Source organism: Diabrotica virgifera, chromosome 4 (assembly GCF_917563875.1).
Source record: "Diabrotica virgifera virgifera chromosome 4, PGI_DIABVI_V3a".
Taxonomy (NCBI): domain Eukaryota; kingdom Metazoa; phylum Arthropoda; class Insecta; order Coleoptera; family Chrysomelidae; genus Diabrotica; species Diabrotica virgifera.
The window spans coordinates 6,462,876-6,534,964 of NC_065446.1; the positions used below are offsets into that span (position 1 = coordinate 6,462,876).

Genomic DNA, 72,089 nt, shown 5'->3' on the forward strand with positions numbered 1-72,089 from the left:
CCATACTTTTTCACTACCCTATGTATGGCATCGTATGTGAAATCAGGTTCTACTTTAAAAGTAAATTTTATGATAATTTGACGTAGCGTACCAATTTTTTTATGCCGGACGTTCCATATTCCAATGTCGAAAGATACATACACTACCTACACTACTAAGATTATGATGAATATAACAAAATAATACATACATAAAAAATAAAAAGCAAAGTAAAATTGAGCGCATGCGCATAGAATAGAAGAATAAATTAAAAATATAAAATCTTTCCAAGACAACTTCCTACTTTTATTAGCATAGAGACGTAGAGCCATTCCCCAAAATTCACGTCAATGATCCACACATGGTTTTCTTGTCACATAGTCAAGACAAGTTTCTCGGCAATAGGTATTTTTATAGGTAACAATGGGCTATCATAAAATCATCCCTTTTGAATCTCCAGTTATAAAACCATGATTTATCGGCACTAGAGGGTAATTTATTATTGTTTTCAGGGTAAGTGGGGCACAATAAACGGTGAAAAGGGTGTAAACTTTGAAATTGCGTTTCACTTTCGTTTGGGGTTATTGAGGGAATGATTAATGTTGCTAAAGATAGCAAAAAAGACGACTTTGTGTACATTTACTTGCGAACAGCTATAAACAGTAAAAAATACGGTTGCGATGGTCCGACGACATGCGACAGTCCGACTATTGCTACGTCTGCACATCTTCTTAAATCTTCTAGAAATATTAAAAAGGAATTTAGTAGAAATTTAGAAGGATTGAAATATATTATTCAAAAATAAATCATGTTTTATAAAAAATCGAATAAATCTTACATAATAACTAATTATTCTCCGTTTGAAAATTATTAATAGTTTTTATGACACGCCCCATTCACATTTTTGGCTGTATTATATTGGTAATTTTTTCAGGTGGTAATATCATTTTTATACATTCTTGTACAAAAAGCATGAAATAGAGACAAGAAGGTATCACTAGGTATTTATAATTTTTAAATTACTAGAGTACAGTAGACTAACATTTCTGTGTCTTATTGAGTTGAAGAAAGCATTTGATGCAGTAAGACTCAAAGAAATAATCCATTTTGTTCTGAAGCTGTCTTCTTGTTGCCTTTACTATTCTCAATAAAATTGTGGCTTATTCCCAACCAAAATCGTCAATTGATGTAATCCCTCTTCTGTATAATAGAGAAATGCCCTAAATATCATATTGTTATGACAGTTCCGTAGAAAAAGTCCCTCGACGTGAAAGAAGAAGTAGTCACGTACGAGAATGTTCTGGATGTCATGGAATAACCCAGAAATGTCTGGTGACGTCTAGAACGTCAGGAATCTATATAAACATTATGTATTTGACATTTTATAATTGAGTTGTATTCAATGAACTGTCAATACGGATCAATCCGTATTGACAGTTCATTGGTTGTATTCCAGTATTTGAAGTTTGATATTGTCAGATTGAGTTAACGATTTAAAAGTATTGTAATTTCTGTTGAGTTGAATAAAAGTATTTCAAAGAAGTTGTAACAATATCATAAAAACTATTGAAAATATCTACCAGAACAATAAAATGGAAGTCAGAATAGATCGACAACTTACAGAGCCTATAGATATAGGCTCATAGTGAAATAAGACTCATGCTCTTCAATTTAATCATGACGAAATCATCAGAAATGTCAATAAAGGAAGAGGATACAATGTCTAAGACGTTGGAGAGAAGGTATTGAAAAAAAATTTAAAACTGTAGGGCAAAAAAGAAGAATGCCAAAATTATTTTAACATCGAAATAATTATCACCCAACACGAATAATCACTGAGTTTCTTTTTCTTTATGTATCATGTCCTTTCAGAACGTTGGCTACCGTCACAGCTATCTTATTTTTATTCACTGCCACCCTAAATAGCATGCTTGCATCAACACAATACCAATCTCGCAAGTTCTTCAACCATGAGGTTCTTTTTTGTCCTGGTCTGCGTTTGCCTGCTATTTTCCTTGCATAATATTTTGTAGCAACCTATATTTGGGACCTCTCATTACCTGTCCGAAATACTCCGGCATTCTTTTCTTGATGTTTTTTATAATTTCAGTAGTCTTGCTGAGACGTTCTAGTATTGTGGAGTTCTAACTCTTCTCCACCTAGAAGAATCTTTTAAAATTCTTCTATAGCACCACATTTCGAAAGTCTCAAGGCGATTTAGGTCGATTTTATTCACAGTCCAGGACTCGACACCATAAAGCAAGACCGAGAACACGTAGCACCGAAGTAGCCGGATCTTCAATGCCAATTTTAGGTCTCTGTTACATAATACCTTGGACATCCTTCTAAAAGAGGCTCTGGCCTGCTCTATCCTAGATCTAATTTCGTGGTGACTCTCTGCGTTACAATTTAATTGATATCTAAGATAATCAATTTGATCAACTTGCTCAAGTTTAATATTATAAATGGTTTTATATTCTGTTGTTTACTTATTACGGGTATTTTGATTTTCCTTACCTGCTTCCTTACAACTCTCAACGACACTATCTAGTAATGTGTGCAGATCTTCTTGAGTAGAAGCTAGGAGTACTGTGTCGTCCACATACCGCAAATTATTAATGACTTCACCGTTCACAATTATTCCTTCTTGTTTTTCAGAAAGTACATTTTTACAAATTCTTTCGGAGTAAACTTTGAAGAGCAGGGGCGACAAGAGGTATCCCTGTCGTACTACTCTTTTAATATTAAGATCCTGTGATTCCAAACCGTCTACTAAAACTGATGTTGTTTGATTCCACTACAAATTTGCAATTATGCGAACGTGTCTGCCGTCCAAGCCAATGACTTTCAGAATTTCGATCAATATAAAGTGCTTTTCACAATCAAATGCCTTTTAAAAGTCAATAAAACAACAGTATATGTCTAGAGACATAATCACGACACGACATCTTTGAGCAAGTACGCTCATCCCAAACAATGCCTCTCTCGTTCCAAACCTGTTTGGAACGGGTTTGGAACGAGAGTTCAAGAGAGTTTGGCACTGAGTTTTAAGTTTTTAAATGAGTAGAGAGGGGGGAGATCAACAAAGACCTGTTGGTAGACACCTAAGCAATACATTTCTGTGAAAGGGATATTATGCATGGGTCATTGGTATGACCCAGATAAAAACTTTTGGAGAAAGATACTTAGCAAAGCCGCCCATCATATGGATAAATGCAAAGAAAATGATGATGTCATTGTATATCTTATAAAGGCTTTAATGAGAAGATCTGTATTTAATTTTTTTATATTTATTATTTTTAACTTTTCAATAATATTTATTCTTTAAATTATATTTTTTGTACGATTAATAATTATAAATAAGAACAAAGCTGTGCACTTGATTAAACGCATTTATTTTTCTATCTTATCAAATAATGTTTATCACAAAACCAAACCGACATATAGTCCATAATTTATCGTAGTACTTTAGTTTTTATTGATAAACGTGTTCATTTTTTTACTTGTCTCCCTCTCTTATATAAGATACCCACGTATAAAAAATAAATAGGTATAAACATTATTTATTGTCGAAAGATAATCTTTATAGAGCCGATAGCATGTTTACGGTTGGCATTTTATCTACCCTCTTCCTAAAAAAATGTAGCTATTATTTTTTCACCTCTGTACCGTTTCAGGTCAGAGCCGCCATGATCCGAAAGACTCTTATCAGGCTAGCGCTGGTCCGCCAAGACCACTAAATCAAGCAGCATCGGTCAGATATAGGGACTCCCAACCTGTACACTGTTCATTGGTGTGGTGTGTGTGTGTGTGTGTGTGTGTGTGTGTCTGTGTGTATAGGCGTTCGGTAGATAAGGTAAAGAAAAGTTACGCAATATCGAATTTGGTTCACAGACCATTTTTTTATTCTGTTTTTATTCGGAAATTAAATAAGTATTATAAGGTGGTATAAGTAAGATACAGAACAAAATGAATACAGAGCTTTATCGAAAGAAATCAGAAAACAGTGCCGCAAAGACAAAGCTGATTACATCTCTCAAATATGCAGACAGATAGAGGAACCTGGCTGTGGAAATGAACCGAGGGATTTATTTCAGAAGATCAAACTCCTTGCCAGAGAATTTAAATCTCAAACGTGGTCTATAATAGATAAGGAAGGTAATCTAAAGACCGATACTGACGAAATATTGGAAACATGGCGAAACTACTGAGATTTAATTGCAAAGATGCAATTAAATCGCTAAAGAGAAATAAATCCCCAGGCATTGATTCAATCATCATCATCATTCTCTTTGTCTTATCCCTATGCGGGGTCGACTTCCCTAATTGCATTTCTCCACACAATTCTATCTTGGGTCATATCAATGTTAATCCCCTTTACCAACATGTCCTGCCTTATCGTCTCCCCCAGATCTTCTTTGGTCTTCCTCTCCTACTCCTTCCAGGAATCTGGAGTTCAGCTATTCTTCGTATTGGGTGATTAACGTCTCGACGTTGAACATGACCAAACTATCTTAACCTATGCTCTCTCATTTTGGCATTAATTGGTGCCACACCTAGACTTCCCCTAATATACTCATTTCTAATTTTATCCTTCTTTGTCACTCCACTCATCCATCTAAGCATTCTCATTTCCGCCACATGCATTCGTTGTTCCTCTTTCTTTTTCACTGCCCAACATTCAGTTCCGTACATCACAGCCGGTCTTATGGCTGTTTTATAGAATTTTCCCTTGAGCTTCATTGGAATTTTTCTGTCACACAACACACCACTCGCTACCGATCCTAGGTACTTAAAACTATTGCTTTTCACAATCATTTCACCATCCAAAGATACCATTTTATTTGTAGTAGCTCCATCTTTAAATGAACATTCCAAATACTCTGTTTTTGTCCTACTAAGTTTTAAACCTTTTTCCTCCAGAGTTTGTCTCCACTGTTCCAGTTTTTGTTCTGTCTCTTTCACTTTTTCCTAGTAACACGACATCATCAGCATACATAAAGCACCATGGAATGTTACCCTGTAGTTTCGCTGTTATCTGGTCCAAAACTAATGAGAATAAATACGGACTAAGCACAGAGCCTTGGTGCAATCCTACTTTCACATGAAATTTATCAGTCTCTCCCACACCTGTCCTAACACTAGTCGTTACTCTCTCATACATATCCCTCACAATCTTTACATATTTACCAGGGACTCCTTTCTTATTGAGTGCCCACCACAGAATCTCTCGAGGAACTCTATCATATTTATTTATTTATTTATTTATAAAAATCCAAACAGGTCCTAAAAGCTTTTTACATGGACAGTTATAATCATAAACTTTATATAACAAATATAACTAATATATACAGTCATTAGCACAACTATTGATAGGCAGATATAGAAGACTTTAACACAAAAACAGCTAGACTAATGATATCTATTATCCATCTACTAGTTTAAAGTGCTCTTGCACAATATGTCTATAGCAACCAACTGACATTGTAAAATCAATGTTTTTTACTAAATTTATATTGTTCGCTAATTTCAACATGGCCTCTAGAGGAGAGCAAACAGATGTTCTTATTTTTCCAAACAACAACTGATATCTCGTTGCTTTTCGAGGAACATTAAATGGTATCCGCATTCGTAAATCAATTGTACCTGAAATATTATTAATTATTTTATATAAAATCATTGCCATTACAAAGCGCCTACTAGTCAAAGCCAAAACTTCAAATTCTTCCCTTAGCATGGTTGATCTTATGGTTCCATAATCAGACCATCGATGATGTTTTTTGAAATACAAATAACGAAGAAACTTATTCTGAACTTTTTCTAGTGCCTCTAAATGTACTTGAGGTTGTTGTCCCCAAATAATGGAACCTAATTCTAATATTGGTCTAACTAAAGTATTATATAATATTTTTATACCCTTAATACTAGTAAAATCGCAAGTTTGTCGACATATAAAACCCAGCATACGGTTCGCTCGTTTTGCAGCTTTACCAATATGTGTAGCAAATGACAGTTGATTATTATAAATCAAACCCAAATCCTTTACCTCACTGGTCCTTTTTAAAACATTCAGTCCTATTAAATAATCAAATACTATTGGTTCTCTTTTACGGGTAATAGGCATAACGTAGCACTTATTTATATTGAATTTGATCTTATTATTGTCACCCCATAATAAAATGTTCTCAATATCCCTTTGAATCATTACGCAATCCCTAACAGTTTGAATTATTTTGAATAACTTAAAATCATCTGCAAATAATAAGTAATCTGAATACTGGATGACTTTTGCTAAATCATTTATAAACATTAAGATCAAAAGTGGTCCAAGATTAGACCCTTGTGGTACTCCCGAGTTAGCGTTAAATTTACCAGAAGTATTTTCATTGTGTTTTACAACAAAACTTCTATTCTGCAAATAACTTTTAAATAACTTTATTAGATTATCAGATAAGCCAAAATTACATAACTTTCTTAAAAGAACATCGTGTTTTACTTTATCAAAGGCTTTTTCGAAATCCGTATAAACTACATCCAATTGCAATTGTTTTTCTAACGCATTGTTTGCAGACTCGGTGAATGAAATAAAACTTGTGTTTATCGAGCGACCCGACATAAAACCATGTTGATGATCATTAATACTATTTTTGACGTGATTATATACATGAGCATGCAATATTTGTTCGAAAATTTTTGATGGAGCACACATAATAGCGACTCCTCTATAATTTTCAATATCTCTTTTGTTACCCGCCTTAAATATTGGAGTAATTGAAGATATGCTTTCTCAAGATCAATGAATACCATATGATCGTTTGTTTCTTTACTCCTGTATTTTTCCATCAACTGCCTTATAATGAAAATTGCATCTGTTGTTGATCTACCCTGCATAAAGCCAAATTGATTCTCGGATATTTCGGTCTCTTCACGTATCCGTCTATCAATTACTCTTTCCCATATTTTCGTGGTGTGGCAGTTTTATAGCCCTGTAGTTTGTACATTGTTGTATATCTCCCTTGTTTTTGTAAACAGGTACCAGTATACTGCTTCTCCATTCGTCTGGCATTTGTCCGACTTCCATAATTCTATTAAATAGACCTGCTAGCCACCTTGTTCCTGTCTCTCCCAATGCTCTCCATACTTTCCCAGGGATATCATCTGGTCCTACCGCTTTTCCTTTCTTTATTTTTTGAAGCGCTTGAGCCACTTCCTCGTTGGTTATTTTGGTGACCATTGCTGCTACTGTCTCCGTTGACTCTACAGGCTGTCTGTCAAATTCTTCATTTAATAAGCTGTCAAAGTACTTTCTTCTCCATCTCTTTTTGACATCCCTTTCGTGAACTAGTATTTTATTATTTTCATCTCGGATACATCTAATCTGATTAATATCTAATATCTGGCGTGATATACCCCATTGTACCGAAATAGTGGCAACCATTAATTCGCGTCGTCAGTCTCTGCAGTATCGGTGCTGCGATCTGTGGTGGAAAAACTAGTTACGCAGTTGAAGTTAGTTTTTCTGACCCTGAAACAAACACAAAGGCGATAGACTACCCCAGCTAATGAAATAATATTCGAAAATATTACTCCAATCATCCAAGATAGCCATCGTTCACCCCAGACTAGCTCAATCTCTCAGGGTGTGTATTCGTCTTGTCCTAATCTTAAATAATGAACTATGAAAATTCGGAATGAAGGAAACAAAACAATATTTTTAACCAATCATGTTAATTGTTCATAAAGATATAAGAGACCGTTCAAGTATTACTTATCGCCGGGGGGAGGGTGGGGGGGTCAAAAAACTTCAAAAATTGCGTTACGCAATAGTTAAACGCTCATTAGAGTGCGTTACGTAGGGGGGGGCAGGGGTCAAAAATCTTCAAAAATCGCGTTACGTAATACTTGAATGGTACTGCTGTTGGTTCTCCAACGGGCTCTGGGGTTGTGGGCCACCAGGCCTACAGGTGTTGGTTATTGCAGTCTATGTGGTGTGATTGCAGTCTATATGATTTTGTCCTCATTGTTGTATCGCCGGCGATTGAGTATTCTTGAAGCTCCCAGAGGGAGCACTGTGATCTTTATCCCAAAACTAGAATACAGAACGGGTATAAGTGACAATCAAGAAGAAAAACCAAAAACGAGCCAAATAGTATTCAAGAACTAGTAGATGGCAAGGGTAAATTAAATGGAATTAAGATTGATACTACTAGATAAAATTTGAATATTAAACGTGCATATATGTAAATTAAAAAGATATATTTAAAACTAAAATATCAGAACACATGCTTTGACATTGGAGGTTAGGTTAGATACGTAAACATGATTATAAAAAGCTGTTAGATGTAGAAATGTAATTAAAATATGATATGTATTCTTACCCCAAGAGAATATGGTCTTCCATATTGATTTATAAAATTTATAAAACTTCCAATTGATTTGTTACCATTTTTTTAAACTCTCATGCAAAAATCAGATTTGCGAGCATTTATCACCAACTGGGCATTTTAATCAGTGAAACACGAGGAACGTGTCAAATGACAGGAATCATGTTGGTTAGTAATAGCAGTCTTATTTTTGCATGAGAGTTTAATGAAAAGCTAACAAAGCAGTTGGAAGTTCTGTCCGACAAAATACACGGGACGTTTTCGTATTCTGACGTTCCAGATTTTTAACCTGTTCCACAATTAAAACTTCCCTTGTTCCAGTGTTCCCGTACATCAAAGTTTGTCTGACTAGACTTCTTCTTCTTGCAGTACCGTCTCCTATCGGAGGTTGGCACCATCACAGCAATCTTAACTTTGTTGGCTGCAGCTCTAAACAACTGTATTGAACTGCACCCATACCACTCCCTTAAATTTCGTAACCAGGAAATCCTCCTCCGTCCCACATTTCTCTTTCCCGAGATTTTTCCTTGGATTATGAGTCTTAGCAGAGAGTACTTTTGTCCTCTCATTATGTGGCCTAGATACTCCAGTTTTTTCGTTTGTATGGCTTTTATGACTTCGCATTCCTTCCCCATCTTCAGCAAAACATCTTGATTTGTTACTCTTTCTGTCCATGGTATTTTCCACATTCTCCTGTGTAGCACCACATCTCGAATGCCTCAATGTTTTTGATGTTTATCTTTTTCAGTGTCCAAGCTTCCATTCCGTACAGCAGAACGGAGAAAACATAGCACCTTAACATTCTCGTTCTTAAGTTTATATTTATGTCCCGGCTGCATAGGAACTTTTTCATTTTGACAAACGATTGTTTCGTTATCTCAACTATCCGACTAGACACCGTTAAGCTATTAACAAATTTTCATCTTGCTATTAATCAACTTTTTTTGGTACGCGGATCCAGGTCTAATAGCTTTATTCAAGAAATATGTTGTAATCAACTTTTTTCGTTCTCTTATTTTTCCTTTCTACCCTAAAGAGAAAAATCACTTTCTTTAACTTAATTTACGAATGAGGTGGCTATGAAAATGATTTTATTGTCGGAACGTAACTGCGATTTTCAGATGTTTCCGGAGTGACAGTGACAATGCGACTCATAGGCGACTAGGACTAGACCGCCTCAGGGATATGGGGCTCTTTCGCGCATTATTTTATGGTCGTCGACCGACCTTTTGAAAATTGTCTTTATGCGTCTCGAGAACACTGATTCAGCATCAGCAACCGACGAAGATGATTTGATGGCTCCAGATTCGTAATTCACCTTGATTTTCCTCGTAAAATTCGATGAATGTTAGATATCGAGACGTTCTCCTTTTGATTTAATGAAGTAGGTAATTTGTCGAGTTGCCGAGGGAAGAAATGAGAATTAGGTTGTTTTTGTGCCTGTAGATAGTTATGACGTATTATGATAAAAGATTTATGGTTCTTGGGTCAATAAAAGCTGCAGATAAAAAATTCGCTTATAACTTGTAATAAATTTTGTTAGACTATAATATAGTCTATATATTATACTATATATATTTTCAAAAAGCCTTTTTACCACATAGTGGTGTAAGGCGACAATATATTACATTATGTTATACATATTATACTTAATGCAATACAAAAACAACTTAATCTTAAAAACTAATAACTGCTATTAGTGGAGTCAATGAAGGTGGATATGAGTTATTACCTCAGATTTCGTTGAACCTCCATCGATTTTCATAAAAATTGGTGAGTGGTTAAAGAATACCTCAAGGAACAAAGGTGACATAGTGCCAACTTGAGCCTTTTGCATTTTAGGGGTGAAATACACCCCTTTTTTTAAATTATTTTTTAGATTTCTGAAAGTGCAGTCACTGTAAGTTTCCACTTCCTATTTCGTTGAACCTTCATCGATTTTCATGAAAATCGGTAAGTAGTTAGAGGATACCTCAAGCAATAAAAGTTATATAGCATCAACTTGCGCTTTTGCATTTTAGTGGTGCAATACACCCCTACTTTTTAAATTGTAAAAAATGCAGATTTCCGCATTATGGCGCAAGTAATCTCGTTTAATTAAGAAAAATAAATATTTTTTTTATAGTTATGTACATGAATTACATTTTTTTTTTAATTTTTCAAATCTTATCAACTCAAATCAAATCTTAGCAACCAAAAATTCGAAAATGAATAAGTCGAAAATCACGAAAACCTTATTCTTCTATATTTCTGAAAGTGTAGTCACTGAATGTTTTCACCCACGATTTCTTTGAACCTTCATCGATTTTCATGAAAATTGTTTATTAGTTAGAGGATACCTCAAAAAACAAAAGTGATATGGCACCAAGTTGCGCTTTCTGCATTTTAGGGGTGAAATCCACCTTTTTTTTTATGATAAAAATTCAGATTTCAGCATTCTGGCTCAAGCAATCTCGTTTAATTAAGTAAAATAAATAGTTTTTTACATTTATGTGCATGATTTATAATTTTCATTAATTTTTCAAACCTTATATCAACCAAAAATCAGAAAATTAGCAAATCGACAATCACGAAAAAAATTATTCTTTTATATTGGCAGTCACTGAAGGTTTTCACCCCTGATTTCGTTGAACCTCCATCAATTTTCATGAAAATTGGTAAGTAGTTAGAGGATACCTCAAGAAACAAAAATGATGTGGTACCAACTTGCGCTTTTATCCTGGGGGTGGATGTTACCCCTTCTCATGGGTGAACACTATTTTATTAAAAATAACCCCATAATTAGATAGAGGAGTAAATTCTAAGCAAACTTTCTTTTATCAAGTTTATAAATTTTTTATTTAAATAATATTTCATAATTTAATAAAATATTATTCGTACAGTAAAACCTGACAATAACGGCCACTAAAAATAGAAAACAATTGGCCGTTATAGAAATGTGGCCGCTAATGCTAGGTTTCCTTTTCCACAAATACATAAAATATAATTAAAAATTTATTTATTTTAGTAATTAAAGCAAATCTAATTAAATATAATTCTACAAACAAACGGAACATACTAAAACTAAATTCAATTTACTATAATATAAAACAATATCTATATGAACAAACAACTACAAGAAAAACAGAATTTTTGTTTATTTTACATTTTTTTAGATAAACGAAACATACTAAAACTAATTTAATATAGGTAATACATAATATAAAACAACATACTATAGCTACTACGAAACATACGCTTATCGCTAAAGTATCGTCGTGCTTTCATACTATATTCAAAATTCCGTTAATTTTTGAAATATGAGATTTATCCAAAAACCATTACAAAGCTAAGTAAAAGGTCTATAACACTGTATTAAACATAATTTTCTAAATCCTTTATTTTTTTTAAATACAAGGTGAAAGGGCCCCGTTTACATGGTTCTCGCAGTAAAATTTAGGTTTTAAATGTTTCTATCTCGGTTATTTTTTGTCGTAAAAAAACATTAAAAAAAGAAAAAGCTTAAATAAAGTTAAAACTAAAATTTTGTTCTCTACCATTTTTTAAGTATATCGAGTATTTTTGGAGTTATTATCAAAAGAATATGAAATTCACGAAAATTTGAAAAGTTCTAATTTTTTTTAATCGTATTTTTTTTTCAAAAATATGCATTCTAAACCGGTCAAAATTGTTGAAGTTTTTACTCATGTTAAAATAAATAAAGTTTTTAATGGGTTACTATAAATTTTAATTTTTGTGGAAATGACGTATATTTCATTTTTCATTCTTCCCTAAAAAATCTTAAAGGGTCTTCTTATTTCCATCATAACTTGCTTAATTTTGATGCTATCGACTTCTTATATAGCTTTTTGATAGTTACCTTTAAGTACTTTATTAAAATGTTTAGTGTCTATATTTAACAAAGTGCATCGTTTTCCTGTTATTTAAGCTTGAATACTAAGATTTGAGTACTCGCGGAAAAAAAATATACATTCAATTGCATATAACTCACTTTGTATATGTAATAAAGGATTTTTCGAATAAGGAGCTCATTTATTTTTATATTGATCTTTAATAACTCAAAAACTATTGATTTATTGGAATAACTTTATATAAAAAATTTTAATTATAATTTGTCCCTCTATCGATTAGTGGTATTATTTTTAATAAAATAATTTCCACCCCCAAGAAGGGGTGGCATCCTCCCCTCCCCAGGGTAAATGCGCAAGTTGGCACCATGTTACCTTTGTTTCTTGAGGTATCCTCTACATACTTACCAATTTTCATGAAAATCGATGGAGGTTCAACGAAATCTGAGGTGAAAACCTTCATTGACTCCACTATATACATTTATATTATGTACAAATTTGACCCATTCCTCCTTATTTCTAGCCAGCGTCCTCGCTTCTATCCACGTTGTTCTCCTTTTCTCGATTATTTTGCCTAGTGTTCTATCCCAGGTTTGTCGTGGTCTACCTTTCTTCTTTCTTCTTTGGGTTTTTGCCTGCCAAATTTCTTTCACCGGTTTTGTCTGATCCATTCTCTGAAGATGACCCCACCAACTGAGTTGCCTTCTCTCTATAAATTCTAACGTTGACTCTATTTCCAAATCTTCTCTTATTTTAATGTTCCGTAGTCTATCTCTTTTGATAACTCCTCGAACTCGTCTAAGGTATTTCATTTCTACTGCCTGTATTTTACTCTTTTGTCGTTCTGTTAGTACCCATGCTTATTTGTTAGTTATGAACTAGCTGACCCGGTGAACTTCGTTGCACCTTAGATAATGTGTCATAATTAGATAATGTGTCATAATTTTAATTCTAGATCAATCGGTCGAACGCAATTGCTAGAGATCAATAACTCAAAATCAACTGCTCGAAAATGAATTGCTCAATATAAAAATTGATCGAAATACAAATTGCTCGAATAAAAAAGAAAATTATATGTCCAAATATTTATTCACAATAATGCAAAATTTGTAGGTATATAAGAGAGGTACATTTAATAGGACAAATTATGTGATATTCCACGTATATAATCACAGATATTAATTTGTGGTTCATAATATGTAATCGTTTATTAAACGCAATAACCTATCAACACTATCTCTATATCTTCTATGACCATTTTGTGCAAAGTTCGTGCACCACAGTTTTTCGATTTCTTTCTAACGCATTAAGTTGGAAGTGACAGAAAAAAAGGTACGTCCGTGATCACAGTTTGTTATAACATTTAATCTAATTGTTGATAGTCGGCGCTATAATCGAACAAAAAATGATTTACGAATTATATATACGACTATAATCTGTACAATTTATAAGACTATACAAATCAAAAAAATACCATTTTATAAATGCAATAAACACAATTGATTTGTTTTTATACCAAATTGCAAATTAAAGGGTTAAACTGCAATACCCTTTTCATATTTGGCTGATTACGATTCTGACAACTGTCACAATTAACTTAAATGTCAGATTATAATAAATGTTATAAATGTGTCTTATCACGGACTTACCTTTTTTGCGGTCACTTGTGACATACTGAAAAATGCCTCTGAGAAGGACCACACTGTTAAATTTTTAGTTCATTTAAACTTTGTTCTTGTTCTAGAGCAGAAATAAATGTCTGCCTTTATTTTTCTTATATTTCTAAAGCTCAAACATATTTAAGATTTATAAAAAAGATGTTTTCAGCATAAATTAATATACGATTATATAAGTGGAATATCATATAATTTGTTCTATTATACTATCTTTCTTATGTCTATATTTTGTATTATTGTGAATAAATATTTAAGATATACAATTTTCTTTTTTATTCGAGCAATTGACTTCGAGTAAATGTGGCCTTTCGGCAGTTGCTTTTCTCTGTAATAATTGTATAAACTCTAAAAAACGTAGGTGTTCTACAAAATATTTTATAGAAAAATTTTTTGATCAACAATACCCTTTGATTTTATGCTTTTGTATTTTGGTAAAATTTTAAAAGCATTAAAAAGAGTAAACTAACGGACGGACCTATTGAGACAGAGAGCAAAGTGTTCTTGCGCCAGTTTTTTGGGGAAAAAATTATTATTGTAGCAGAGATACACGCCTTCGCCAAAATTTTGATTATTATACCAGAGATGCGCTTCCACCAAAAGCATCCGCCAAAATTTTGATTATACCAGATATGCGGCTCCGCCAAAATTTTGATTATTATACCAGAGACATACTCCTTCGGCAAAATTTTGAAATATTTTTTGTACATTAAAAATAGTAATGGAAAAATTAAAAACTTCATAGTTTCACGGATGTTAGTACAATTTTCGCTCGTTCTTCTCATGTGCTTAATGTCGTCTCTCGTGCTCTCGTGTTGTCCTACGGGCTCGTTTTGTTATCTCGGAAACTAATTGAGCTAGAGAGACGATTTATATACCGTTGGATAGCGAAGCAGGGAGTCTAACTGCCAAATTTCATGAAAATCGGTCAAGTAGTTTCGGAGGAGTATGGCAACAAACACTGAGAAAGAGAATTTTATATATATATGTTAAATATTTAAATGGCTATTAAAAAATAACGGTTGAAGATAAAAAAGTGAAAATTTAGGATTGTATGTATATTTTGGTTTTACATCGTATAAAAATAAGAAAAAAAAATTTGGCCAAAAGAATTTTTAAAAATTTCGGGGGGGCAAGCCCCCTTTTTACTTAGGTAGACCGTACCACTTCAGAAACCATCCCGGTTTCATGCACAACAACTTTGATTAAGGTCATCATACGATCAAATGCATAGTTTGCGAGTCTATAAGGAACATACATACATACATACAAACATGCATTTTTATTTATATAGATTTATTGCTCATTGCATGGTATAGGTTCATTGTTTTTTGAATTATATTATTAATTTTTGTTTCCTGTCTTCGGTTATCTTTTAATTCTACTCCTAAGTATTGGAATGTTCGTGCTTGTTCTATATCTACTTCTTCTATTTTTATGTTTATCTTTTCTTCTTCTTCCTTTTCCCCCATGACCATAACTTTTGTTTTATTTTTATTAACTGTCATTCCATATTTTTTTAGTGTTTCATTCCATATTTCTATATTTCTTTGTAGTTGTTTCTCATTTTCGGCCACCATGACGACGTCATCGGCGAATGCTCCTTCTGAAATGTCTACTCTTCTTAAATTTCTATAACCCACATGTATTTTTTTCACTTTTTCTTTACATTCTTTAATTATCTCATCCATGTAAATTATAAACAGTGTTGGACTTAATCCTCCTCCTTGTCTCAGTCCCTCGTTCGTATTAAATGGTTTTGATGTTCTGTTTTGGCTGATGATATAATTCACATTGTTGTTGTAAATGTTCTTAATTGCCCTTATCATTTTTTTACTTATACCTCTCTTCTCTAATATTTCCCATAATTTTTGCCTTGGTACCGTCAGTACCGTGTCAAAAGCCTTTTCAAGATCTAAGTAAGTCATATACATTTTTTTCTCCTGTTGCTGATATTTTTCTATTATTTGCTTGATTGTAAATATATGATCCTGGGTGCTTCTGCCTTTTCTGAAACCGCTTTGTGATTCCTCTAGTGTGCTCTCAATTTTTCCGATTATTTTTTTGTTCAGTATTTTTTTGTATATTTTCATGGTAGTGCTTAACAGTGTTATTCCTCTGTAATTGTTGCAATCTATTCTATCGCCCTTTTTATAAATCGGCACTCTCTCCAAACTGCATTAAATATTTTTAATAATAGCTCTGTTGCATTTTGTCCCATTTTTTTTATCATTTCACTGGTTATTCTGTCAAACCCTGGTGCTTTGCCGTTTTTCATTTGTGCAATAGCTACTTGCAGTTCATTTATGGTTATAGGGTCTACATTGTCTACTTATATTCTTTGGTTCGCTACATTGTTTTCTTCTTGATAGCAGTGAGTTTGTAGCATCTCTTGGAAATATTCTCTCCATCTGTTCATTATTTCATTTTCTTCTGTAATAATTTCGCCAGTTTTATTCTTTATGTTTTCTATTTCTTGAATTTTTTTCTTTTCTCATTGATCTTAATACTCCATAGAACAATTTTTGATTCTCTTTACTGTTTGTTTCCATATTTTCTCCAAATTCTGTCCATTTGTCCTTCTTTTCCTTTGTAACCAGTTTTTTACTAGTCTCCTGTGTTTTTGAAGTTATACTTCTTTAGGCACGAGGGTGAATTTTTACATTGCCCGGCGCATGCGCACACCGACAGTATGGTATTAGTCGCTACATCTTTATGTAGCGCAAATAAGGTGTGCGTGAAAAGAATATATTATTAGTGTTTTTAGTAAATATATTTATTATAATTTTTGTGTCTTTGGATTTGTCTTCTTCGGGAATAGGATATTTTATAATAATAGTAAGTATATTTAAGTATTTTTGTATACTTCACGTGGTCTATTACATATGTCAGTATGTATGAGAAATCTTGTAACCTGTCAAAGCAAAGGGAGTATAGCTCAGTGATAGAGCGTGTGACCGGAGATCGAGAGGTCCCTGGATCGAATCCGTGTTTTCTAATTTTTCTTTATTTTTGGTATTGTTTTAATAAAAATTTTTGGAAAGTAGTAAGTAAAAATTAGTTTAATCTTTAAATAAAATACAAATAACCTGTTCAAAGTATATTTATTTCGTTGAAATGATATACTGGAAGTATAACTTCTTATTACGTGCGTACAAAGTACACACACATTCTTTTTTTATATTCTTCATAGTTTTCTTTGATTGATCATTTTTGACTGTTTACCGTGACAGATTTTACGTCAGTAGGTGACATTTACTAGCAACTCGACGGTAAGTAATCCAACTCGACGGTAAGTACTCCAACTCGACGGTAAGTAATTCACTTACCGTCGAGTTAAAAAATCTCGTTAATTTTAATTTATTTTTTTAAAGAATAAAGAAAACTAACGAATTATTTATTAATTTTGAAACTTCTTAGGCCTATAGCCAACATTTTTTCTCTTCAAATACGCGATCAAAGTTGAAAACTTGGAAATATCAATGCCATCATAAAGAAAAACGGTGGATTTAATCATTGAATATTCTGCCCAGAGGCTTCCAGGAGCTTTCAACTGCATATGTCTTTGAACGAAATATGCCAATAGAGTCTTTTCTTCGATTCTTAAATTCTTGCCTTCGCACCATTTTTTAAAACTTTGGTAGGTATTTTGATAAGGGATTTTGGATTTTTCGGGAATAATTGCGGAACACCCTTCTTCCCAAGCCCGTTCAATTTCTTTAAATTCACTTTCGCTCATATTTTAATTTATAATAATCAAAATTGTACTTAAAATTATTGACAACTAAATAAAAACTCAATTCTCCATTGTTGTTATGCACCCTAGTTACTACCGAACAACCAAAGTATCTATCTTGATAAAATGAATGAAACTAGTCAATATGACGAAAATGTTTAATTTTATAATTTATAATGGTATCAATCGTGCAAAAAACGTTATAAGCATGTCGAACGTTAAGGGTAACCGATCTCAGACAATAATTGGATAGCGAACAGTAATAGAGTTATTAAGAATGTTTTAAATTTGAAACCGCAAAAGATTGTACTACTCCCTTAAGAGCCTAGGCACAAATATTTTACCGAGCGAATCGACACTTTACTCTCCTTTTACCTACTTTTTTTTCTTTACACGGTAAATTACGTGTATTTTAGTTAAATTCTCACTGGTATGGAAGCTTTATAACTGTCACTGTCAGTATCTACTACACACACACACATTACTGTCAGTGTCAAATATTTAGTTGCCTTGTCACCACAGACCATACTTACTTTAGTTAGACCTTTCACGTAAATGGTCAAGGTCAAGACAGCAAATTAGTTCTCTTTCCAAACCAGAGATGTCGCCTTCAGTAAATTTTCTTGTCACATTTAACAAATGACAATTGACAATAGCAATTTAACTGACTGTTTAGCACTGATACAACAATAGCAAATAAAAACAATTGCAAAATAGAGGTCTCTGGGATAAACAAATAGAATAACTTTTAAACTAATTAATGGATCGGTCTCAAATTTTAAGGGGTTTGTTAAGTACCTCAATACCCAACTTTGGGTGAAACACTAAAGTTCTAAAGTAGTTTTAGTAAAATTTATTAACAAATAACGATTTTCATTTATTTTTCAGTTTGCATAGCAACAAATTAACTTTTTTACTTTAAAAAATTGGCATTTAAGGTTTTTCAATGTTCTAAAAAATTAAATTTTGTAGATTTATGTCAACTGTTTAGCTTTTTGAATGGGGTGCAAAAAATCGAAAAAATCGCGATTTTTGCACTAAATTGTTAATAATTAAAAAACAGACGCGAACTCTAGGCGGGAAACAGGTAGGTTTTCTTCTTATAGGTCTACAATAACTAAAAAGTAGTCAGCTACCTGGATCTTTGAGTGTCCCGAACATGGTCTATTTGTAGCTTATTTCCCTGGAGTATCAATGCTTTCATGCTTTTGTTTTCTTCTACTGTTTTTATGATTTTCTCGTTCTTGTATTTTCTAATAACCCGTCTGAGCCTTTAGAGATTTCTTTATTGATGATGTTTATTTCTCGTGAGTCAACATTTTCTTGACTTTTCAGCACTTTACGATCTTCCACTTTTTTTGTTTCGTTTCTTTACTAATTTTTTGTTTTTTTCCATGTTTAGGGCCAAATTTTTCCTGTGCTTGTGTTACTGTATCTACTATTTCTTCGTTTAGGTTGTTTATATTCTCTCTTGTTGTATTCGTTGGGTGTATTCAAGATTTTAATTTGTTTTTACTTTTTATCATCTTCAGTCTTTCTTGCTTAATATTGATCGGACCATTCTATAATCGCTTGCAACCGAAAACTGATTTTTTTAAATATTTAATTATACTACACCTGGTAATATTGAATAGAACTTGTAGGAAACGGAAGTTATGTCAAATTCATATAATAGTGGTCAAATCTTAGAAAAAAGAATGTGTGTGTACTTTGTACGTACGTAAGAAGTTATACTTCTGTTATTATGATTTCAACGAAATTAATATACTTAACATGTTATTTGTATTTTATTTAAATATTAAACTAACTTTCTTTACCCACCACTTTTAAAAAATTTTTATTAAAACGATACCAAAAATATAGCAAAAAGAATATGAATCGTCCGGGATTTGAACCCGGGACCTCTTGATCTTCGGTCACACGCTCTACCACTGAACTATATACCTTTTGCTTTGACAGGTTACAAGATTTCTCACACATACTGACCAATTTAATAGACCAAGTGTACAAAAATACTTTAAATATACTTACTATTATTATAAAATATCTTATTCCCGAGGAAGACAAATCCAGAGACACAAAAATTATAATAAATAATACATTTACTAAGAACACTAATATATCCTTTTATATGATATAATATGACTTATTTGCGCTGACAGCGCTGATACATACTGTTATGATCTGCTTTCTATTACTTTTATATTAATTATTATTTATTTGATCAATTATTTAATTAACGCAAATCATACATAAAAATATTAAGAAAAAATCTCAGGGTGTCTTTTGTCAAAAAAAAATTAATTAAATTCTCTTAGGTTATACTTATCCTTCTCGTGGTTTCAGTATCTCTTAGTTGATCCTTATCGGGATAAAATAGGAAAAGGAAATAAATAGAAAAATCATAAATAAACATACAAATACCTTTATTATCAAAAGCAATGCTCTATAAATTTACCAATTAAATCCTGTGGGCATAACTATCCAAAAGAAACTTTTACCATATAAATTAATCTAATTCAAACAAATATTTATCGCTTTGTTCTTGATACCCTTAATAAAAAACAAGCTAAACAAACAAAGGTAGTCGCAAATTACTTATACTTCCTATTAAATTTTTGAAATGTTGGACTCTTAAAGCATATATGCTTTTACGAAAAAAAATTTAACTTCTGATTATAAACAAAATCTATCACATAGGTTATTGACTGACCTTTTTGATTCACACACAATGATGACTCCTCTTGACCCAAACAGCTCCTCCTTGTTGATTATGTTAGGCTACCAATCAAAGCCCTCTCCGTTCTCAGCAAAAATCCAGCAGCATACCAGCAACTATTTCTCCAAAACACAAGCCAGGCCTCTTTTTGCCAGTACTCGTTCAATAAACTTCAAAACTCTCTCCTCTTTTTCTCTCAACACTAATCTCCTGAGACCCAAATATCTTTTTTACTTGATGTCACAAATAATTTTAATAATGATAATTCTTGTAACTTACTCTCTTGGATTTTACAGAATCAAAGAGGTATTTCTTCTCGATTTGATTTGTCTCTCGTTCCACCTTTTAGCTACTCTCACTATCAAAACAAAACACTAGTACTTGCTTCTGAACTACTCACGAAAACTTTTGACTGCTCCTTTCGGATGCCGGTAACACAATGATCTTTTCTTTTCCAAACTGTGTCAACATTCAAACAAAACTTTCCCCATTCCAAATTGCCAAGCCAATCAGAAACATTTCTCTCTCCCCATTCTTTTTTTCATTCGAAAACCCACTCATACTTTCAAAATTATTCCTACCATCATACTAATTACTTTCGGGAAATTCTACAAAATTTACTCGGGGTTAAACAAAAAGAGATTAAAATTCCAAACTTTCTTTACATTAATTTTCTAAGAACTAATTACCTATGGCTTCTACCTTTCCCGTAATAAACAATCGGTTTAAAATAATAATCCTAAATAACTTTCACTTCACTTTTATTTACAAATGTTTTTAATATTCTTCATGGAAAAATTCATTAAGGAGAAACCACCTTGCGTGACAGTTAACTTCTAATAAATATTTACAAATCAATATACAGGGTGTATCAAATTTATGTGCCCGCGTTATATTAAAAAAAATAAAAAATTTTATTCTATCCTTGATTGATAAATTGAAACACAATAATACATATCTTGGAAGATTAGCAACGAAATACATACTGTCTGTGTGCGCATGTGCCCGGCATTATAAAATTTCACTCTCGATTGTAAGGAAGTATAACTTCAAAAAATTTTCTTTTTTAATAAAATAATTAATAAGATTAATATCGGATGAAATATATCTGTTTGTTTACTTCTACTTTTATTTCTAAGCTTTTGTTAGGGGTTAAATTTCTATTATGTCAATGGACGTTAGTTCCTCTTATAAAAGAATTTATTATGGTAAAAAATTACTATTGATCTAAGTTTGTGTGGTCAGTATTTGGCATATATCCATAAAATTCTTTCGGTTACAAAATTGCTAAGGATATCGGCATGATAATATACGAACTACAGCAAGAAAAGGCATTTGTTTACGAAAAGAAATAACCATCGTATCCTCCCTCTAATTATCTCGAGACAGTAGCCAGGACAAGAAAAATATAAAACTGCGAACAATTTACTCCTTTTATAAGGGTCCTGGACTAATTTTAGGCAAAGACATTTATAGTTTCGCATCCTTTATATAGCTTTTTACAAATGTTGAAATTGTCTGTTGTTTGTTCCCTTTTCTTTACGAGACAGAAGACCGGTTCAAGACTCGAGAAAAGAAAAACATCAAGAAACTGGGATCTTTTCCGCGATGTTCCTTCGAAATTATAATATTCCGGCGTTTCACGTTCCTTTTTAGGGCTGTATGCTTTTGTTTCCACTTTATGAGATATACTTTCAAACGAAAATCAACACGAACTTAAATTTGGCGAGGCGCTGCGCTGGCCGTTTGTTCGAAATTTCGGAGAACTTTTCGAATTGAAAATATAATAATAGAAAATTAAGTAGGTATGTACTATTGTGTTTCAATTGATCAATCAAAGATAGAATAAAAATTTTAATTGTTTTAATATAACGCGGGTACATAAATTTGATACACCCTGTATATTGATTTGTAAATATTTATTAGAAGTTAGCTTTCAACGCAAAGTGGTTACTCCTTAATGAATTTTTCCATGAAGAATATTAAAAACATTTATTGTAAATAAAAGTGAAGTGAAAGTTATTTAGGATTAGTATTTTAAACCGATTGTTTATTACGGGAAATATAGAAGCCATAGGTAATTAGTTCTTAGAAAATCAAGGTAAAGAAAGCTTGGAATTTTAAATATGTTTGTTTAATGATAGGAATATTTAGATAATTTCCGAAAAGTCATAAGTTTTGAGTAGAAGTATTGTTTGATAGAATGACTGGATTTTTCGAATGAAACAGAGGAAGAGTGGAGAGAGAAATTTTTCTGATTGGCTTGGAAATTTGGAAGGGGGAAAGTTTGGTTTGAATGTTGAGATAGTTTTGGAAAGAGAAATTCATTGTGTCACGGGCATTCGAGAAGAGCAGTCAAAAGTTTTCGTGAGTACTTCAGAAGCAAGTACTAGTGGTTGTTTTTGATAGTGAGAGTAGCTGAAAGTGGAACGAGAGACAAATCAAATCGAGAAGAAATACCTCTTTGATTCTGTAAAGTCCAAGAGAGTAAGTTACAAGAATTATCGTTATTAAAATTATTTGTGACACCAAGTAAAAAAGATACTTGGGTCTCAGGAGATTATTGTTGAGAGAAAGAGAGGAGAGAGTTTTGGAGTTTATTGAACGAGTACTGGCAAAAAGAGGCCTGGCTTGTGTTTTGGAGAAATAGTTGCTGGTATCCTGCTGGATTGTTTGCTGAGAACGGAGAGGGCTTTGATTGGGAGCCTAACATAATCAACAAGGAGGAGTTGTTTGGGTCAAGAGGAGACATCATTGTGTGTGAATCAAAAAGGTCAGTCAATAACCTATGTGATAGATTTTCTTTATAATCAGAAGTTAATTTTTTTACGTAAAAGCATATGCATTTAAGATTCCAACATTTCAAAAATTGAATAGGAAGTATAAGTAATTTGCGAATACCAAATTTGTTTGTTTAGCTTGTTTTATTAATGGTATCAAGAACAAAGCGATAAATATTTGTTTGAATTAGATTAATTTATATGCTAAAAGTTTCTTTTGGACAGTTATGCTCACAGGATTTAATTGATAAATTTACAGAGCATTGCTTTTGATAATAAAGGTATTTATATGTGTTTATTTATGATTTTTCTATTTATTTCCTTTTCCTATTTTATTCCGATAAGGATCAACTAAGAGATACTGAAGCCACGAGAAAGGATAAGTATAACCTGAGAGAATTTAATTAAAAATTTTTTTGACAAAAGGCACCCTGAGATTTTTTCTTAATATTTTTTATGTATGATTTGCGTTAATTAAATTATGGATCAAATAAATAATAATTAATATAAAAGTAATAGAAAGCAGATCACAACAGTACATTTCAATCGTATTTTAGATTTAGGTAGAGTAAATAGTAGAAGAAAAACAGGTAACATTAATTATTGACATATTGATGCCACTTATAAAATAGAGACAACCCCTGATATACCCCACGAAACAAGGCATATAAAAATCTAAAAATTTTACGAAAAAAATCGAACAATAGAGCAAGCGGGATTTCGTACCGGATTTGAAACAAATGATCACTTACAGAGCATTAAAACGGTAATAGAAAAGACTATTAGCTCAGAGAAATAAGGAAAAAAATATCCTGTTGATGACACAACCCCCTCCAGACCGAAACCAAATTTTTTGAGTACTATTAACATTAATGAATCTAAATGAAGATAAAAAATCGGTAAATTTTCGCTTTTTCGACTATTGAAAAAAAGTTACGCATGTTAAACAAATAATTTGAGAGTAAGAAACTCATAAATCGTATAAAAAACTTCAATATGACGTTCGCTGAATATGTCTATTCTTATTGGTTGCTTAGAAAATTGCAAAATAAATCATAAATTTCGAGTTTTTATAAATATTTATAACTTATGTAAAAATTAACTTAAAACCTTCTTATTACACGGAATGCTGAGAGTTCTGGTTCTTAAATAATTCCCTAAATTTCAAAGCAATTGGTCAAATAGTTTAAAAGATATTTAATTTTTTTGTACCAAATTATTTTTTTTTGCAACACTATAAGTCAGAAAATTATGAAGTTACAGTAATACTTTGCATATTTTATGAAAAAAGAAGATTTACACTATTAATTTAATTTAAAAAAAATGACAAAAAATATTTCTAAATATTGCAAAATTATTTTGCAAGATCATGTGACTTAAAAAAGAGGGGGTGCTAACTTCGTCCCTAATTGTCCTAGGACAATTGTTTTCTTTCTAAATGTGTATAAAAATTCAGTCTTTCTAAATATGAAAAAATAATTTTTTATGGGTAACGGTTAAAAAGTAATTCTAATTGTTTATAAGTAAGCAAAAAAAATTGACATGTATTTGTAAAATAATTTTACACTGTTTAAAATTACTTTTTGTATTTTTTTTAATTAAGGCAATAGTATAAATGTTCTTCTTTCATAAACTGTCCGAAGTGTTACTGTAACCTCATAATTTTCTGACTTATAGTGTTGCAAAAAAATGAATTTGGGATAAACAAATTGAATAACTTTTAAACTATTTGACCAATTGCTTTGAAATTTAAAATATAATTTAAGTACAAGAGGTCTCAGCATTCCATGTAATAAGAAGGTTCTAACTTAATTTTTACATAAGTTATGAACTTTTATAAAATCTCAAAATGTATTACTTATTTTTTAGTTGATTTATATGATTTATGAGTTTCTTATTCTTAAATTTGTTTAGAATGCTTTACTTTTTAGTATTAGACGAAAAAAGCAAAAATTTACCGTTTTTTGATCTTCATTTGTTTATAACTATATATATCATCAAAATCGGCTGCAGGAAACATATAGGTTATTATTATAGATGTCCATACTACTCAAAAAATTTGGTTTCGGTCTGGAGGGGGATGTGTTACGAGAAAAATCTTATTTCTCTGGACTATATCGAATACAATCGACCACTCTTTCTGGCTTTTGTAAATTTCCATAAAGCCTTTGACATGATAGAATTTGACAAAATCCTGGAAGCACTACAAGCATGCCGCATTGACTACCGATACACAAGGTTAATTTACAATACATACAAGAACGCAACTATGTCGGTGAAGCTACATAAAAACATGGATCATATCCCAATCGGCAGAGGAGTTAAACAGGGCGATATTTTATCGCCTAAACTGTTTACCGCAGTACTAGAATATGCTTGCAAAACACTTAACTAGGAAGAGAGAGGCCTGAACATTGACGGTAGAAGATTAACAAATTTTAAATTCGCAGACAACATAATTTTGTTTTCTGACAACCTCAAGGAGATATGTACAATACTACATGAACTTCAGTTAGTGTGTGCCAGTGTGAGCCTTAAAATAAACATCTTCAAAACAGAATTCATGGCAAACCTAGTACCTAGCGGAAATATCAATATTGGAGACAACGAAGTAGAGCTGGTGGAAAAATACATATACCTTGGACACAAAATAAAGGTCACAAGAGACAACCAAACATGCGAACTACAAAGAAGAATAAATCTAGCATGGGCAGCCTATGGAAAACTCAAAGACATTTTTAAAAGCGATATACCAATTTCTTTAAAACGTAAAACATTTGACCAATGTGCGTTGCCTGTGATGACTTATGGTGCCGAAACTTTGACATTGACTGCTACAACTTATAAAACGCTGCAAATAGCTTAGAGGCAAATGGAAAGGTCAATGCTGAGTATATTGCTTCGTGACCGAGTTAAAAATGAAGACATAAGACGAAGAACAGGAGTTACCGATGTAATTTCCGGAATTGCCACACTGAAATGGAACTGGGCCGGACACGTCGACCGAATCAGTGATGAAAGGTGGACGGGGAGATTACTTGAGTGGAGGCCGAGATTAGACAGAAGAAGTAGGTGGAAGACCACCTACTCGTTGGACTGGCGATCTCAAGACAATGTCAAGAAATTGGTTGCAAAGTGCTCAAAATAGAGCACAATGAACAAAAGTGAAGGAGGCCTATGTCCAGCAGTTAACGAAAAGGGCTGGGTGATGATAATGATTTAAACTGCAATATCTGGGGTAAGTCAATAGAAAAGTGGTAATCAATTTTTTCAATGGTTTATAATTATATAATTATCTATTAAAATAAACAATAACCATATTTTATTTTATAAAAACAAACCCCACGGAGAGGGGTGGGGGTAAATTTAAAAATTTTAAATAGGAATTCCGCGATATTTTTGACAAATCTATCGGATGACACCAAAGACGACCCCCACGGAGGTGGGGTAAGGGGTTACTTTAAAATATTAAATAGATAGAAGGTGCTGTAATCGGAAAAAACGATTGTTGGAAATGGAAAATTAAATTAAAAAATGGAAAGTCCCCACTGAAATAGAAAACTATACTTAATAAATGGAAAACTTCACTGATTTTTTTTTGGTTTTAGGAAATAATCTTCACAACTTAATAGGTACCCATAATGCTCGAGTAAATGAAAATTTAGCATACTTTCCTCCTCTACTATAATGGCATACGCGGCAGAAACACGATCTGACACAGAGAGTACAAAAGAATACTAGAAACAGCAGAGATAAAAACCCTTCGAAAAATCGATGGTAAGACTCTATGGTACAGAGCTAGAAGTACAGATATACGACGGAGATGCAAGGTAGAGAACATTAAGAAATGGGTAAGAAATGAATGTTTCTTACCCAGTTCCGGGTAAAACCGGGTAAGAAAAGAAGAGTAGAATGGAACCACCATATAAGCCAGATGACAACAAACAGAAAAGTAAAGACGGATATAGAAAGTAGTGGGAAAACCACGAAAACGATGGTACGACAACTTACTGGAGACACATTCAAAAACAGACAGAGTCATGTCTACACAAAAAGAATAAGAAGAAGATTTAGGTTAAAGAACAAAAAAAATTGGTCTTAAGTGTGTGCCTTTAAATTTCAAAGTCAATATTTTTAGCATTAACATAGTGGACATTTTCTGTGGAATTAGACATATTATACCTATGAATATGATAAAGAGATTATTTAAGAAAAAACAGTAAAATCCTTTATAAAAGGTATATATTTAAAATCCCTAAAAAGGGCTACATCACAATCAGAGATTATTTAAGAAAAGACAGTAAAATCCTTTATAAAAGGTATATATTTAAAATCCCTAAAAAGGGCTACATCACAATCACATAACTAGTTTTTGGCTGGTTCACCAATCATCATCAGTGCTTACCTAAAATGAATATAACCTGGTAAAATAATGCAAAGATTTTGAAATTTTGACTACGGTTAAGAAAAGTTGTAGGTTATACTTACGTGAAGTTTACATGCTAACCACCAAGATATAATTTTACAAAAATATAAGGGTCAAAGCCCTGTAAAAGTATTCCGTCAAGGAAACATCGGTGGAAAATTAAGCATGGATGTTTAATAGCTATTTGTATAACAAGGGAGGAAAGTGCTACTTTTCCTCCCGAGAATGAAGTTTACTGCCCGACGCGTAGCGGAGGGCAGTAATCATTCAAGGGAGGAAAAGGCACTTTACTCCCATGTTATACATATGGTTTTTCCACCTTCCTCAAATACCAAGTCATTTTTTCATTTTTACTTAATTTATTTATGTAACTAACCAACAAAATTTATTAGAACTAAAACTAACAAGTAGGTACAATATAACTGTCAACTGTCAAATATTAGTCAAATTATTAATGTAAACATTGTTAAATCAAAATAAAAATTTACTGTTTTTTACCATTCTGCAAAATACAGGGTGTTTTATAAATAAACGTTAAAATGTATAAATACTTACGTAACAGAAAGTAGATATTGTACAGGGCGTCAATAAGTTATATTTCATGAATGAAATACCATGTCACTTTTACTTTTCCTCCCTAGGGAGGAAAAATATTTTCCTCCCTAGGGAGGAAAAGTACAACTTTGCTCCCTACAATCAGGTCCGGAAAAGTATACTTTCGGTAGAGGTAGGTGGAAAAATATTTTACTAATATGCCCCAGGTAACATCTAAGCTGTTGTTTAACTTGTTCACATGGTGAAGGTATGGCAGCAAGTGACAATGAAATGGATAGAGACTTCCGAACGATGACATGTGAAAAATAATCCTTTAAAATTCAGTAAACTAGATGTTGTAGTTAAAAATGTATTCACGTATATTGTCAGTGGAGGTGGTTAGACAAACCACATTACACAAATGTTTGTATTCGAGAACTAAAGTCAGTAATCAAATCCTTTTGTCAAGAGATCTAAGATTTAAAAAAGCAATTTTGTGTTGATTTAAAGTTATCGAATTTATTTAACTTATTGGTAGCTGTTGGAATTTGTGTAAGTTTAAAAGAGAGATCACAATGGAGGTGACTGAGGTGTAAAAATGCCTTAAATAATCTAGGGGGGTGTATCATTAAGAAAGCACAAGCTCAAACCTAGGCAACTAATTCCTAAAGACCTCGCAGGCTGCCCGGATCCCTAAGGGTCCAAAAACCAAAACCGTCATAAGATGATGACAGTAGGGGGTGGGGGTATGAAATGTCTGTGAGGACATTAATGAGAAAGGAACATGAACGGGACCCAGAAAAAAAATTAGACTTTTGATTAGGTTTTACTATAGATGAGTGTTATATGTTAGCAATGACAGATTGAATAGTTAGGGTGAGAATAGTCATATGTAGAAATATGGTGTTGGGTTGTATGTAGATGAGAATTTATGTGGATGTCTGTGGATAGTGATATCAGTAATTTATATGTATGTTATGGATAGATAAAAGTGGTTTGATGGCTGAAGATGAAAAGAAGATTATTGCGGCTTGTACCAGATAAATTAAAAGTGTGAATGTGAACGAAGCAGTAGAAAGAGTGAAGATTATTTAAGGTTTTTGTTCACATAAATTCCTACAGAATGAGCACTTTAATTTTATGATTTTATAAAAATATACCTAGACTTGTCCGTATATTTTTTAGAAACACGTCAAGAACTAAATTAAAAGATATCAAGTTCAATGCCTATAAACCACTCTACGCTCTAAAACCATTTCGTGTAAGTGTAATTTGTGACTACTTTTGTATCGTTTTTATAAAATTGTTTATCTGTCTTGCAAATTTTGCAAAGTTGGAGGAGCAAGACAAATGGAAGTAGATGATGTTTCTTTTGTTAACCCTCGTTTTCGTTTCTTGTGTAATTAGCGCCTCCTTTTGACTAGGTACATTTTTAATTCCTCAATTCAGCCATTATAAACACAACATTAATTATCAATTTTGTCGACAGTTAAAGTTGTGAGGCGCCATTGTTTCCAGTCGGCATTTTTAATTGGGATTATTGCACCATCTTCATTCAAATGAGCATTTCTCTTTTGGCTTAGCTTTTCGCATTAAAAGTGTGCATAATTACTACTACGGCCGCCACGGAGCATTGTCTCTCCGAAATTAGTCATTTGTGCGTTACTAATTATATTCTTAATCTCTCCCTTTCCCAGCACTCCAACCCTATCATTATTTCATTAGCTTGGATTAAAAGTAAAACAAATTTTTGTGCGAAAGAAAACATCTTGTTCCCTTCAAAGAAAGAACTCTCCCAATTGTTGGTTTTAAAAAAGATTAATATTTTGGCCGCCTACAAAAATTATTCTTGAGGGAGTGTCATTTCTAAGTCATACGCTTCAAAGAACTTAGAGTTGTTGAATTCTTTCAAGTACAATTTAATTACACTTACAATAACATTGAGGTTTCGTTTTGTTTTTTTTTTCTGGGAGATTTCATCCATGCGATAATTATTTAATTAGGGTTCTCATTTTTTTTATATGTATTTCATATTTTCACTTTATAAGACAGGCAAAAATATAAAATAATAAAATAATACATACAATTTAAACCATTTTCTGACTTATAGTGTTGCAAAAAAAATTAATTTGGTATAAACAAATTAAGTAACTTTTAAACTATTTGACCAATTTCTTTGAAATTTAGGGTATGATTTAAGCACCAGAAGTCTGAGCATTCCGTGTAATAAGAAGGTTCTAAGTTAGTTTTTACATAAGTTATGAATATTTATAAAAACTCAAAATTTATGATTTATTTTTCAATTCTCTAAGACTCTAAGCAACAAATACCAATAAGGATAGATAGGTCTGGATCCCGCGTATGAAAAAAAAGTTGATTAATAGCAAGCTGAAAATTTGTTAATAGCTTAAGGGTGTCTAGTCGGATAAACTTTAATATATGGGAACACTGGAACAGGGGCAGTTTTAATTGTGGAACAGGTTAAAAATTTGGAACGACCAGACCACGAAAACGGCACATTTATTTTGTCCGACAGAACAGACTTTAACTCTCCGAACAGAGATTAAACTCTCATGCAAAAATCAGACTGCTATTTATCACCTGTCATAATTCCTGTCATTTGACATATTCTGCATGTTCCACTCATTAAAACCCCCATTTGGTGATAAATAGCAGTCTGATTTTTGCATGAGAGTTTAATCTCTGTTCGGAGAGTTTAAGTCTGTTCTGTCGGACAAAATACATGTGCCGTTTTCGTGGTCTGACCGTTCCAAATTTTTAACCTGTTCCACAATTAAAACTTCCCCTGTTCCAGTGTTCCCATATATCAAAGTTTGCCCGACTAGAAACCCTTAAGCTATTAACAAATTTTCAGCTTGCTATTAATCAACTTTTTTTTCATACGCGGGATCCAGACCTAAGACATATTCCGCGAACGCCATATTGAAGTTTTTTATACGATTTATGAGTTTCTTACTCTGAAATTTGTTTAAAATGCTTAACTTTTTGGCAATAGAAAAAAAAGCGAAAATTTACCGTTTTTTGATCTTTATTTGTTTATAACTAAGTATAATATCATCAAAATTGGCTGCATAAAACACAGGTTATTATTATAGCTATCCATACTACTCAAAAAATTTGTTTTCGGCCTGGAGGGGGTTGTGTCACCAACAGGATATTTTTTTTTCTTATTTCTCTAAACTATTAACTTATAATAAATATTGTAGAAGTAGTAAAAATAAAAGCTGTTGAGTGTTTTATTATTAGATTGAATGATTAGTGTTGTTATAATTATTAAGGTACCAAGGGTATTATAAGGATAATAACGCTTGAGGTCAATGGTGTATAGACCGAGTGCCTTTGGCCCGAGGTATATACGTTGACCGAAAGCGTTATTATCTATAATACCCGTGGTGACTTCAACGTTTAATGTCTGACTAAATTATTCTTTATATGCAAAAAATTTGAATGAATTTTGAATTAATTATTATTCAAATAAGTACATTTACCAGAAATAGGTAGCTTTTTTTTTATTTTGTTTTTTTTTTAATTATTTTACTGTGTTTTTTTTAATAAATATTTTAATTTGTGCGAAACACTTTTTTTACTTCTTTTTTTCTATTCTTTTTTATTTTTGTTCCTTTTTTTTGGTTTATTATTTTTTTTTGTTATTATTTTATTTTGTGTTTTTTTTAATATTTTTTTTTTAATTTTTTCAAACCACATTAACAAATTATGCCTATTTATTACATATTACGTTTACAACTTGTATTTACATAATTTAACATGTTTATAAATGAGATGAAGAATTTCCATATGATTTGTAAATTAAAGTATTTAGGTTTATTGGGAAAAAACATTTTAAATCTTTTAATTCCTTATAAAGGTCGTTTATGTTATTTATGTTTAAATGACATTCTAATATGACATGTGTTAGATCTCCGATTTTGCCACAAGTACAATTGGGAGTATCTGCCAAGCCGATTCTATGCATGGAAGATGGCGTAAGAGCATGATTGGCTCTCAACCGATTAATGGTCTTTATAAAATGTCTGTTATATTCTGTGTAAAACCATCTTTTTGAGAATATCCTAGGGTTACAATGAGCAAAATTTGAGCCAGTATTACATTCTGTGTAATACAATTGCCAATTATTTTTAAGTTTTTGTCTGCTAAAAGTATCAATATCTGAAGCTGGAATTAAATTTTTGTTTATTTTTTCTCCGATCACATAAGCTGATTTAGCAAAATTGTCAACTATTTCATTGCCTTTTATTCCCGAATGACCCTTAATCCAAGCAATTGTTACATTTACTCCTAATTGTATAATTTCAAACAGAGTTTTAAGAATATTCAATTCAATGTGGTTTATGTGTTTGACTGTTTGAATGTTACTTAATCTGTCCACCACGCTTTTACTGTCAGTAAATATAACATAATTGCTAGTTGGATTCAGTAGTACATACTGAACAGCAAACATTACTGCTATCATTTCTGCTCTGTATATTGAGCATTCAATAGGTAGGCTATATTGTTGATGGTAATTTTTATTTTCGTGGAATACTGCACCTGCACAGCCCGTTCCATTTGCGTCTTTTGACCCATCAGTAAATATGTACTGAAAATTTAACCATTTTTCTCTAATAAGTATATCAAACATATTTGGCGGTAAATGTGAGTTTAAATAACATGTTTTAACCTTGTTAGAAAATAATGTTTTTGTCATTGCACTGTAGTAAGGCGGAATTTGACTTTTATAGATAACTTCACTGTACTTTACCGTACTTAGAATTTGTCAACTTATAATGCCCTAAGGCGTTATTTTTCAAAATAACGCCTTAGAGCAATATATCATACTTAACTGACCTCATAATCATGTCATTATTTGTCAAATAATATACCAGTTGGACATTAAAAAATTTAATTTGCTTACTAAAAATGTATCACTATCATTTTTGTTAACACGTAATGTCATCGTGAAATTAAAAAGTCATGAAATAAATTAGAAATAAAATATTCAGTGAAAAATTGACGAAAACGTCGACGAACAGTAGCAAAAAGTAAATGGATGGATGCTTTTTTAATTAAAGCGTTTTATTTGTTTTTCACAGAGGTTTATTGTTGCGTTTCATGTAACGGAAAATAGATAGATAGAGGATTGCAGGCTTTTTTTCGTAATTATGGTTTGTATGCAAAAATGTGTCATCAATTGATATTTGCTTTTCAATTTTTGTGTTTGCAAATGATTTTTCGGTAGAGGAGCATATTAAGCTCTTTGCGTTGGCTGACATCGGAACAGCATTAACGTTATATTAATGGCCTATTGTGACATTCATACATTTTTGCAATCTTAAATTGTTATTTTAGTCATAGATAAACTGGGAAATATGGATCATTATGGGTTATAAAATCTTGTACTTTTTAAATAAATGCAAATATTCGCTCATGATTCGCTATTTTACTCTATTGACTTTGATTTTCCAGTTTCTTGTCCAATCCTAAATTTTCAATAGATGTACTATTTTGCTAACTTTAATTTTTAATTTTTAGTAACTTTTTTAAAATAAAATAATACGTCCCATTTAAAATTCACATTTAAAATACAAACCATATGCATAGAAAGGCCTGTTAAGTTTTAAGAAACGAAATATATCCCCATTCAGGTAAAATGCCTTTCAGTTTTTAAAACACCAGATCTACTAAATTGTCACCTGTCTGACCATATGGTAGAACCACATAATGACAGATTAGTGTTTGTGGTCTAGTTCAGTAGAGTTAAAGCGAGCGGTCACACCCTCGCTAAAATAACAATCCCTCTTTCAAGACATTTTCTCGTTCTTTTTACAGATTGAAATAAATACATTATTGACAGACCGTTTGTTGTTTTTACATTTATTTTAATTTCATTTAATTGTTTCCGTGGACAATAAGGTTATCACACACGCAACTCAACCACCACGGAACATTTATACAGCGCTAGTCAAAAGTCCGTACCCCCCCTCGTATCTTTTGAACGGTTATACCTATAATAGTGAAATTTGGAGGAAGAAAATAAACGGACGTAAGCTTCTTAACTAGTCATGACAGGTGACGTAATAGTGACAGATGACGTTACAGAGCCACTGTGACCGATAATTTTAAATGGGACCTTATGGCAAGTGATACCTCGTTTGAAAGGTATTGAAAATACCTATTCAGTCATACTAATTTTGTTTGAGTTTAAGCTAATTTTGATGAACAAATGAAATAAATATAAGATTGTAGTTTCGCCTTTAATTAATAAAAATTCAAAATTCCGCCTATGATTACTTGTCAAACAGGTTGACGTTGACGTAAAAACTACTAGAGAATTAAAAAACGTCAACTTTTTTGCCAAAAAATTCATAGGCGGACATTTGAATTTTTATTAATTAAATTCGAAACTACAATATTATATTTATTTAATTTATTCACCAAAATCAAAATCAACCTAAACTCAAAAAAATTAGTATGACTGAATAGGTATTCTAAATACCTTTCAAACGAGGTATCACTTACCATAAGGTCCTATTTAAAATTATCGGTCACAGTGGCTCTGTAACGTCATCTGTCACTATTACGTCACCTGTCATAACTAGTTAAGAAGCTTACGTCCGTTTATTTCCTTCCTCCAAATTTCACTATTATAGGTATAACCGTTCAAAAGATACGAGGGGGGGTACGGACTTTTGACTAGCACTGTATAAGCTCTGTATGAGAATAATTACTAACAGACTGGGACCTAAGTTAGATTTTCACCAACCACTAAAGCAAGTCGGATTTAGTAGTGTCTTTGGATCGACTGGCCATACCTACAAGTAATAAAATACTTAATAGAGATAGAGAATGTTACAGAATACAACAATCTATTTATATTATTATTTGCAGACTTTGAGAAAGCGTTTGACTTAGTCCAGCATGGCATGTTTAGAGCTCTTACAGCGTGCAGCATTGATCATAGGTACACAACAACTTTCCTTCGGAATATATTGTATGCTTCTTTTCATGAGCATTTTTCAGTGCGTCACAAATGATAGAAAAAAAGGTAAGTCCGTAATAATATACATTTTAGTGACATGACATTTTAGTTAAATCTGACAGTTGTCAAATTTTATTTGCAATTTGGCATAAAAACAAATTAATTGTGTTTATTGCATTTATAAAATGGTATTTTCTTTTATTTGTATAGTCTTTTAAATTGTTCAGATTATATTCGTAGATATATTATATAATTCGCAAATTATTTTATTTTCGATTATAGCTGCATCTGTTGACAACTAGAATAAATGTTATAAATGTCACCGACGAAATGTAATCACCGACGTGCGTTTTTTTCTGTCACATACAATTTAATGCGTTAGAAAGAAATCGAAAAACTGTGACGCACTGAAAGATCCTCATGAGAAAAAGCATATAATAGTGCAACAGCGGCATTGAGAATGTACGAATTGCGACACAAATATTTACCTTGGGAAGGGTATTAGGCAAGGAGACACCACCTCTCCTAAAACTATTCACCGCTTTGTTACAGAGTGCTATGAGAAACAATAATTGTTAAAATGGGGAGTTTCTGAGCAAATTGAGGTTTGCAGAAGACATAGTCCTTTTTGCAGACCGGGTAGATCATGCCTGCCAACTTCTTTAAGATCTTCAGAACTCTTATACACGAGTTGGCCTTAAAATTAATTTTCCCAAAACACATTACATGACCTGTAACTGAACTTTGTACTGGCCAAAAACATCTCAACTAATGGCACGCAAGTTGACCAAGTGTATACCCATAAATATCTGGGCCACGGGTTAAATTAGGAAGAGATAATCAAACAATAGAGTTAAACAATAGCATAGGACTGGCATGAGCGGCTTATATAAAACTGAGAAAAGTCCTTAGATCTGATATTTGTGCTTGAAAAAAAAAAGTCTTTAATCATTGTGTACTCCCGGTTCTGACGTATGTAGCAGAAACATTGACCCTTACCAGAAAAGTAACCAATAAAATGCACGAGTCACAGAGAGCAATGGAGAGTCCATGTTGAATATAAGTAAAGGGGCAGCAACAGTTCTAGCGCAATTTGACGCTTTTTTACATGTAAATCTCCATAAGAAATTTTAAGGTCCATTCTGGTCATTTTTGACGCTTTTTGTGGTGGAGGCGCGACTGCTCGTCAGATCGTGACGTGTGAGGTATCACCGGAAAGGGGAGGGGGTGACGAATACGTTAACACAAAAAAAAAAACAAAGATGGCGGCATAGCCAAAACGGCACTATATCGTATCTTCGTTTCTACTAGCTCGATCATCGTGTATGAGGTCTTGTTGGAAAGTGGAAGGTTCAAGGAATATGTTAACATGAAAAACAAACGCAAAGACATTGCCAAAACGGCACTATATCGTATCTTCGTGTCTATTAGTTCAATTTTTGTGAATAAGGTCTTGTTGGAAAAAGAGGGGATATTGAATATGTTAACATAAAAACAAAGATGTCAGCAATGACAAAACAGCACTATATCTTCGTTGCTATTGATTTTAACGCAACAGACGTTGAAGGAAAGGAGAAACATGGCAACATTGCCAAAACGGTGATATATTTGTTGCTATTGGAGATATTTTGACCTGTCAACTTAATGGGGATTCCACGTCTATTACAGTTCTTCGCCTAATCATGCCACCTGTCGGCTGCAACATGTAACTATGCCCAAGCCATCTAGAAGAACGTATACCATTCTTACAGTATGACCAAATCATCAAACATCCTATCACAGTTGATAATCTCGTCATACAAATCACCACCTGTCGGCTGCAGCATGTAACTATGCCCAAGCCATCTAGAAGAACGTATACCATACTTACAGTATGACCAATCCATCAAACATCCTATCACAGTTGATAATCTCGTCATACAAATCGCCACCTGTCGGCTGCAACATGTAACTATGCCCAAGCCATCTAGAACAACGTATACCATACTTACAGTATGACCAACAAACATCCTCGATCTCCCTCCAATCATACATTCCTACAATGAACATATACCATTCATACGCTGTGGCCAAACCAGCAAACATCTCATGTACAAGTCTTTTCTACGGAAAGTTGGGTAGTATCATGAAAATCACCAAACAAAAAAAAAAATGGTATTGCGATTCGCATACTGTATTTTATCTACGGCAAGGAGGGTAATATTATGTAGGTTGGTATTTTACGTTTATAGTTAAATAATCGTCTATTCAATATATAGGAGACTACATTTGCCATCTAGTTTTTATGTTTATTATTAACTCTAATCCTTCCGTAAACGGAACATAATAATGTATACAACGTTTATATGATATATAAACCTTCGGTGTAGAATACTATGACGTTCCCCCACTCATGGAAAATTCACAGATACACGATAGAATACTATGACGTTCCCCCACTCCTTCAAAATTCACAGATACATGATAGAATGAATAAAGCAAAAATCAGTATCATTCAATCATTCGATGAAGCAAGATGGAAAAAATTGTGTTGTTCAGAGGTCCGAACGCAGTCAGAAAAATTAAGCAGTTAAATGTAGATGATATACTTATTGATCAATGGATGACAAACACAAAAGTTACCTGCTACATCCTTTATGTCAGCGGAGTACCAGCATCATTTGTACTCCTATCGAAACGTGACTTTGATCCACTTGGACAACATGATGTACCAAGAGTATTAGAATACGTATACACTTTACCTAATCATCGGAGAAGAGGATATGCATGCAAACTTATACATCACATAAAGAAAAATAATGAATTCACTGCGTTCTGCTCCAACGAAGAATCTGAACGGCTTTTTTTAAAAAGCAAATGTATTAATCACGGCTTAATGAATTATAATGTAATGTTTAGATATCCATAATAAATTTATATAAAATATATCTTGTCTTATTTCTTACACGTTTAATGTACTTGTAAATAATAGATGGTGTAGCTTACAATGACAATACATAAAGATGCATGAAACTGCCATGGTTATTAATCCTATTTTGATATCGCCCAATAGAAATATGGGGTATAATAAAATGAATGAAGAGATAAAGAAATGATAAAAATAAAACTTTTTTCATTTATCCACTCACTTATGCGGTTAAAAAAACCTTAAAAAGGAAAAGGTATCTGCTGTTGCCATGCAACGCAGCAGTAGCACACACATTAAAAACACATCCATCCTTGTTTGCATACAACAATACACTGATCCATAATATAAGAATCAATTTATAAATAATCACATAAAGCATATGATAGAGTGCCAAAGAGGCCTTATACATAACATGGTGTTAAAACAGACATCTTAACGTAATTTGTCATTCAAAATCCTGTAATTTGAGGTGTCATACGATGAGATTCGACATATCAGGCAAATAATAAACGATAATATGTCAAAAGGGCGTTATACATGACATGGCGTTAAAACAGACACCGCAACGTAATTCGTCATTCAAAATCCTTTAATTTGATGGGTCACACATTGATTTCTGATTATCCGTTCCGAAGATACATGGTACATTGCCATAACGGCCTAAGGGATAACTTGGTTGAGCTGTAAATGCTTATTTATTGTTATTGACGTTAAAACAAAGCCATTAGCATAGAAAAATCTCTTATCGCAGTTTGATCTCTAGCAAATCCTAATTCGCTCAATTTTGCACCAAGTGCCCCGTGCAATATATCATTAGAAAGGTCTTTTCATGTATATTAAGAAAATCACTGACCAAATGTGTTACGGTCATTATTTATGGCTGAAAACAACAAAAAACTACAAATTCTCAATGTACTATATTGACACAAAATGTACTTATATGGTACCAAAAAAGGCCTTATACATGACATGGCGTTAAAACAGACACCGCAACGTAATTCGTCATTCAAAATCCTTTAATTTGATGGGTCACACATTGATTTCTGATTATCCGTTCCGAAGATACATGGTACATTGCCATAACGGCCTAAGGGATAACTTGGTTGAGCTGTAAATGCTTATTTATTGTTATTGACGTTAAAACAAAGCCATTAGCATAGAAAAATCTCTTATCGCAGTTTGATCTCTAGCAAATCCTAATTCGCTCAATTTTGCACCAAGTGCCCCGTGCAATATATCATTAGAAAGGTCTTTTCATGTATATTAAGAAAATCACTGACCAAGTGTGTTACGGTCATTATTTATGGCTGAAAACGACAAAAAACTACAAATTCTCAATGTACTATATTGACACAAAATGTACTTATATGGTACAAAAAAAGGCCTTATACAGAACATTGTGTTAAAACAGACATCACAACGTAATTCGTCATTCAAAATCCTTTAATTTGATGGGTCATACATTGATTTCTGATTATCCGTTCCAAAGATACAAATATTTGTACAAAATTATGAAAAATCGAATAATTTGAAATATTTACAAAAATATTTTAAGTTGTTTGTTAACATGCCGGGTGTGTATGGTTGATAAGAAAAGAGTGCAGACGTTATTTTTGTTAATATTAACCTCCAAAGATATGACAAGCCACAATGCTAAAAGTCCGGATGTAGTCGGATGAGAACATGTAACCGCAGTTGTTATTTGTGTAAATGTTATCACATATTTTTAAAACTATAAGGTCTTGTTTTTGCAAAACACATTCAAACATTTGATCACGTTCATGCTGTGTGAATTTCGCCTATAAATACTGAAACAGACGAGCATATACCACAGTCGACATCTGACAGTTTCTACAGTATAGTTGCAGTGTTCAGTGGAAAATATTCAATTAAGGTAAGAGATTTTGCTGTTTATTTTACATATGGTTTTTATGAATTTATTGGTTTGCTATTTTTGTTAAATAATTTGGATGTACATGTGTTTCCTTTCATCTATGGGTAATACTGGTTTTAATTCTCTCTTCCCAACTTGTTTGCAGGTCTTCTAGGTATCTATATATATACTTCTCTTAAAATAAAATGTGTGTACTATAGGTGATTTTATTCTTATATTCAATGTGATTTATTATAGTAATTTTATTACTTGTTTTTATCATATCGTAGGATGTATCTGTCGCTAATATTTTTAACTGATTTTACGTTTTATCCCTAAAATAATAATAGCTGTTTATGACTCATTTCTACTGTACTTTTTTCATCTTTTAATATTTCCTTGTTACATAAATAAATGAGGTAGGTTTTTACATTAAGATAATCATATTTTACTATTTAGTTCTTATTTTCTAATACTTTCATGGTCTAGAATCCGCATATGGCCCGGAATCGGTATGCCGATACGGGGGGGCCACTTTCATGCATCAAAATCGCCATGTGGCTCAGAATCGGTATGCCGATACGTGGTCACTTTCATGCACCAGATTCCAGCTCATCATGAGCCAGAAGCGGTAGGCGGATTCCAGCTCATCATGAGCCAGAATCGGTATGCCGATACGGGGGCCACCAAAATAACCATGTGGTCCCGAATCGGTGGTATGCCGACTCCCGGGCACTCAAGAATAGTAACTTTTTATGATACATTTAGCGCGGTACTCCGTCTTCTTTTAGCACATATTTCTTGTTATCTGCATTAGGATAATAGTATTTTACCGTTTAGTTCTTATTTTCTAATTTGATTTATAAATTTGTTTTATTTCATGTTTTTCAGGCATGTATGATGCAACACCCGTCCGTATATTTCTGAACAATTTTATGATTTATTTCAGTATCTTTTTATGCCGCATTCTACCGTACTTTTGTTTTTCAACAATATACAATGAAGCGTAGCTGTCATTTATATTTTATATACGACCAAGCGTAGCTGGTATTTATTTTTAACAGTGTGATAATAATCGTGTTGCATTTTCTATTTTATGTACGACTCAACTTATTTTTATTTTTAAAAATATATTGACACTCTTTGTAATGCATTGGGTTAGTAAATAAGAGACAATATGAGTCATTTTATTATTTTATTTAAATTTTTTTATGCTAGTACATTATTACAGTTTTTAATTAAAAACTAAATGCCCTAGTCGATTTATTTTAACATTTTTATCCAGAGGTCCAACGACATAATGGTTAAACGATGATGTCTCGTAATCTATGCTTGTGCGCTGTTTAAATTGTCGGTCAGAGCGTTCAACACTCTTACGATGTTTTTTCTCAGTTTTCCGAACATTTTCACAGGGGCTTCGACGCATGTTTGAGTTATTTTTAAACAAAGGTTTTATGATCTTATTAAATTTATCCGGGAATGCTTGATGTCTCAAATATCCTCGGGAATCTCTATGAACACCTGTGACTTCTAATATTTTTTTTATAGTTTAGGCTATCATTTGGTGTAAAGTCTTGAGGATACATATAAAATTATAACAGTATATAGCCCACAAGTAGCCTTGTACTTGCTATCGTTAATCAGTATATTCTTAGGAGCAAATTTGATTTCCATATCACCCATTAGCCATTTATCAGTTTTCCAAACATAGTGTGGACCATAAGCTCTATCAAGGTCTGGTGAATGATGCCAATATTTTTGAAGGTGTTCATCTTCTTCTTCATCTGTGCTTTCTTCATCCTTCTGGCGCATATTTCTCAAACGATTGTTTTGGTGTCCGCTGGTCTCTTCATGCTTCTCTGTCTGATGTGAAGTTTTCAGATAATTGTTTAGTTCTCCAAGAGGTTCAGTACTAGGTGTTAAAACTGTTTTGAGTTGTTGTTCACGTTGCGTTATTATTTTGAGTGAATTATACTTTTTCTAATAACTTAGCAAGCTGCTTGACACGATGTTCACCGTTAATTTTCTTGTATCTGAATGCCGTTTCTCTAGTTAACACCTTTATCTATATCCGCTGACTTGCATCTGACATATAGCTAACATGCATCTGGCATACATCTGACTTGCATCTGACTAACATCTGACTTGCATCTGACTTGGCGCTAACCGTTAAATTATCGCTGTATAACCTCAGACATAACGCTGAATCATAGTTTACTTCATGCAGTAATCACGTGACACAGAACGTCACAGTAACTAACAGAACGTGACAGTAACTAACAGAGCGTTACGTGAATGACGTAAATCACGTGACAGTACTCAACAGAACGTGACAGAACGTGACAGAACGTGACAGAACGTGACGTAAAATAACGTGACAGAACGTGTCAGCACCTAACTCTCTCTATCTCTCTCTCTCTCTCTTTCTCTGCTATCACACTTTCTTTGCGCTCAACAACCTTTTTGCTACAAGCATCAATGACGTACTTCCTATTAACAAGTGATATATTGTTTGTAACAATATAACCTAATTCTTTAATTATTTGTTTTATAGCTAAGTAGGTCATTGTCAATAACTGAGTTGTATATAAAAAACAATTACTTCAAAAATTTATTTATTTTTTCCTAAGTATCTTTGCTACAGTAATAAAAATATTTTTTCGTATTTCCAGCAGACCTGCAGGAGCCTCTTTAAAATAGGCAGTCGTCGATTTGCTTTTCTGAAAATCATAATAAATATTCTACATTTTTATGTCTTCGCCGCTTTTACACATAACATTCCTTTTTTCATCGTAAATTCTATTTGATGAGGTAGATGATGTTTTGTAATTGCATCTGTTGGGTCGTATACTAGTTCGTATGTTCATTCCAGAAATGAGGCGTAATTACAATTCCATTTGAGTAGAACTTTGCACCTACTACCACCTCTGTCTTATCCCATACTGGCTGGCAACTTCATGAAATATTAAACTAGCCGGTAAACACACGCCTGCGTAGCTGGCTCGAATAAATTCTTGCTCGTTACATGTCTTAATCAAGTTTAACTGAATGTGCTGTTTCATACTGGAGCAACTGCTGTGCCTGCTTTGACGGTTATTCGAAGAATGAAAACTTATTGTGTTATCGAGTGTGTTAGTGATGAAAGTGGCGGGAGTTTTCTCGCCGAAATGTTATGCAAATCTAACTGAACAGTTTTCAATGTCGTGTTTATTCATCATATCTCGATATATGTATATCGGTTCTCTTCATACATTTTCCACATCTTTCGCTAAGTAGCTGACATCTATCATAATTATGTTGCCCATTTTTCAAATATTTTCGTAACTAGACCAGGAAGAAGAATTATATGAAACCCACTTTCAATTCCTAACCATGAATCCTTCTTGTGATAGAATGATGAAGAATTAACTATGAATGAGTCGACTTATAATTTTATGTGCCTGCTCCAATCTAATCATCACAAAGTATCTTTTACTTTCTGGTAATATTTGTTCTAAGTTGGCCGTACTGCTTCTTTTTATGTTGGTAGTACTGATACTTCCTTGAAAAATTAACCAAGTTTAATAAATGTCTTAAATGCAGCATTTTTACATTGATTCTTATGGAAGAACAAGCACAAATTCACACATTTCAGGGGCCTTCTGAGCATAACATAATACCATTTAGTTTTCCGTCCGACTAGAAGTATATTTAATACCTTACATTACGGCATTTTCTTCATTCTGTTTCAGATATTCCTAGCGTTCAGACGTGTGCTCTGGTGAGTTTTATATAGTTCAGAAGTGTGCTTTGGTGAGTGATATATTTTAAAAAATTTTTGATTTTTTGAAAATTTGTGGTTTTTATCACAATTTGTAGTTTTTTTTTTCTGAAAATTTATTTTTGAGTTTTTTTGTTAATTCTCTAGTTTTACGAAAATTTTACATTTTAATTTAGCTTTGAATTTGCTTAAAATGTCTTTAATTGCTGATTTAATTGTTAAAATCGCATCCATCTTGGGATTAATCCCAAACAATTATAATGATGAAAAGATACGAGAAGGCCTCATGAAATGTAATAAGGCAATCAAAAATATCAGGGACTCTATGAGATATGCTAAGACAATGGGGGAGAAACAGCATTTGGAAGCCCAGATGCGGCAAGTGAAAACGCTACGAAATCAGTTAAAGGTCGAACAAAAGAAGGGGGCGGGACTGACACCTACAAAGGAGACTGCAAAGCATAGGGTACAATGGGATGACTCTTTATCTGCGTTCAACTCACGAATTCGGACTGGGGTCATCTCAAACCTTAAACACAAGGACCCTGGCAGTTTTCTAGTGGATTGCAAAGCCCTGTTCAAGCGGCGAATTCAGAACGCACTAAAGAAAGAGGCGGCCGTTAAGGTGAATATAGCATTTGGTGGAGAATTCGAGATTGCTCAAGGCGATAAGATGATCAATGAAACGAAGTACTTTACTACTTCAAACTCAGCCATATATCGGGACACGAATCTTGATGAATGGTTCGAGAAAAAAGTAGTGGAGCCCATCAGCCGAGACTTGGAAGAATTCCAAGAACGTGATTCCGGATGGGCTCTAAAGGCAGTTGTTAACCTGGGGGTGAATATAAACAAATTTACACCGCAACTTGGCTCCTCCTACATTGAACTTCCTCCTCAGATTAAGAGAAAAAAAGCATGCGTAAATGTCAAAAATGATGATGAGGCATGCTTTGCATGGGCAATTGTATCGGCGTTATATCCTGCTACCAAAGATGCTCAAAGAGTTTTCAAATATCCACACTATTCTGATGTATTGAAATTAAAAGGTATTCAGTTTCCAATGACCATCAAACAAATTCCTAACTTTGAAAAACAAAACAATATATCCATTAACGCATATAATTTGAAAAAGGAGAAGAAGAACTATACGACCCTCCCAATCTTGCTAACAAAGAACAGAAAGGATAAACATATAAATCTTCTTCTGATTCAAGATAATTATGACGAGCCGCCTACTCAGTACCATTACGTTTGGATTAAAAATTTATCCCGCCTCCTTTCCAAGCAGCTTAGCACCGAAGATGGAACAAAATATTTCTGTGATGCCTGCCTGCATTACTTTCGATCACAGGAACAGTTAAATGCTCATAAGACATGCTGCAAAGGTCGATCAGATGTTATCTGTGATAGGTGCTTACAACCGTTTTCATCATCAAAACAGCTTGAAGCGCACACCACCGATTGCGTAAGAATTAATGAAACAGCCATCAAACTGCCAGACGAGAGTAGAAAAATGCTAAGATTTAAGAATTATAGGAATAAGATTAAAGCCCCCTTCGCCGTATATGCAGATCTCGAAAGTGCATTGAAACGTACGGGAGATCCTAAGAAGTATCAGGAACATATTCCTGTAGCAGTTGGGTATTTCTTCAAATGCTCATATGATGATACTCTCTCTTTTTATAACTCTTATCGAGGAAAGGACTGCATGAAATGGTTTGCAGATGAACTTAATCAGCTTGCTGAGAATGTATCTACAGTGTTTATGTGCCCCTATGATATAAATATGACATCTCAGCAGGAAAGAGATTTTCATGCTGCCACTCATTGTCATATCTGCGAGCAGCGCTTCTCCCCCAGTGATAAGAAAGTCCGAGACCACGATCACATGATTCCTGAACATAACTACAGAGGGGCGGCCCACGAAGGGTGTAACATTAATTACAAAGATGCTCACACTATCCCAGTGATATTTCATAACCTTAGCGGGTATGACGCGCACTTCATTGTTAACGATATTGCTACGCATATCAAAGGTCCAGTAGATCTTCTTCCTATTACTAAGGAGAAATATATCTCTTTTACGAAACATATCGATCATGCTCGAATTAAATTCCGTTTTATCGATAGTTTTCGATTTATGGCTTCTTCTCTCGATAAGCTCTCTTCGTATTTGACAGAATATCCTAATCTCAACTCTCAATTTTTATCACTATCTGAGGAGAATTTCAATCTTCTAACTAAGAAAGGTATTATGCCATATGATTATATCGATTCATTCCAAAAATTCAATGAAACATGTCTACCGCCCCAGGAAGCATTTTACAATAAACTTGAGGATAAACCATGTCCTCGTCGGCATTATCGTAGAGCCCAAGATGTCTGGTCTTCATTCTCCTGCTCCAATCTCGGGGATTATATCGATTTATACATGAAAACGGATATTCTCCTTCTTGCGGACGTCTTTGAGCAATTTCGATCCAGTTGTCTTAAAACATATAATCTTGACCCAGCTCATTACTTTACTCTTCCCGGCTTCACATGGGATGCAATGCTTAAGCATACAAAACAGGAACTGGAGCTTTTAACAGATCCAGATATGTTTTTGTTTGTGGAGCGTGGTATTCGTGGTGGTTTGAGTCAAGTATGCTCGAAACGTCGCGTCCACGCTAATAACAAGTATATGGAATCTTACGATCCATCAAAGCCCGACTCCTATCTCATGTATTTCGACGTTAATAATCAATATGGCTGGGCAATGTCGCAATTCCTTCCGTATGGAGGGTTCGAGTGGGTTGATGCTAACATCGATGTTCTGTCCACACCTGACGATGCTTCTGAAGGGTACTTCCTCGAGGTCGATCTGGAGTACCCCCAACATATTCACGATCGTCATAAGGATCTTCCGTTTTGCCCCCAATCATTGAACCCTAAAACTATGCTTCCTCCTAAACGACCGCGAGAGCAAACCAAATTAATGGCTACCCTTCATGATAAAGAAAGATACGTAATTCATTACAGAACTTTGAAGCAAGCGCTAGCACACGGATTGGTGCTCAAAAAGATTCACCGAGTCCTAAAATTTAAGCAGAGTCCTTGGTTAAAATCATACATTGACTTGAATACAAATCTCCGAAAGGCAGCGAAAAATGAATTTGAGAAAAATCTCTTCAAGCTGATGAACAACGCTGTGTTCGGCAAGACCATGGAGAATGTGCGCAAGCGCGTTGACATTAAATTGCTTACTGAATGGGAGGGTCGTTACGGAGCAGAAGCTAGAATAAGTAGTCCCCTATTTAAGAATGCTACTATTTTTAATGAAAACTTGGTAGCTGTCGAGATGCATAGAGCGGAAATATGGTTGGATAAACCAATATACGTGGGCATGAGTATATTGGATTTGGCTAAAACCACGATCTATGATTTTCACTATGGGTATTTAGATAGAAGGTTTGGTGAGAACTTTACGACCTGCTATACAGATACCGATTGTGAGATCGTAGAGATACGGGAAAAAGATCCCTATGAAGCTGTGAAAACAGACTGCCACAAGTATTTCGATACATCTGACTATCCTAAAGACAATATGTATGGCATCCCCCAGGTTAATAAAAAAGTACTTGGACTGATGAAGGATGAGAATAATGGATGCATTATGACAGACTACATAGGGCTCAGATCTAAATTATATACAACAAAAGTAGCTATCACAGATAATGATATAATGAAACTGAGGGGAAAGTTAATAGATCAGGAGTATGAGGACGATGAGATTGAAATACTTATTAAAAATTATGGTGTGACAAAGAAGGCGAAGGGGGTTAAAAAATCTGTTGTAAAGACTAAAATTACCTTCGAAGACTATGTCGAGTGTTTGGATACCTTTACAACTAAGACAGCCTCGCAGAATCTTATACGCTCTGATAAACACCACGTATATACAATTACACAAAGCAAGATTGCTCTTAGTCCCACTGACGATAAACGATATCACCTTCCGGAGTCTTATGATACGCTACCGTGGGGACACTATCTAGTTGATAATCTTAAGATGGATGTTGATTAGATTTAACACAAATCAGGATTACAATAAGCCAGCCATATTTTATCATTTATCCTTGATGATCTGATTGCCTTTAAGATTGATGTTGATTGAATATAGTCATTTTTTAAACTTTATTACAACCACAATATACATCTGAATCAAACAATTTTTTTATTATATTCCTCTTATCATCCTTTAATATCACTCATTATTTTAATGTCATTAAATATTATTTAGTTGATTGAATATAGTCATTTATCAAACTTTATTATTACAGCTAACATAATGCTATATATATCTGAAGCAGGCCCTTTTATTATATTCCTTTGCTCAGCCTTTCCTACATTCATCGTTTTTATATAATATGATAATTGTACTAGATCATAGTTATGCATCTCAAAATTAAGTAAAATTATTAAGATTAGCACATATAAAAAAAAAAAGATGTTTAGTTATGACCACTAAAAAGATATCTGATATGGACCAAAATAACTGGCAAATTAATGAGCCGTTCTGGTTAACTCTAGAACCGTTGCTCGTGTAGCCTCCAAGTTAAGACGATCGATAACTTAATGGTCTTCTTTTTCCCCGATTTAGTTTTAAGTCTTCGATAGCCTGTCACAAAACAGGAGTCGGAAAAATACCTAGTTTTAAGATTAGATAACCTAGAGCTACCGCATTTACCCTCAATAATTCATTTTGAATACTATAGTATCTAATGAATTAGAATTAACACCAAAGTTTCGATGTTTTAACATTAATATGAATAAAAGATGTCCAACAGATCAATAAAAAGATGTCTACTAAACCAAGTTAGATAATAATGTGCTTATCTTAGTATGTAAGTTAAGTATATGGCTATCATTAAATATATTGTCATATAATGTAAAATAATTCATTCCTACTAACCATCAACTCTACTAACATGGCGGTCGATGTAGTCGTACCTTCACGTTGGTGACTGCTGTTAAGAACATATTTTTGTTTTTTTTTTTTAACAAATTTATGTTCGACCGAATTGACTACTTTTCATTCATTGCATGCTAACATCATTTTTATATGTCAAATCTTATCATGTAGCACCTCAAATTACAGGATTTAGAATGTCAAATTACGTTGTGATGTCTGTTTTAACACCATGTCATGTATAACGCCCTTTTGACACATTATCGTTTATTATTTGCCTGATATGTCGAATCTCATCGTATGACACCTCAAATTACAGGATTTTGAATGACAAATTACGTTAAGATGTCTGTTTTAACACCATGTTATGTATAAGGCCTCTTTGGCACTCTATCATATGCTTTATGTGATTATTTATAAATTGATTCTTATATTATGGATCAGTGTATTGTTGTATGCAAACAAGGATGGATGTGTTTTTTAATGTGTGTGCTACTGCTGCGTTGCATGGCAACAGCAGATACCTTTTCCTTTTTAAGGTTTTTTTAACCGCATAAGTGAGTGGATAAATGAAAAAAGTTTTATTTTTATCATTTCTTTATCTCTTCATTCATTTTATTATACCCCATATTTCTATTGGGCGATATCAAAATAGGATTAATAACCATGGCAGTTTCATGCATCTTTATGTATTGTCATTGTAAGCTACACCATCTATTATTTACAAGTACATTAAACGTGTAAGAAATAAGACAAGATATATTTTATATAAATTTATTATGGATATCTAAACATTACATTATAATTCATTAAGCCGTGATTAATACATTTGCTTTTTAAAAAAAGCCGTTCAGATTCTTCGTTGGAGCAGAACGCAGTGAATTCATTATTTTTCTTTATGTGATGTATAAGTTTGCATGCATATCCTCTTCTCCGATGATTAGGTAAAGTGTATACGTATTCTAATACTCTTGGTACATCATGTTGTCCAAGTGGATCAAAGTCACGTTTCGATAAGAGTACAAATGATGCTGGTACTCCGCTGACATAAAAGATGTAGCAGGTAACTTTTGTGTTTGTCATCCATTGATCAATAAGTATATCATCTACATTTAACTGCTTAATTTTTCTGACTGCGTTCGGACCTCTGAACAACTCAATTTTTTCCATCTTGCTTCATCGATTGATTGAATGATACTGATTTTTGCTTTATTCATTCTATCATGTATCTGTGAATTTTGAAGGAGTGGGGGAACGTCATAGTATTCTATCGCGTATCTGTGAATTTTCCATGAGTGGGGGAACGTCATAGTATTCTACACCGAAGGTTTATATATCATATAAACGTTGTATACATTATTATGTTCCGTTTACGGAAGGATTAGAGTTAATAATAAACATAAAAACTAGATGGCAAATGTAGTCTCCTATATATTGAATAGACGATTATTTAACTATAAAAGTAAAATACCAACCTACATAATATTACCCTCCTTGCCGTAGATAAAATACAGTATGCGAATCGCAATACCATTTTTTTTTTTTGTTTGGTGATTTTCATGATACTACCCAACTTTCCGTAGAAAAGACTTGTACATGAGATGTTTGCTGGTTTGGCCACAGCGTATGAATGGTATATGTTCATTGTAGGAATGTATGATTGGAGGGAGATCGAGGATGTTTGTTGGTCATACTGTAAGTATGGTATACGTTGTTCTAGATGGCTTGGGCATAGTTACATGTTGCAGCCGACAGGTGGCGATTTGTATGACGAGATTATCAACTGTGATAGGATGTTTGATGGATTGGTCATACTGTAAGTATGGTATACGTTCTTCTAGATGGCTTGGGCATAGTTACATGCTGCAGCCGACAGGTGGTGATTTGTATGACGAGATTATCAACTGTGATAGGATGTTTGATGATTTGGTCATACTGTAAGAATGGTATACGTTCTTCTAGATGGCTTGGGCATAGTTACATGTTGCAGCCGACAGGTGGCATGATTAGGCGAAGAACTGTAATAGACGTGGAATCCCCATTAAGTTGACAGGTCAAAATATCTCCAATAGCAACAAATATATCACCGTTTTGGCAATGTTGCCATGTTTCTCCTTTCCTTCAACGTCTGTTGCGTTAAAATCAATAGCAACGAAGATATAGTGCTGTTTTGTCATTGCTGACATCTTTGTTTTTATGTTAACATATTCAATATCCCCTCTTTTTCCAACAAGACCTTATTCACAAAAATTGAACTAATAGACACGAAGATACGATATAGTGCCGTTTTGGCAATGTCTTTGCGTTTGTTTTTCATGTTAACATATTCCTTGAACCTTCCACTTTCCAACAAGACCTCATACACGATGATCGAGCTAGTAGAAACGAAGATACGATATAGTGCCGTTTTGGCTATGCCGCCATCTTTGTTTTTTTTTTGTGTTAACGTATTCGTCACCCCCTCCCCTTTCCGGTGATACCTCACACGTCACGATCTGACGAGCAGTCGCGCCTCCACCACAAAAAGCGTCAAAAATGACCAGAATGGACCTTAAAATTTCTTATGGAGATTTACATGTAAAAAAGCGTCAAATTGCGCTAGAACTGTTGCTGCCCCTTTACTAATATATCTCTCAGAGACAGAGTTTCAAATAAAATAGTTGGGAGAAAAACTGGTGTTACGGACGCAGTTCAAAGAATTACAACGCTGAAATGGAACTGGGCTATACATGTTGCAAGATTCCACAATGGAAGATGGACCAAAGAAATTTTAGAATAGAGACTTAGACACGATGCTTATCGTAATCGAGGACGTTCTCCAATAATGTTTTTAGGCGACATCAAGTGCATTCATCGTCGGATAGTCGGATGGATGCCTTCCTTAGGTGTGTCCATTCATACCTGTTTGCTGTTTTGTGAATCCATTCGTGGCCAGCCATTCGCTTGATGTCATCAGTCCATCTTGTTTGAGGTCAATCTCTACTTCTTTTGCTTTCCCTGGGTTGCCATTCGACAATTCGCTTTTTCCAACGGTTGTCTTTCATTATTCCTATGTGTCCTGCCCAGTTCCATTTTAACATGGCAATCTTCTGGAGCACATCTCTTACTTTTAATCGTGTTCTTCTCTCTTCATTGGACTTGCGATCACTGAGCTTAATGTTGAGCATTCTCCGTTTCATAGCTCTCTGAGTCACTTGAAGTTTTTGGAATACGCTGTTGTTAAGCCCAAGTTTCAGTTCCCTATGTCAGAATTGGCAACACGTACTGTTCGAACGTTTTTGCCTTTAAGGTATTTGGTCAGTTTGATTTAAATACTGTTTGTAATCGAGCAAATGCTGCCCATGCTAAGGAACATCTTCTATGTATATCATCCTTTAAGTTAAGCTTTGACAGTTCTATTTTTTGTTCTAAGTATATATTCGATTCAATCTTTTCTATATTATTGTTGTCAAAACTTATATCCTCAGTTATATCGTAGAGATTCGTTGGTTAGATATTTAGTTTTTGCTAGATTTATGTATTTTTAATCCTATTTCTTCTAATTTGGTATTTAGGTCTAATCGCATTTCCTCCAATTATTCTCTGTCTTTTGCTATTAGCGTAACATCATCGGCAAATCTCAGATGGTTTAGGTTTTCGCGTCTATCCTCACTCTTTTATTTTCCCAATCCAAAGTTCCAAACATATCTTCTAGAGCTAAGGTAAATAGTTTGGGTGAAATAGAATCTCCTTGTCTAACCCCTCTTTGCAGTTTTATCTTTTCTGTTTTTATTTGCGACATTGCCTTGTCACGTATATACTTAATGATTTTTGAATATCGGTCATCAACTCTATTGTTGCTTAAGGCATTAAGGATTACCCAAATTTCTATTGAGTTAAATGCCTTCTCATAATCTACCATACCTGTTACCTATACGTAGAGAAATAAAAGTGTGTATCCAGGGTTACTCATATTCTTTAGGTACTCCATACACACTAAAAATACGGTCCACTCATCAACCCCAGAAAATAAAGGCAGGATAAGTTTGTAGAAGATTCACAAGCTCACACAATTCAATCTCAAATCGCCTGTATTTGCCATTTTCATCATACCTATTTCTTCCCAAAGAATAAATTTCTAGCAGTACGCTCCTGCATCGCAATCTGTTACACACCACAAACGGCGTTCGACATTTTTCAAAAGCTCTTTAATCGCCGATCGAACTTATTGAAACCTGTTGCGGTTCTTTGAGAGAGTTCAGTTGAAATGAGGTGAACGTCAAAAGTGTAAAAAACCGGCAGTAATATTGAATCACAATAAAATCAACACTTCTCATGTTAATATTTTTTAAGATCTGTTTCCGTAATTTTATTTGAATTAAAACTTCATGAAATTTAGTAAATATAATTTGAACAGTTTTATTATCTGCATTTTATTGAGTGCAATATTAGAAAATTGCAAAAAATTCATTGATAGGGCAGTAATAATCGGTGTTTATCATTGCATAACTACGAGTATAATACCTCTCGTCATACGTGAAGTTATCGTTATCGCCATAGCTTCCCTTAACCCTTTCATTGCGGGCGAAATATGCCTAACCCGACCTGGGTACTAACTCGATTTTTCGCTGCATTTACATTGTCGAGATGGCCCTGGCTTCATACATAATATGAATCTAAACTGACGTTATAAGCACATTTTTATCTACGTACTCAATAGAAAGACAAGTCCTTTCAGTCAAGTCAAACAAATACTAACTTAGTAACCTTTAAGCAATCGTTGCGCATATCTGCATATGACGCCTTAAGCTATCCTGCGCACCTGACAGCAGTAACGGTATGACGCCTTTAGGAGTCATTAGCAATCAAAGGATTAACGCATTTGCTAAATAAAGTCCAAAAAATCTGAAAAGTATCGCTTTCTTTATGATGTCCCCTGAATTCTTGGTTTTATTTGATGATCTGACGAGCTTTAATTGATGGTCCCAAAAGAGGCCCCTTAATTTAGATAGCAGATTTGGAATCTCGTTTCGACAATATTTTAAAGCTACTTGACAAATTTATACTTGATAAATATACGTGGACGTCACCTCAACACACACAAGAAAAAGTAATCAGAAACCAAATAGATTACATAATGGTGACAAAAAGATACCGTAATGCCGTGAAATCTACTAAAACTTACCCTGGAACTAATATCGGTTCGGATCATAATCCAGTAGTATCTGTGTTAGAAGCTAGACCAAAGAAAATGAGAAAAACCATCATTCCAACGTTAGACTTAAGTCAGCTTAAAAGTGAACACCGACGACAAACAGTGCGCGAAGAAATCAACACCGACCTCAGTGTAGCAGAAAACCAAATCCGCAGAACAGACAACATAGATGAAAAACTGAAGTATATAAACACTATAATAAAGGGTCGTTTAAACACAACGATAAGTCACAGCAACTAGTTGTGATGACAAGTTGAAACGCTGTTTAGACGCTGCGATTCAATGCGATACCACCTTCAACCCAACTCCAACTTTGATAAGTTGTGCGATGCACCGTTTACACACAGTGATAAGTTGCAACAACTCGATTGACCTTGATAAGTTGTTTGATATATCGCTGTGTTTAAACGATCCTTAGAACTATGGGAAAGAAACACCTAACCAAATCTCCAAAGAAACATAAGGTGTGGATGACACCAGACATACTAGAACTAATGGATGAAAGACGCAAATTGAAGAATAATTCAGAAAAATACAGAGAGGTTGATAAGAACATAAAGCAAATAATAAAGAAGGCCAAAGAATCATGGATTAAAGAACAATGTGTAGAAATGGAAGACTATGAAAGAAAGTATGACACATTCAATATACATAAAAAAGTAAAAGAACTTACAGGAACCCAAAGAAGACATCAAATAAGTTTGCTTAAGGACAGAGACGGAAATATTATTGTGTGAATACAGTGTGTTGGAGTGAATACATAAGAGAATTGTTTGAGGACAACAGAAATAACATTGACAAGGTAAATGGTGAAACGGGACCTGAAATCCTAAAATGTGAAGTAGAAATGGCACTTAGAAATTCCAAAACTGGAAAGGCAAATGGACCCGATGAGGTTCCTACTGAATTACTAAAGCTCTTGAATGATGAATCAATAGGTATAATATTGCACTTATTTAACACAGTATACAATACTGGTATTATACCTCAAGAGTGGCTGCTGTCTACATTCGTTACACTGCCAAAGAAATCCAATGCAAAAGAATGTTCAGAACATCGAATAATATCTTTAATGAGCCATCTACTAAAGATATTTCTAAAAATCATCCACAACCGAGTTTATCAAAAGTTGGAGTCAGATATTAGTAATACACAGATGGGGTTCAGAAAAGGACTAGGTACTCGAGAAGCTCTCTTCGGTTTGAATGTTCTTACACAAAGATGCCTAGACGTTAATCAAGAAGTACATGCATGTTTTATCGATTTTGAAAAAGCGTTTGACAGAGTACGCCACGATAGGCTAAGAGACATTCTTGAAAGAAAAGACATAGATAATAAAGATCTGCGAATAATTCTCAACTTATATTGGAATCAGAAAGCTAACATCAAAATAGAAAACGAGATATCAAAAGCAATAGAAATACGTAGAGGAGTAAGACAGGGATGCATTTTGTCACCACTGCTATTTAATGTTTATAGTGAAAGCATCTGTCAGGAAGCCCTTTTGCAAGCAAATGAAGGAATCGTAATCAATGGAGAGGTTGTAAATAATATTCGATACGCAGACGACACTGTACTAGCTGCAAGAACAGTAGAAGAATTACAACGATTACTTACAAACATAACTATTGCTTGCAACAATTCGAGCCCTTTCAGGAAAAACATCGTAACCAGCAAAAGTGGAATTTTACAGGAGGAGGTTTTTTTAATTAATATTCGTACAAATCAATATTAAAAGTAAAATATTTTATATTATATTATTTGGTAGTGTGCTTTACAAATGAGAACAGTAATTATGTTGTATGTTTGTTTTTTGTAATAGTACTGGTACTTACGATGTTTTGTTTTTCAAATTTTTCGTTTAAGTGTCACTTACGATTTTTGTCGAGATAGTTATGATGTTTCTTGTGTTCAAATTTAAAGCATTCAACTTACCTAAGATTTATGTTAATTGTGTTTTATTTGCTGAGAATCAATGATAAACATTAAAATTATTAAAAGATACATTTATTAAAAAAAGTTATAATCAAAAATCAACGTCACTTGTATCCTCGTTATCTGTTTCCATCAAGCAGTCTGTAATATCACCACTGTGAGGTAATAAAAGGAAGTCATCTTGAAACTCTACTGGGATAACACCCTTATCACAGAGTTTTTTAAGATCTAAGTACTTAGCTGACGAAATTTTGAGTCGGTTATTGTAAAGCTGTTGGGGAGCAGTATTGTTACTATTACGATTACGGCGTGTTCTTAAAGTTTCTTGCAAATTTATAGTTTTCAGTTCACTATTATCGAAGAATCCATACTTTAAAATGAAGCTTTGTGGGTTATCTTTATTAAACATGGCTATGCGAAGTTTACTAATGTTGATCTTGAATTTGTTTGGTATTAATGTTTCAGCGAAATCTTTCCAATTTAAAAAATTAGAAAAATTCAGTGACTCAGTAACATAGTTAAAAGGATTCGTTCTTGAATTCCGTATAATCGTTGGCCATTCTTTTGGAGACCACACAGTTTTGCGACGGCTGAAAAGTTCAATGCTACTATGCACGGAGTCTACGGGCATCATTGTATGACCTGGTAAAAGAAATGTTATTTTTATATTTTTTATAAATTCACTTCTTTCGATAAAATAGGACAGCATAGCCAGCATTGCTTTGTTACGATTCTGTCCGGAACAGCTGTCGCAATATAAATAAATTGTTTCATGTGTGGCCTCGAGATCTTTCTTTTTTAAGTACATGTAAACTATTGTACAAATTTCATTGCAGCCTCTTTTTGCATCTGATTCGCCCCACAAGTAACAATAAACATTTGCAGAACCGTTCTCGTAAAATGTTTCATTATAGAATGCGTATTTTCTACAATAAAATAAATTTACACTTTCTCCATGAGGAGTATTTAGCACCTTCTCCAGATCAAAGCTGACACATAGCACATATCCTTCCTTTGAAAGATTCTGGTCTTTCAAAAAAATTTCAAGGCACCTTTCTTTATCTTTAATGTGCTGATTGAAAGATTCCGTCTTCTTTTCTTCCTCTTGTTTAATGCTAGGTAGATATTTTATCTTCTCACAAACATTACACTTGTCTTTCTTTGGTAGATGGAAACCAATATGAAAATCTGACCGAAATATTTTCCGAAACTTACTAAGTGAGACAATTTCAGTTAGTCTTTCGCTGTCAACAAGATATTTTTTGTATAGTCGATATAAGTTTGTAACGTTCTCAAACTCCGCTGGAAGATATAATTTATTACTTTTGTTCCTACAATAATGCGAAGGAACAGCCGGTAGTTGTTTAATGTATTCCTTTACCAAAGAGACTTGACTGGAGAGGAATTTATTTTTAGGGCTTCTTTTCCCCCGTTGGTCTTGTTTAGCAATATTATTCATTAGGGCATTTTCTTTTGTGTATCTTAGCGTCATTTGGGAAACATTAAGTGTTTTGATTAAAAATTGTTGGCAGACTTTTACTTTTTGGTTGTTGTATGGAATATAATATTCCATAGTTTTTGATCTTCGCGTAGACTCAGCCTTTTTTCGTTTAATTGGGGTTTCCACCATACAGGACAAGATCCAATCTCTTTGCCTTTGTGAGCTTGCCATACCCCAATAGTTTTCAAAAAACAAAACTCTATCTTCTTCACTGAACTTTTCAGCACATTTATTACCGCATTTTTTATTAAGACAAGGATTGGGTTGTACTGCTTTATTTTTTCCAGTGCATTTTTCAATTCTCCTTGAAACCTTTTTCGGTAGTGCCTTTTGCTTTCGGATTCCTCTCTGTCCTATCACTAAAAGATCTTCATTGGGTGGCATACTTTCAAGGTTCTCGGTATCAGAGCTATCCTCTTGTTGAATTTCTGGATTCCATGATATTTCTGAATGTTCAAGATGACTACTTAGTGGAGCGACATCAGTATTTAAACAAGATTTTGTTATGTGTAGTTACAGCATCCGGCAATGATGCTGAAGATGAAGATGATGAATAATCTACAAGTTTGCTGATATTTTGTCGTGTAATTTTTGGAGAGCAATCCGGTACATTACTATTAATCCACTTCTGAACACGTTCATATGTACTATTACTTAAAAAATCTCTTTGTGAGACGGTTTCATTCAATCCAAGGGGTGGGTCTTCGTCCATTTGATACTCGTTTTTTAATGCATTTGAGGATAATGCCATATTCAGCATTCTTGCACTTCGGTTTGGCTTTTCAACCTGAAATATAAATTATTTTCTCGTAGACAAAAAAATATCAGGAATATCCAACACACATAATTTACGTCCTATTTATTATTATTTATTTATTTACGGTATAAGTAACCCAATTTATAATAAATATAACAAACACCTGACCATAAGCATTTTTAAAGACATTTGGAAATAAAAAATTGGTTACCACTTCGGCTCAAGAAAAATAAATAGATTTCTCAAAAAATTGTATACGATTATATTTTTTTTGTTTCCAAGTAGGATTTGCTCTAAATTTTACATAGGGCAGCGACAGGCTAATTGGATTGTACGATAATGAAAATACAAGATCACAAAAAACAATTTGTTCTCAGGTAATTTAAGTTGAGAAAGAAATAGAACGACTATTTTAGGTAACGTTATGAATTTTGCAAACTTAACAGATGAAGTACATACCTTTTGTCGTGACATTTTTCACTGCAAATCGGTTTTACGTATTGATTAAAATAAAAACAAACAATAATTAATTCACAATAACACTTTCTCTCTTCCAAAAACTACTGAAACTCGTTTATCGACACTGTGAATACGATACTGTACAGGTGTGTTTGATGCTATCACTATTCACCAGCCCATAACGGTAAATTCTACCCCTGCACACGTCCCAACTAAATCCACCAATTGTCTAATAGACAATCTTTTACCTGATAACGTTTAATGTGGTGTAGGATTGTTGACCTATTCAATTAGTTGTCACATCCCGACTCGACTGGGTTTTAGCCAAAACATCGTAACCATGCAAAAGTAACCTAACGATTTTTTAAATGCACGGTTACGATGTTTTGCCTTTCACTGGTACGGACTTGTGTTGGTAACGATAAAATGCATTATTATTTTTAAATTCAAAACCGTGTTCGTGAGACTTACGATGTTTTGGTCAACGAAAAAGCTTGTTGTTAGGATCACTTTCGATGAAAAATTAAAAATTCGAAAAATTGTTGGTTACGATGTTTTTCCTGGAAGGGCTCGAATTATGGCATAAACATTAATATCAAAAAAACCAAGTATATGGTCTTCAGTAAAATCATGACACAACCAGCACATATTAGTATAAACGGCATTCAAACTGAAAAAGTATCAAGTTATAAATACTTGGGAACTTTAATAAACGAAACTGGAGACCAAAACAATGAAATAAAAAGACGTATCGAAATTGCCAGGGCCACCTTCATAAAGATGAGAAAATTCTTCTGCAACAGAGATATAAGCATCCCTCTACGATTAAGAATGCTAAGTGGCTACGTATTTAACACGCTATTATACGGTGTAGAAGCCTGGACTCTCAAACAGAACAACATAAAAAATATTGAAAGTTTCGAGATGTGGTGCTACCGTCGAATGCTGAAGATAAGTTGGGTTGAAAGAATCACAAATCTTGAAGTAATACGAAGGATAGGAAGAGACCCAGAAATTGTATTAACGATAAAACGAAGAAAACTCGAGTATTTGGGTCACCTGATGAGAGGTCATAAATACGCATTACTTCAAAATATAATGCAAGGAAAAATAGAAGGAAAACGGAATCCAGGCCGTAGAAGAATGTCGTGGATGCGGAATTTGAGAGAGTGGTTTGGCTGTACCACTAATGAACTTTTTAGGTCAGCTGTAAACAAAGTCAGGGTAGCCTTGATGATTTCCAATCTCCGATAGGAGTGGCGCAAGAAGAAGAAGAAGATAAATTTGACTACACGCAAACAAAAATTGAAGCCTTGATTGGCACGGATGACTTTGATGTAGAAAATGTTAATTCGAAAACTCTTTTTATAGCATCATAAGCAAAACTAAACAACTTCTTTTGAACGCTCCTAGAATATCAAATCCGCAGGTGCATCATTCAACTCAGCCATTTAGCTATATAAAACTGCATGAAATTAATCCGCCTGCATTCATTGGTCCATACAAAGACTGGAGTTTCTTTAAAGCAACATTTATATCTGTAATTGATCAAAATCCTCATAATATGCTACCGTCACAAAATCTAAACAACCTCAGAATGTTATTAAAAGGCGAACTCCTTCATTTAATTGATACTCTCGAAATCTGAGAGGCAAACTATGAAATCGCGTGGACCATATTAAATGATAAATAATAATATGAAAACATAGAACTTTTTAACCTTCCCGTAATTAGTAAAGAACCTCATATATGTTATGTATGGTTCTCATGTACGCATATACTTGGCAACGTTGCACTTGGTACACGGAACCACAAGTGACAGCTGTGACATGACAACCAGACATGGACAACACACTCAGGTTAGGGACTCCATGTGAACAAGAGTAACAATGTTAATTTACATATCTTTATAAAGCTTAATAAAACCTATCGTAAATAGCTTTGTTATATAATGTCCCACAATCCTAAAGAGGCATACATTACAATATAGAAAGATTTTTGTTTATGATTCTTGTTTCGCTTCCGTAAAGGACTGTGGGCTGGAGCACTGTTCTTTATATTCTCAATGTTTGCTCTTAGTACTTTGTATAGGGCTCCGACAGTCTTCATTCCTCTCGAAATTCGCTTTTTGATTTCTTGGCTTTACGTTTAATTTACGCTTTAATTCTACGTGTTAGGGTTACTCCTAAATACTCAAACTCCGTCACCTTTTTGAAGCAATACTCTTTACTCATCGTTGTTTGTGATAGTCGTCAGTTGTGTGTCTTCCTATTTCCTATTTCCTATGTTGTCTATCTTATTTCCATATACTTTGTAATTTGCTCATTAATCCTCAGTCCATATTGCTTAGCCTTTACTTCAAAGAGTTTGAAAATTAGAGCTTATTTTGGCCATATCTTTAGAAACGTTAAGTAGTAATTTTATCTAGTTGATTGTTGAAGGATTGATCGAAGCAAGACTGCTGCGAAACTTACGCCAATGGCTCGACATCGTGGAGTCCAGCACAATTATACAAGATTAGCACAAGATGGAGAAGAATTTTAGTTGGGTCGCCAACCTCCGGTAAGGAGAGAGCACAAGAAGAAGAGAAGGTTTGCCATTTACATAAAAAATATTGAATATCTACAAAGTCCTTCTTCTTAACGTGCCCTATCAACCACCCTTGACGTTGGAGTTTAACATGGCGAAACTGTTTCTGTCTCGAGCTATTCTATATAGTTGTTCTACTTTCTTTATTCCTGTCAACTCCCTGATATTCTTCAACCAAAAAGCCTGCTTTCTACCAATTCCTCTGCGTCCTTCGATTTTACTCATCATAATAAGTTGAAGGATATTATATCGGTCTCCCCTTACTACGTGTCCAAAGTAGGCCATCTTTCTACATTTGATTTTATCAATCAGCTCGCGAGTAGCATTTGCCCTCTTAAGGACCGCCACATTTGTCAGCATAGCCGTCTATGGTATTTTTAGTATACGTCTGTGCATCCACATTTCAAAGGCCTCCAAACGATTAATGGTGAATATTTTTAATGTCTGAGGACTGAACAAATGTAAGATTTAATCATGCGCTTTCGAAGTTGAAGTTGCAAGTTATCATTACAGATGAATGACCTCATTTTTAAAAATGTTGTGCAGGCTATCTCGATTCTACATTTTATCTCTTTATCTGGATCTAGTTGTTCAGTAATATGGCAACTAAGATATTTAAAACTGGGTACTCTTTGAATTTTATGGCCATCAACATATAACCGTGAATATTGATGTGCCAAACGGCTAAACACCATGTATTTTGTTTTTGAACAGTTTATGTTTAGGCCAAACTCTCTTCCCACTATCTCAATTGTAATCCATTCTGTCATCACTTAAAATAACTGTATCGTCTGCATATCTGATTGTATTTATCAGACTTCCATTAACTTTCACGCCCCATTCCAAATTTTTCAGCGCTTCTTTAAATATTCTATCTGATTATAAATTGAACAACAGTGGAGACAGTATACAACCCTGTCTGACACCTTTTTGTATTTTACATATTTCTGTTGATTTTCCATTTATGCAAGCTGTCACTGCTTGACGCCAGTATAATTTTTCTATGATTTGTACGTCTTGACTATCAACTCCTTTATACTTTAATATGTTAATTAATTTGTGATGTTGTACAAAGTCCACATAGAAAAAATATGGACGAAACTAAAAATTTTCCATAAAAAGCTACTACTTTTACCTTTAGATATTTAATCATTTTATATATTTACGCACTTTCGCCTGTTTAATCTTCGAACGCTAAAATGCAAAGTAAATCTGTGTACCGTTTTAACTCGGACTACTACATTGTGCACTTCTTGAGAAATAAAGTTTCAGTTCGCTCCCGTCGTATAGTCATCCACAATCAGAAAGTCAGGTTCTAAACTTTCAACACTAATAGAGTTGTTTTTCCGGAAAAGACAAAATATATAAAATTAACTTGAGAATTTCTCTTGTAGTTTGCGCTGGCAAACAAACTTTTGACAGCTTGTAGTGTGGTTAAGTTTTCTATAAAGTAGGTACGTAGTAATTTACATCTCCTTTGTCTTCCCACTTCGGAAAATTTCAGTAGAGTTAAAGGTAGATTTGCGGTGTTAAAATTAATCTTTTGAAATTTCTGTGAGTTACATTTACTAATTTTTTCATGATATTTTGTATAATGAAAATTAGAGAGCGATATTTACTTCTGGAAAAAATAATCACCCGCTTACGGTAAATGACAGAAGTGTAGTTTAAACGACCCTTGCCCTTAATATGTATAATTAATGTATAATAATGTAAACTCTTCAATAATAATGTAATCCCTTCACGAACTTTCTTGTGCATATTGAACAGGTCATGTCTCTTTTCTAATTCTTCCATTTCTATTTCTAATCATCAATCCGCCATCCAATCCGTCTGAACTGTTATATTAGATTGTGAAAATGATTGAGATTTACTTTTATAATGAAAGTTATAACTTAGTGGTATCCCATTAAGCCCAAAGATATATTTTGTCAAAATATAGAGTTACACTGCTATTAAAATGAACGACACACATATATTTGTCGTTAATAGGCTCTCCCCAGGTATCCGGAATATATTCATTAAAAGAACCCCCTTAATGCGGGCAGTTGACGTGTGAAACGGGTTGGGGACATTCATACGCAGAACCGAATTAGGATGAACAAGGATTAACATGTTTTAGTTTGGATCGATATAATTATACAGTGCGCTGGAATAAGTGTTACCCCTCCCCCACCCCCCTTATTAACTTATTTATTTTTAACACATAAGCAAAACGATCGAACAGGTCGATTTTTAAAATAATCGTAGTTTATTATAGCATCAATGTTTCGAACTCTACGCGATCCCTCTTCAAGTGACAGGCATACCTTTGATTTTTTAAATAGGAAAGTACATCATGTGACACCTCATTTAAAAGCTTTTGAAATACTGATTACAAAAATGTATAATACTATATTCCTTTTGAAAGCGTAGGCGCAATATTTCGGCCGAATTTTTTTTAAATGCATTCATTTTTTTCGAATTATGAAAACTAATACGTATGTTTAAAAAATTTAAACGCAGAATAAAATATTACAGTATTATCAAGGTTCTAGAGTCCATGAGAACTTCTATAATGATTATTTTAATAAGTCACATGGATGAAAAAAAGAAAATTTAGTCTGATTTTAATTTCAAATATATCATTCAAAATAAACTTTTTGTTTATTCTAAGAGACTTTTAGCCCTCAGTAATAATGTAATATTTCATTGTGCGTTTGAATTTTTCAAAAATACTTATTAGTTTTCTCAGGATTCGAAAAAAATGAATGCGTTTAAAAAGAATTCCACCGAAATTTTGCGCCTACTCTCTCAAAAAGGATTAAAGTATTATACATTTTTGTAATCAGTATTTCAATAGTTATTTATGATATAAGTGTTAAAAGTACACGTTTAAGGCACGCATGTGAAAATTTGCAGAATGAGCGATAGCGAGTAAAAGCACTAGTGCCTTAAAGTAGCATTTTTAACGCTCGTATGGAGTACTAAAAATTGCATTTTTAACACGGTTGTAGAAAAAAGCTTTTAAATGAGGTATCACATGATGTACTTTCCTATTTAAAAAAATCAAAGTTATGCTTGTCACCTGAAGAGGGATCGCGTAAAATTCGAAACATTGATGCTATAATATACTATGATTATTTTAAAAATCGACCTGTCCGAGCGTTTTGCTTATGTGCTAATAATAAAGAAGTTAATAAGGGGGGGGGGTAACACTTATTCCAGTGCACTGTATCAATTATGCTTTATATTTCCCAGAAATTCAGGATAAAAGCTAGGAAAAAACACAATGGGTCTATTGAATAAAAAGAAGTATTTGCTTTTACTTCCTCGTATTTAAGTATTTACTTCAGGCAAAGAGAATGATGATGATGATTTCCCAGAAATTCAGGATAAAAGCTAGGAAAAATACACAATGGGTCTATTGAATAAAAAGAAGTCTTTGCTTTTACTTCCTCGTATTTAAGTATTTACTTAATAGTAATTGAATAAAGCATTAAAGAAATGACTTTATTCAATTAGTATTAAGTAAATACTTAAATGGACATGTGATAAGAATGGGAGAGGATAGGCTACCAAAACGAGCACTGAATGCTAGAATGCAAGGAAAGAGACCGGTTGGGAAGCCCCGAAAGCGCTGGGAAGACACAGTAAACAGCGACGCACAAGCCCTTTTAGGAGTCCGTGTATGGAGAAGAGCAGCCACAGACAGGCAAGGGTGGAGGCAAAAAATAAAGGAGGCCAAGGCTCAATTTGGGCTGTAGTGCCGTAGAAGAAGAAGAAGAAATACTTAAATACTTGTAAGTAAAAGCAAATACATACTTCTTTTTATTCAGTAGACCCATTGTGATATTAAAATCAAATAAAACTGTTTTTACAATGTATCAATGTTAGGTGACCAAAGATGAAGCAATAAAGTGTCCTCCTCAATCCAAGCAAGGTACAAAGACTTGCTTGCCTGGGAATCACAGGGGTTATGAGGAGCACACCAACGGCAGCCATGAAGACCCTATTCGACCTCTTTAAACGGCCTATTTAAAAAGGGGAAAATGTTAGTTTGTTGGTATGTGTACGTGTGTGGAAAATTTACACCGATCTGAATTTTTTTCTGTGTTTCAAGAGGGGGTCATGGCCGACTCAGAACCGTCGTAGTTTATTACTTTTGACCACCCATAAACCAGCTATAGGACTGGGTAGGTACAAAACGGCATATTTTTTGGGGGTATATGGATGACTAATCAGACGAGCGAGGAAAAGCTTTCTCGAGAAGGATCGCCTACGCATTACTAAAGTTGGGCGGTTCCGTTTTCTGGAACGTTTAAGACCATGGCTTGCATTTTTGTATTCAATATAAATAAGGATGGAATTTGTAGGAGTGGTTAGTCTGTAAAATAAATTCGTCTGTAACTTGTTAAAATAAATTCGTATAAACGAACTGAGAATATTATTTTAACCGTAAGCACGCTACAATATTTTAGGTTCAAGGAGAGCCAAGAAAACCGCAAATACACCAAATCAATAGCGTTGAGTTAAGCTTTTAAATGGTGCCTAAGCGGTTGGGATCAGACATACACACGGCTCAATATAACTGAAAAACTAAAAAACTAAACTTTTGAAAATTTTGGTTTTTCGACAATTACTACTCAAAATTTCAACCTACGAATTGCGCCAATAACTGAGTGTATGTAGAAGGACTCTAGACGCATCGACGCGTCTAACGGTGTATACCTCATATTTGGGAAAATTTTAGTTTTTAAGTTATAGGCTTCATGAGTATGATCAAATCTATTTCCTATGGGAAAAACGGTTTTTCAAGCTCAATATTTCCTGTAATACCTTCAGTTATCATACTTGACCTTCGATCCATCAGATACTACTTGTCAATACGCTTCAAATTCATGTGTAGTGATCCAAATTAGTTAAGCCGTTTAGAAGTTATCGAGCTTCAAATGTATAATCCATTTAACCATTATCGCCGAAATGGTTTATGTAGTGGTAGTGGTTACGACGCTAAATTTGATCGAGCAGTCCGAGTTCATTTGGCGGCCATCCCGATATTTTCTTTTTAATCTATTTCGAATAGAAAAAAATCTAGTGTACATTCGATGGACACAAAGAATTGTATTAAAAAAAAAGTATTAGGATCGCTGGGATATGAACTCGGATTGTCCTATCACAAGTTTAGTGTCGTAACCACTAGCTCTTTTGTAGCTGGAATATTGTATGCGCCACTCATTTTTACGACGTTTAGCGGTTTTTTATTGTTGTATTGTAGACCAGGCCGCATCTGTAAAAATATTAGTACATTTGGACGTTGAGAGGTGACTCAAATTTTTTTTGCAAAAATTGCTTGAAAATTTATCAAATAATAATATTTGAGTTATCCTCCTTCTCAAAAAGGTCCGGAACATTGTTTAAATAATCAAAATGTCAAAAAATGAAGGAAAAATTCGATTTTTTTCTTCGTTTTTTTATTATAACTTATAACTTTAAAAGTGTTCATTTTCGAGAAAAGTTGTACTAACATAAAAGTTGCGTAATTAAATTTCCTACATTACAGAGTTGGTTAAAAATTTCAAAAATAGTCAGCCTTGTTGCAAAATAGCAATAATTGCGAAAAAACCATACAAAAACAAGTATTCGCATTTTACGTTTTTCAACCATTTATGCTACACTTAGGACCTTCATATTTCACCCAGAAAAACATTATGATACAGTAAAACAATATTGTAAATTTCGTTAAGATCGGTTTCATAGATTTTGCAAAATAAATTTTGCAATCCAGCTTTCGCAAAAAAAAAATCATTTTTTCAAAATGTTACAGGACTGAAAATAAAGCAGATAACAAGTTGAATTTTTTTTGCGTATAGAAGTTTACTGTACCTTTCATTTGCAATTTTGCAAAATTTAAATCGATTATTTTTTTCACCTGTCAAATTCTGACGTTTTTACTTTTTCAGCCAATCACCACGGGTCGTTCTAGCCAATCATTGAGTTTAATACTGATAAAACAGCCTATTCCTTGATAAAACAGTCTCTTCCCTGATAAAACTGAAGGTACCCTAAATTTCACATAATACGTACATACCTGTGTTTACTAACTTAATTTATGAACAGCCCTGGTACATAGATATTTTAAAAACACTAACCACGATATACTCAGATTTTCTACAGTTTTTATTTTCAAAATAAATTGGTTGTCTTAAAAATATTTCACAGATGCCCGTATTTACTAATAATACATATTGGTTCACAAAATAATCTTTTCAAATACCACTCGACCTCTAAATTTTGCTTGATAAATTTTTTCGTTTTCATACTTTAACTTCTTTATTTAGGGTAAAATCACTCAAACAAACCGAAATGGATAATCATTCGGTTTGTTTTCGTAATTTTACCAAATAAAGAAGTTTTCGTGAAAACAAAAAAATTTATCGATAAAATTTAGAGGACTCGTGGTATTACCTTTGATTAAGACCACGGCGTCAGTAATTTTTTTAAGTAAATATTAAATATTGGTGCTACGCGCAGGACAGCGGATAGTTTGCTCTGATTGGACATTTCAATGACCTTTGATAATGATTGATACATTTTAATTTTTATTACATTTCGATAAAAATAAATAAATTTGTTTATAACAAAATAAAAACACATACTCTATCCTTTGAAATAACACTTTAATTAGCAAAAACTTTCTTTGTTCATATATTTTAACTAAGAGAATAAAAGTTTATTATTTTTAAACATAATATGCAATTGTTTAAACAATATTTCACAAACAATAATAAAATTAGTTTGATTTTTGTGGAATTAAAATATTAAAATACAACAAAATATAGAGAAAGAAAGTAATATATTAGATAAATATTGGAAAACATTTTGGTGGAAATCAACTTGTGTGAATCGAACACCGCTGTCCTGCGCGTAGCACCAAAAACTAATGTTTATTTAAAAAATTTCCTGACGCCGTGGTAATTAATCGGTTTTAATTTTGTAAATTGCAAATGAAAGGTACAGTACACTTCTATAAGCAAAAAAATTTCAACTTGCTATCTGCTTTATTTTCAATCCTGTAACATTTTGAAAAAATGAATTTTTTTTGCGAAAGCTGGATTTCAAAAGTTTTTTTGCAAAATCTATTAAACCGCTCTTAATGAAATTTATAATATTGTTTTACTGTATCATAAAGTTTTTCTGGGCGAAATGTGAAGGTCCTAACTGTAGCATAAACGGTTGAAAAACGTAAAATGCAAATACTTGTTTTGTATGGTTTTTTTTCGCAATTATTGCTATTTTGCAACTAGGGTGACTATTTTTAAATTGTTGACCAATTCTATATTGTAGGAAATTTAATTACGCAACTTTTATGTTAGTACAACTTTTCTCGGAAATGAATACTTTTAAAGTTATAATCAAAAAACCAAGACAAAAATCGAATTTTTCCTTCATTTTTTGACATTTTGATTATTTAAACAATGTTCCGGACCTTTTTGAGAGGGAGGATAACTCAAATATTATTATCTGATTTATTTTCAAGCAATTTCTGCAAAAAAATTTGAGTCACCTCTCAACGTCCATCTCAAAACAGATGCGCCCTGGACTATTGTTACTCGGGAAATATATAAATATACAGGGTGTCCCGAAAGAATTGGTCATAAATTATACCACAGATTTTGGGGTCAAAAATAGGTTGTTTGAACCTGACTTACCTATATACAATGGTGCACACAAAAAAAGTTACAGCCTTTTGAAGTTACAAAATGAAAATCGATTTTTTCGAATATATCGAAAACTATTGGAGATTTTTTATTGAAAATGGACACGTGGCATTCTTATGGAAGCAACATCTTAAAAAAAAATTAAAGTGAAATTTGTGCACCCCATAAAAATTTTATGGGGGTTTTGCTCCCTTAAACCCCCCCAAACTTTTGTGTACGTTCCAATTAAATTATTATTGTGGCACCGTTAGTTACACACTATAATTTTAAAACTTTTTTGCCTCTTAGTACTTTTTCGGTAAGGCAGTGTTTATCGAGTTTTTTTGAATATTTGTCGAATCAACCACATATTTTTATATGGTTGACTACGATTATAGAAACTTCTTAATAATCTGAAAATTTATTTATACATAATTTATATTTTTAGGTACATTTTGAAAAAGAAGCCACATCTCGATAAAAGGTGACTTATCAAAAAAACACTAAGAGGCAAAAAAGTTTTAAAAACCCTGTGTTTAACTAATGGTACCGTAATAATAGTTTAATTGGAACGTACACAAACATTTGGGGGGTTTAAAGGAACAAAACCCCCACAAATTTTTTATGTAAACATATTAAAAAAGAAGGCGCATCTCGATAAAAACTGGCTTATCGAAAAAATACTAAAAGGCAAAAAAGTTTTAAAAACCTTGTGTTTAACTAATGGTACCACAATAATGAATTAATTGGAACGTACACAAAAGTTTGGGGGGTTTAAGGGAACAAAACCCCCATAAAATTTTTATGGGGTGGAGAAATTTCACTATAATTTTGTTTTAATATGTTCCTACCATAAGAATGATACATGTCCATTTTCCATAACATATCTCTAATAGTTTTCGATATATTGAAAAAAATCGATTTTCATTTTGTAACTTCAAAGGGCTGTAACTTTTCTTAATAGCACATTTGTACTAAGGTAAGTTAGGTTCAATCGAACTATTTTTGACCTTAGAATGTGTAGTATAATTTATGACCAATCTTTTCGGGACACCCTGTATATAAATTAAGTTTTATTGTAAATAGTGATTTTAATAATTCAGATAAAAACTACATAAATTAAGTGACTAAAATTCATTATAAATTAGAAGAAATAAAATCTCAGTTCAATACATATAATATATTTCTTCTTTACGTGCCATCTCAGCGACCAAGGTTGGCAATCATTATTGCTATTCTCACTTTTGACACTACAGCCCGAAAGAGTTCAGTTGAGCTGCATACCTACAAACCATTCTCTGAGATTTCTCAGCCAGGACATTTTTCTCCTTCCTATGCTGCGCCTTCCTTGCATCTTTCCCTGCATAATTAATTTTAGGAGTTCATATCTGTCACCACGTGTTATATGACCCAAGTATTGAAGTTTTCTTATTTTGATGGAATCCACTATCTCCCTGCTGTTCTGTATTCTCCTTAGTACTTCCTCATTGGTTATTCTGTCTGTCCAGGAGATTCTCAGCATTCTTCGATACGTCCACATCTCAAATGCTTTCAATCTGTTGAGGCATAGATTGAGAGTTTGTTTATTGAGAGTCCATGTCTCCACACCATACAAAAGAACAGAAAATACATAACATTTTAGTACTCGCTTTCTAAGATTTGGGCTGAGGTCTCTACTACATAATATTTGTTTCATATTAGTGAATGAACTTTTAGCCTTTTCTATTCTAATTCGGATTTCATTGGTATAATCGTTTGTTTCACTAATGTTTGTCCCTAAATCTAAATATGTAGTTATAATTATTCTGAACTCGTTCTATCGTCTTATTATTTATGTGTAGATTGATGTTTCTCAGAGGCGGCTCTAGCCCATGTAGCGCCCGTGTGCAGCCAATGCCCTGGCGCCCTTTGGCGGACGCGCAGTGAAAATGGAATAGTTGAATAGGTACCTACTTAGTATTAGTACATGGATTATTAGAGGGTATTAGGTACGCTTATAATGTAAACAAAAATCCAGATGCAAATATTGCAATATTAAATGATGCCGGGAGCCAATAGGTATTCACGGCGTCAGAACAACCTACCCAAATCTGTTAAAAAGATTTAATTTAAAATTAACTTTTTTATCTATGAGGTAAGGTTAAAAATTGGTTGAGGAAATTTGACAGGTTTGATTATTTAAAAAAATAATAATTTATTAACGAATTATTACAGGACGCACATATTACAACATATACTTATAAAAAAGTTACTTTTCGTGCTTTTGCATTAGCAAAATCTTGAATAATATCACTTACTTCAGTTTTCAACAAAATTTCAATTCAATTAACAACAAAAGCAATAACAAAAAAATTGAATGAAATTATAACATTAGCAGAAGAACAACAAGGTTTTAGGTCGGGAAGATCATGCACTGACGCTATATTTATAATGAGGCAAGTTCAAGAGAAATCGTTGGAATACAACAAACCGGCATATGTATTTATGTTTCGTGGACCTTAAGAAAGCATTGGACAGAGTCACATTAAGGGACGTTATCCACTTGTTATACTCGAGAGAGGTACCTCTGGGAATAATTAAAACGATAGAAAACATCTACCAGAACAACACAATAAAAGTAAAAGTGAAAGATGAACTAACTGACCCAATTGAAGCCGGCAATGGGATAAGACAGGGGGATTCATTGAGTCCTTTATTGTTCAACCTGATCATGGACGAAATAATACAAAAAGCAGGAACTAAAAAAGGATACCAAATGGGAGAAAAACAACTTAAAATAATCTGCTATGCGGACGATGCAATACTAATCTCTCAAAGGAAGATGATTTAGAACGTATGCTGCATCAATTCAACATAATCGCCTGAAAATTTAACATGTTAATTTCCTCAAAAAAGACAAAATGCATGGTTATAACAGCAGATCCAATAAGATGTAAATTGGAGCTGGAAGATCAGATAATAGAACACGTGATGGAGTTTAAATACCTAGGCATAACACTATCTAGCTACGGAAGGCTCGAAACAGAAGTGGAAGATCAAGTGAATAGAGCCAACAGAGCCGCAGGTTGCCTGAATGACACAATATGGAGAAATAAAAATATCGGAAAAGAAATGAAAGGCAGAACTTACAAAACAGTCATTAGACCAATGATGACATACGCGACAGAAACACGACCCGACACAGAGAGGACAAAAAGATTGCTCGAAACAGCGGAGATGAAAACCCTTCGAAAAATCGATGGTAAGACTCTATGGGACAGAGCTAGAAGTACAGATATACGACGGAGATGCAAGGTGGATAACATTAATAACTGGCTAAGAAACAGAAGAATAGAATGGAATGACCACATAAGCCGAATGACAACAAATAGGGTAGTCAGGACAACGAGAGACGTTTCCCCAAT

The 72,089-nt window shown here is 33.4% G+C and overlaps 1 protein-coding gene and 1 long non-coding RNA gene across 2 annotated transcripts; one reads left to right on the top strand and one right to left on the bottom strand.

The window, feature by feature from the left end:
- The first annotated feature begins 39,339 nt into the window (after positions 1 to 39,339).
- Positions 39,340 to 48,998, top strand: LOC126882892 (uncharacterized). The gene is made up of 2 exons (XM_050647957.1): positions 39,340 to 39,878; positions 43,589 to 48,998. The coding sequence occupies exon 2, from the start codon at positions 43,811 to 43,813 to the stop codon at positions 47,684 to 47,686; it is 3,876 nt and encodes a 1,291-aa protein (XP_050503914.1). The 5' UTR covers positions 39,340 to 39,878; positions 43,589 to 43,810; the 3' UTR covers positions 47,687 to 48,998.
- Positions 42,456 to 43,669, bottom strand: LOC126882905 (uncharacterized). The gene is made up of 2 exons (XR_007697423.1): positions 43,517 to 43,669; positions 42,456 to 42,870 (listed from the first exon to the last, which is right to left on the bottom strand). It is a non-coding gene; the product is annotated as an uncharacterized LOC126882905 (long non-coding RNA).
- Positions 48,999 to 72,089: the final 23,091 nt, after the last annotated feature.

What these genes read in the sequence shown, in the direction of transcription:
- LOC126882892 (XM_050647957.1), top strand. Translation starts at nt 43,811, where the DNA reads ATGTCTTTAATTGCTGATTTAATTGTTAAAATCGCATCCATCTTGGGA.